The sequence below is a fragment of the Triticum urartu genome, chromosome 5, assembly GCF_003073215.2.
Source record: "Triticum urartu cultivar G1812 chromosome 5, Tu2.1, whole genome shotgun sequence".
NCBI lineage: Eukaryota > Viridiplantae > Streptophyta > Magnoliopsida > Poales > Poaceae > Triticum > Triticum urartu.
The window spans coordinates 481703049-481774773 of record NC_053026.1 but is presented as its reverse complement, the minus strand read 5'-3'; the positions used below and the strand labels follow the sequence as shown (position 1 = coordinate 481774773).

The following is a 71725-nucleotide window of genomic DNA, read 5'->3' as shown; positions in this document are numbered from 1 at the left end:
GAGCAAGTCTCACAACATCCTTGACATAAAAGATAGTAATACTTCAAGGTAGAATATAATGCAAGCTGGATAGCAGGTTGCGTCAATAACAGAACGAGTTTGTGATGAAAGAACGGTAAGGGTGTTGTTGATGGTAACACAAATCATCGAGGGGTAAGGATGGTATTTCTCATCGGGAAGTCGATTGATATCATGGAAGATCTCATTATGTTGAGGATGATCACGACACATTTGTCGAAAGTTTTCTTGAAGATGTAATCAATCAGTGACAACAACAAGTCAAAGGAATGATGAAACGGAAGGTTATTGGAACACGGGTACAACACAAACTTGAAATCAAGCTTTCTGTTCAAGGTGAAATGATAGGACAAGGAAATCGACGTAAGCTTAGCTTATTGTCGAAAGATGTGCTCCGGTAATAAGGAACAAGTGGCACAGTTAAATTTTAGCACGATAATGATATAGCCAATCAGGCTAGGAATGACTTGAAGGATTATTAAACTCATAAGCCACGAAAATTACTTAGAGTTATTGAATCGGAGTGCTGAATCGATTCACTTATCGGTGTTCTAGAGTGACTAGTAACTCATATCTCGAGGGGGCACTGGAATCGGCAAGAATAATAGTTGATGAAGAACTCATAAGAAGTTATGTAGTCCCGTGATAATCTCGAGATACCAGAGGGATAATACTCGATGACAGTCAAAGTAGAGGTTGGACTGGGGTATTGCCCTACAGAAGACAAGCGCTTAAACTTGCACGCGAAATGGTATTTAAAGGAGAACATGGTCGGAACCACGATTGCAAAAGGTCAGATCCCAGATATAAGGTGAACTTATACCAAAGGAATAATTAATTTAAGAGAAGCTTTAATGATAAGATCTACATCGTGTCCATGTGCATGAACACAAAGCTCAAGGTCGACTCCCACTTCTCCAATGCATAACCTTTCATTCACTTCTCACTTTCGAAGAAGTTGTAGTGTTGAAATTTTACCTGGCATAATACCAGAAGTGTAAGGCTCGTGAAAACTTTCGAGTTGACACGGTTTAGAGAAGGCATATGTTCAACCCATAGGGGCTTCTTAGAAACATATACCACAAGTTTCAAGAGTAAATATCACAAGCTCGAAAGTAGAGCAAGGTTGAGCAAGTAGATGATACAATTTACCAAAGGCATTATGTTTCCGAGGGAAGGCTCACATGGTTATTGAATATGAAGGATGATGTCGGATAAAATCCATTAAAGGATCTGCCGATCCATAACAGAGCTGATGTGAGCATCGGCACACAACCAGAGGAAGTAACAATGCAAAGGCATTGGATTATGGAAACAACTAACTAGTCCAGAGCTCAAATGCAAAGGAATTATGATTTTCAAATCAAGGGATCGAAAGCAATGTTCTGATTAGGGATTGGCAAGTAGAATAGCCTTAGGGGTACAATCGACGGCAATTGGATTTGTTGAGAACCAGCCCAAGTTTAAACTGACGTCTGAGCCGGAAAGATAATTTAAAAGGATCAACTGATGGTTGCATGTATTCGCACTCATGTTGAATCAAAGGGATCAAAATGACGATGCCTAAGGATACTAACGAATATTGCTAGACATATGGAAAGCATCCATCATGCAAGCAGACAAGTATTGCAGAGCAATAAGCTACTAAGGATTTTTGGAGGATCGAATAGTATTTCGATGACCATTGTGAAACACATGAACAACTGGGGGATGAGCGGATACTCGATAAGTGCGAGAATTATCCGTAGGGGTATTTAGGTGACAAAGAACAGCAAGGCAGTAAGCTCAAAGGATTATCGAAACAACGGTGAGTATTTCGAGGTATCTTGTAATAACAAGACCAACTAGGAATAAAAGTAAGAACGACAGGTGCAAGTATTTATCCATAGGGATTTTTCGGTGGTAGGGAATTGCAAAAGCAACAGGCACAAGGTCTCGAGAGAATATCGGAAAGTATTGTCAGAATCTTCTGTTGAAGCAGTTGATCATCCGTAATGAAAGGACTCTTCGGCAGGAAGTGGTAACGAGAACCTAGAGTTAGATTTTAGCAAAATCATTTAACCCGAATAGAAGAGAGATCAGAGTCCCAGATTGTAGACAAGGAGTAAAATATCCTAATACCACCCAATGGCGACGTGGGCCCGTAAGGCACACAGCCATGTTAGTAAAAGTTTTTGCAATGCCTAGACTCAACTTCGGCCAAGGAGTGTGGAAGGGGGATTCCTACAGGCAGCCAGCTCTAATACCAACTTGTGACGCCCCCGATTTGACCGTGCACTAATCATACATGCAAACGTGTACGATCAAGATCAGGGACTCACGAGGATATGAACTCGCGCATCTATGACATGGCCAAAATGGTGTATCCGACTCTCCTGTACAATGACAATTAAGCATTGCAACCAGCAGAAATTGTGCGTCATATCGAGATACCAACAAGGACGCAATTCAAGGAATGAAGAGTCACCATCAACAAGCGAGCAGAAGATTAATAGGCATCACATAAGTGTACAGCAGCATTGCGATCATACACCACCTCAGACGACACCAAAGGCATTAGAGCTCGAATGAGTCATAGATGCGTCATCATGACGACGAGTGAACAGGAGAAGCATGACCAATAATCTGAATATAGAATGACATATAGTTTAAATCTAGAAGTTTTGACCTTAAGAAGCTAGCACATATCATCTTGTACCATAATATACAAGATTCGGAAGAGCGCAGGCTACTCTGTGCCTGGTGAATTCCTCTACATAACGATATTACCAGTTGCGGCGGTCAATATGCGAATTCCCTAGCAACACAGAATAAGATATGCAGAATGAAATCATCCCGAGTATAGTAGTCGTAATCAAGCGTTAAGCGATCTCGGATCGTCCTATGGACTGCTCCAGCATCTGTTGCGACACCAGTAAAGAAAGGTATAGCAGGGAAATAGTGGCGGAGAAAGCACACACGCTGAAATAGTTCATCACGAAAAAGTTACATCTGACCAGTGCGGCCACAGAAGGAGCTACACTAACAAATTATCAATTGTAATTGACATTCCTCCGTTCAACATGGGAAGTATAATTAGGCCTATTTATATATTATGCTCGCAACATACAGAAAATTGTACGCCAGGATTGAGGAAAGGGGGAATACGCTAACCGCGGGTCTCGACAACAATTGTCACGCCCTGCTGGGCACCCTCATCCACGATCAATTTGAGAGTGCGATTGATATGTATAAGTAGCCTAACTTGGACTCACTCGTTCAAGGAAAGCATCATAATGAGGAGCCGCGTGAGACCCGGTAGGGAATTCCATCACCCAATGCGTCGCTCGCTGATATCGCAGAGATGCGAGGCGACAGTGACCACACCACTGGCCGAGTTGTATACCTGGCACCAGGAACCGGCGGCGCGGCTCGAAATGACGGGTGTTGTATGACTTATAAAAGGTCAGAGACTGAACGACCAAGTTCTAATTGTCATATAGGGCTCATAGTGTTAGAGCAGAACTGCTGAGAGCGCTCTCACGTTTTACGGAAGATTCACGACTATTCCGACCGCATAGATTAACTTCACTCGCAGGGGTCACCCACGTAAGAGCTGCATGACAGGCGCCTCGATCCATTTGGCGGGTACCTACACTTTTCTGGTCCAATGCCGCCTCGCTCGGAACACTAACACTCGCGCCTGACGCCACCTAGGCACAACAGAGAGGCCAGGCAGCGTACGAGTGATACCGCAAGCGCACGGGCCTAGGTCGCTCCAAGGTCGGGGTCTGCTCCATTCGCCCGAGCGCATAGCACACGCGTGCACTTGCCAGAGCGCGCAGCGGTGCATTGTCAGTCACAACGCGGCAGAACAGACGCGAGCGGCGTAACGCTACCAATCTACTAAATGGAACGGTCACGTTACGCCGCCAACGCCTCACACCGGCGCGCAGGTGCAGCTAGCAACCGTCCATCGCTAGGAGCGTTCACAGCAACAACCGGCGCGCGCCACTCAGTCACTGACGTCACGAAGGCTTCGGCTGATACCACGACGTCGAGTGCCCATAACTGTCCCCGCGTAGATGGTTAGTGCGTATAGGCCAGTAGCCAGACTTAGATCAAATACCAAGATCTCGTTAAACATGTTAAGTATCTGCGAACGCCGACCAGGGCCAGGCCCACCTCTCTCCTAGGTGGTCTCAACCTGCCCTGTTGCTCCGCCTCAAAGTAACAGTCAGGGGCCGTCGGGAACCCAGGCCCACCACTACCTGGATGGAGCCACCTGCCCCTTCAGCCCCCATCTCCGATCAGTATCACAGGTAAGGTAACTGTGTAAAGTATATTGTATATGCCCGTGATCACCTCCCGAAGTGATCACGGCCTAGTAGTATAGCATGGCCGACGGACAAGAGTGTAGGGCCACTGAGGGAACACTAGCATCCTATACTAAGCAGTAGGATAGCAGGTAATGGTAACAACAGTAGTAGCAAGGACAGGCTATGCATCAGGATAGGAATAACGGAAAGCAGTAACATGCTACACTACTCTAACGCAAGCAGTATAGAGGAGAGTAGGCGATATCTGGTGATCAAGGGGGGGCTTGCCTGGTTGCTCTGGCAAGAGAGAGGGGTCGTCAACACCGTAGTCGTACTGGGTAGCAGCGGCGTCGGTCTCGGTGTCTAACGGAAGAAGAGGGGGAAGAAACAATGAATACAATGCAAATAGATGCATAACGATGCATGACAAAGCAAAGTGTGATGCTAGGCGTGCCCTAACGCGGTACGAGATGGTACCGGTGAAGGGGAAAACATCCGAGAAAGTATCCCCGGTGTTTCTCGTTTTCGGGCAGAGGAGCCGGAGGGGGAAAGTTGCGTGTCTGCTATGCTAGGGATGCGTGGCGGACGAACGGGCTGCGTATCCGGGTTCGTCTCGTCGTTCTGAGCAACTTTCATGTACAAAGTTTTTCCATCCGAGCTACGGTTTATTTTATATAAATTTTAAAAGATTTAAATCATTTTTAGAATTTATTTAATTAATTTAATCAACATTATCCAGAATAGTGCTTGCTGACGTCAGCATGACGACAGCATGAGGTCAGCAGTTGACCTAGTCAACCTGATAGGTGGGTCCCGTTCGTCATTGACACATTTAATTAACAGGTTAATTAAACAGGGTCAATTAGTTTAATTAGTGGTTAGGTTAATCTAATCAGGATTAGATAGTTTAATTAATTCTTTAATTAATTAATTAAGTTTAATTAAGTCAATTTATTAATTAATTAATTACTAATTTTATTTATTTATTTTTTTAATATATATATTTTTTAAAAATGTTCTGGGCACGGGGCCCATCTGTCATAGGCCCCAGGGGCCAATCGGGCAAACGGGCGTGCAGGCGCACAAGTGTGGTGCCCGTGCCCGAGTCCAACCACGGGCGCGGCCGCGGAGTGGCCGGCCGGCCGGTGCTGCGCCCTGCAGCGGCGAGCCGAGGCGGTGGCCGGACGTGGGAGGACGGCGCGTGTGCGCGGCGAACGGCGGGGAGAGCGGCCGCGGGGGTGGGCGCGGCTTGGCGCCGGCGCGGGCGCCGGAGGTGGAGCAAGGGCGACTCGGGGGGGCGACGGCAGAGGGGCGGGCACTGGGGCGCGTAGGGAGGCGGCGGTGGCTGGAGCGCGCGGCAAGGCGAGGTCAGAGGCGAGCGGGCGCGGCAGCAGCGCAACAGCATTCGCGCGCGGGGGAGGCGATGCGCCATCGGCGATGGTCGAGCGCGGCCCGCAGGGGGCCGCCGCGGGCGCGGCACGTGTGTGCGCGGGTGGCTGGAGCATGACGGGCGCAGGGAAGGGGGCAGTAGGTGCGGGCGGCCGAGCGCGTGTGCGGCGGAGCGGGGCAGAGGAGGAGGAGCAGCGCTCACGGTGGGGTTGTAGGGGTTCGGGGGCAGCGTGCTCGTGGAGGAAGGCGAGGACGCGACGTGGAGCGGCTCCGGTGACGGCGGGGCAGAACCGGGCGGCGTCTCGGTTCGGCGACGAGGGCGGAGGCGCCATGGTGCGCGACGGCAGCGGGGGGTGTCGAGCGGCGTCGGGGCGCCTTTTCCCCCGATCCAGATCGGGAGGGAGCGAGGGGGGCGAGTGGGGGTCTCGTCCCCGATCCAGATTGTATCGGGAGGGGGGGAACGGCGTGGGGGGGAGTGCGGGTGGTTGGGTTAGGGTTTGACCAGGGGTGGGGGTTATGGGGGGAGTGGGGTGGCCGGCTGGGCCTTTGTCCAGTTGGGCCGGTGGTCGAATGGGATGGCCAGTTGGGTCGGCTGGCCCGGGGGGGTTCTTTTCCTTTTCCCTTTTTTTGTTTGTTTGTTTTCTGTTTTCTTTTATTATTTCTTTCTTTTCTGTTTAAATCATTTTAAATCATTTAGCCATTTTATAAAAAGGTGTTTGTTGCCCCATAATTACCCTTGTAATATTCGGCAACCACCGAACATTTTTGTTTTAATTTTTTGAAAACTTTTATTCTTGTCATAAATTTGAATTTGAATTTTGAACGGTTTCGAATTATTGCGAGGACAGCAACAATAACCGAGGTGTCATGGCACGATTAGCGTGGGATTACTGTAGCCTAATTACCCGGGCGTCACACTGCAGCAAAGTGTTTAGTAGCAAAGTAATATGATAGTGGTGGTAGCGGCAACAAAAGTAAAGATAGCAAAAGTAATATTTTTGGTATTTTGTAGTGATTGTAACAGTAGCAACGGAAAAGTAAATAAGCGAGAACCAGTATATGGAAAACTCGTAGGCACCGGATCAGTGATGGATAATTATGCCGGATGCGGTTCATCATGTAACAGTCATAACATAGGGTGACACAGAACTAGCTCCAGTTCGTCAATGTAATGTAGGCATGTATTCCGTAAATAGTCATACGTACTTATGGAAAAGAACTTGCATGACATCTTTTGTCCTACCCTCCCGTGGCAGCGGGGTCCTATTGGAAACTAAGGGATATTAAGGCCTCCTTTTAATAGAGAACCGGAACAAAGCATTAGCACATAGTGAATACATGAACTCCACAAACTATGGTCATCACCGGGAGTGGTCCCGATTATTGTCACTTCGGGGTTGCCGGATCATAACACATAGTAGGTGACTATAAACTTGCAAGATAGGATCAAGAACTCACATATATTCGTGAAAACATAATAGGTTCAGATCTGAAATCATGGCACTCGGGCCCTAGTGACAAGCATTAAGCATAGAAAAGTCATAGCAACATCAATCTCAGAACATAATGGATACTAGGGATCAAACCCTAACAAACTAACTCGATTACATGATAAATCTCATCCAACCCGTCACCGTCTCGCAAGCGTACGATGGAATTACTCACGCACGGCGGTGAGCATCATGAAATTGGTGATGGAGGATGGTTGATAATGACGACGGCGACGAATCCCCCTCTCCGGAGCCCCGAACGGACTCCAAATCAGCCCTCCCGAGAGGTTTTAGGGCTTGGCGGCGGCACCATATCGTAAAACGCGATAATTTCTTCTCTCTGATTTTTTTCTCTCCGAAAGCAAATATATAGAGTTGGAGTTGGCATCGGAGGGTCAACAGGGGGCCAACGAGGTAGGGGGCGCGCCCTAGGGGGGGCGCCCCCACCCTCGTGGAAAGGGTGTGGGCCCCCTGGTCTTCATATTTGGTGAGGATTTTTTTTATTTTTTCTAAGACCTCCCGTGGAGTTTCAGGTCATTCCAAGAATATTTGTTTTCTGCACATAAAACAACATCATGATAATTCTGCTGAAAACAACGTCAGTCCGGGTTAGTTCCATTCAAATCATACAAGTTAGAGTCCAAAACAAGGGTAAACTGTTTGGAAAAGTAGATACGACGGAGATGTATCACTCCTCATTGGGTTCGACACTCTTACTAATCGAAAACTGTTGCGATCCCCTATATTTGTGGGTTATCAAGACCTTTTTCTGGCGCCGTTGCCGGGGAGCAATAGCGTGGGGTGAATATTCTCGTGTGTGCTTGTTTGCTTTATCACTAAGTAATTTTTATTTGCTGTTCTTAGTTGTTCTCTATCTTTAGTTATGGATATGGAACACGAAATACCAAAAAAATTAGGTGTACTTGCTACTCATGAAGATGGGGAACCTCCTAAAACCCTCGATGCTGGTTATGTGAAAAATATTATGTACTACTTTAATAATCCTGAGAAAACCCCATTCAATTATATAATGGTAATAGCGTTGGATCAACATGAATACTTTAGGGATTACCGCTTGACACAAAAAGGGAAACTATTATGGGATCAAATTCATATATTGAATTGGTATGCTAGGCAACTATGCTTGAGATATGATTATACTTGTTGCTCTAAGGTGAAGGCTCCACACCTTCCCTTTTCATGTGAATTTAATGATAATGAAACCTTAGCTTCTTATGCTAATGGTATATATGATTACTATGATGTGGAACAAATAGAAGAATTTGTTGCTTTTAAGGGTGCTTATGAAATTGAATCTTTGTTTGAAGAGAATGAAGCTTATGATGATGATGTTTATAGGCCTGAAAATTTAGCTATCTTAAAATATTGCTATGATAACTATGTATATAATTCCTATATTAATGCACTTATTGAGAAAGTCTCCGTTGTCCAAGAAGAGACTAATATTTTGCACGAGTCTACGGAAGAAGAAATTGATGAAACTGTGAGCTCATTGGATGAAAAAGATAAGGAGAGCGAAGAACAAAAGGAGGAAGAGCGGATTAGCTACCCGTGCCCATCTTCTAATGAGAGTAACTCTTCAAACCATACATTGTTTAATTTCCCTTCGTGCTTACCGGAGGATGATTTCTATGATGATTGTTATGATCCCGTTGATTCTTTTGAAATATCCCTTTTTGATGATGCTTGCTATGCTTGTGGCCAAGATGCCAATATGAATTATGCTTATGGAGATGAACTTGCTATAGTTCCTTATGTTAAACATGAAATTGTTGCTATTGCACCCACACATGATAGTCCTATTATCTTTTTGAATTCTCCAAACTACACTATATCGGAGAAGTTTGCTCTTATTAAGGAATATATTGATGGGTTGCCTTTTACCGTTGCACATGATGATTTTGATGAATATAATATGCATGTGCTTGCTGCTCCTACTGGCAATTATTATGAGAGAGGAACTATACCTCCACCTCTCTATGTTTCCAATATGATAAAATTGCAAGAAACTGTTTATACTATGCATTGGCCTTTACTTTGTGTGCATGAATTGTTCTTTTATGACATGTCGATGCATAGGAAGAGAGTTAGACTTCGTCATTACATGATATATGTTACCTTGTGCTCACCACTAAATTACAAATCATTGTTAATTAAAATTGGCTTTGATATACCTTGGGATCCGGGTGGATCCATTACTTGAGCACTATATGCCTAGCTTAATGGCTTTAAAGAAAGCGCTGACAGGGAGACAACCCGGAAGTTTTAGAGAGTCATTTATTTCTGTTTAGTGCTTTTATATAGTTTAAAAACAACAAAAATAAAGAGGGGAACCCAAAACCTTTTCAAAAAGGAAAGCGAAAGTGAGAAAGACAAGCATTGTTGAAGTGGGAGCTAGCCTTGAACTTTGTTCATGCTCACGGAAACTTTGTGAATCTTGATTACAGAAACTTTTCAATAAAAATAATTATCCCCTTGTACAATTCCATTGTATTATAAAAATAATGTGCCAAGGTTTGCCTTTAGGATGTTTACATTTGCTTGATGGTTTGTACGGTGTAGGACAGAAACTATGGCTGTAGTGTGCGATTTTACATTTTTTTTGCTGGAACGTCAAATGGTTATGATTCTTTTTGCACTGTCTTCCTATACAAATTTTTTATTTTTCATAATTTTGGTAGAATTTTCAAGTATCAGAAGTATGGTGAATGTTTAGATTATTACAGACTGTTCTGTTTTAGATAGATTCTGTTTTTGATGCATAGTTTGCTTGTTTTGATGAAACTAACGATTCATATCAGTGGATTAAGCCATGAAAAAGTTATACTACAGTAGACACAATGCAAAAACAACATATGAATTGGTTTGCAGCAGTACTTAGAGTAGTGATTTGCTTTATTATACTAACGGATCTTACCGAGTTTTCTGTTAAAGTTTTGTGTGGATGAAGTGTTCGATGATCGAGAAGGTCTCGATGTGAGAAGAAGGAAGAGAGGAAAGATCTCAAGCTTGGGGATGCCCGAGGCACCCCAAGTAAATATTCAAGGAGACTCAAGCGTCTAAGCTTGGGGATGCCCCGGAAGGCATCCCCTCTTTCTTCAACAAATATCGGTATGTTTTCGGATTCGTTTCGTTCATGCGATATGTGCAATCATGGAGCATCTTTTGCATTTATTTTTCATTTTTCTTTTATACACCATGCTGGTATGAGATAGTCCTTGGTTGATTTATAGAATGCTCTATGCACTTCACTTATATCTTTTGAGTATGGCTTTATAGAATGCTTCATGTGCTTCACTTATATCATTTGAAGTTTGGATTGCCTGTTTCTCTTTACATAGAAAACCGCCATTTATAGAATGCTCTTTTGCTTCACTTAGATTTTTTAGAGCACGGGCATATCTTTTGTAGAAAGAATTAAACTCTCTCGCTTCACTTATATCTATTTGGAGAGATGACAGGAACTGGTCATTCACATGGTTAGTCATAAAATCCTACATAAAACTTGTAGATCACTGAATATGATATGTTTGATTCCTTGCAATAGTTTTGCGATATAAAAATGGTGATACTAGAGTCATGCTAGTGGGTAGTTGTGGATTAGTAGAAATACTTGTGTTGAGGTTTGTGATTCTCGTAGCATGCATGTATGGTGAACCGTTATGTGATGAAGTCGGAGCATGATTTATTTATTGATTGTCTTCCTTATGAGTGGCGGTCGGGGACGAGCCATGGTCTTTTCCTACCAATCTATCCCCCTAGGAGCATGCTTAGTAGTACTTTTTCCGATAACTAATAGATTTTTGCAATAAGTATGTGAGTTCTTTATGACTAATGTTGAGTCCATGGATTATACGCACTCTCACCCTTCCACCATTGCTAGCCTCTCTAGTATCGCGCAACTTTCGCCGGTACCTTAAACCCACCATATATCTTCCTCAAAACAGCCACCATACCTACCTATCATGGCATTTCCATAGTCATTCCGAGATATATTGCCATGCAACTTCCATCATCATCATATACATGACTTGAGCATTCATTGTCATATTGCTTTGCATGATCGTAAGATAGCTAGCATGATGTTTTCATGGCTTGTCTGTTTTTTGATGTCATTGCTACGCTAGATCATTGCACATCCAGGTACACCGCCGGAGGCATCCATAGAGAGTCATATCTTTGTTTTAGACATTGAGTTGTAATATTGAGTTGTAAGTAAATAAAAGTGTGATGATCATCATTATTAGAGCATTGCCCCAGTGAGGAAAGGATGATGGAGACTATGATCCCCACATAAGTCGGGATGAGACTCTGGACTTTACAAAAAAATAAAAGAGGCCAAAGAAGCCCAAATAAAAAAAGAGGCCAAAGAAGCCCACCAAAAAAATAAAAATAAAAAAACAAAAAAATGAGAGAAAAAGAGAGAAGGGGCAGTGCTATACTATCCGTTTTCCACACTTGTGCTTCAAAGTAGCACCATGTTCTTCATATAGAGAGTCTCTTGAGTTATCACTTTCATATACTAGTGGGAATTTTCATTATAGAACTTGGCTTGTATATTCTGATGATGGGCATCCTCAAATGCTCGAGGTCTTCATGAGCAAGCAAGTTGGATGCACACCCACTTAGTTTCAGTTGGAGCTTTCATACACTTATAGCTCTGGTGCATCCGTTACATGGCAATCCCTACTCACTCACATTGATATCTATTGATGGGCATCTCCATACCCCGTTGATACGCCTAGTTGATGTGAGACTATCTTCTCCTTTTTGACTTCTCCACCATCATATTCTATTCCACCTATAGTGCTATGTCCATGGCTAACGCTCATGTATTGCGTGAAAGTTGAAAAGGTTTGAGAACGTCAAAAGTATGAAACAATTGCTTGGCTTGTCATCGGGGTTGTGCATGATGTGAACATTTTGTGTGGTGAAGATGGAGCATAGCCAGACTATATGATTTTGTAGGGATAACTTTCTTTGGCCATGTTATTTTGAAAAGACGTGATTTCTTTATTAGTAGGCTTGAAGTATTATTGTTTTTATGTCAAATGAAAGACTATTGCTTTGAATCACTCGTATCTTAATATTCATGCCATGATTAGATATGTGATCAAGATTATGCTAGGTAGCATTCCACATCAAATATTATCTTTTTTATCATTTACCTACTCGAGGACGAGAAGGAATTAAGCTTGGGGATGCTGATACGTCTCCGTCGTATCTATAATTTTTGATTGTTCCATGCCAATATTCTACAACTTTCATATACTTTTGGCAACTTTTTATACTATTTTTGGGACTAACATATTGATCCAGTGCCCAGTGCCAGTTCCGGTTTGTTGCATGTTTTTTGTTTCGCGGAATATCCATATCAAACGGAGTCCAAACGGAATAAAAACTGACGGGGATTTTTTTTGGAATATATATGATTTTTGGGAAGAAAAATCCACGCGAGACGATGCTCGAGGGGCCCACGAGGCAGGGGGCGTGCCCCTGAACCTCGTGCCCACCCCGTACAGCGGTTGATGCCCTTCTTTCGCCGCAAGAAAGCTAATATCCGGATAGAGATCGTGTCAAAATTTCAGCCCAATCGGAGTTACGGATCTCCGGGAATATAAGAAACGATGAAAGGGTAGAATCTGAGAACGCAGAAACAGAGAGAGACAGAGAGACAGATCCAATCTCGGAGGGGCTCTCGCCCCTCCCGTGCCATGGAGGCCATGGACCAGAGGGGAAACCCTTCTCCCATCTAGGGAGGAGGTCAAGGAAGAAGAAGAAGGAGGGGGGCTCTCTCCCCCTCGCTTCCGTGGCACCGGAGTGCCACCGGGGGCCATCATCATCACCGCGATCTACACCAACACCTCCGCCATCTTCACCAACATCTCCATCACCTTCCCCCCTCTATCTACAGCGGTCCACTCTCCCGCAACCCGCTGTACCCTCTACTTGAACATGGTGCTTTATGCTTCATATTATTATCCAATGATGTGTTGCCATCCTATGATGTCTGAGTAGATTTTCGTTGTCCTATCGGCGGTTGATGAATTGCTATGATTGATTTAATTTGCTTGTGGTTATGTTGCTGTCCTTTGGTGCCCATCATATGATTGCGCGCGTGGATCACACCCTAGGGTTAGTTGTATGTTGATAGGACTATGTATTGGAGGGCAAGAGTGACAGAAGCTTCAACCTAGCATAGAAATTGATGCATACGGGATTGAAGGGGGACCAATATACCTTAATGCTATGGTTGGGTTTTACCTTAATGAACATTAGTAGTTGCGGATGCTTGCTAATAGTTCCAATCATAAGTGCATAGAATTCCAAGTCAGGGATGACATGCTAGCAGTGGCCTCTCCCACATAATACTTGCTATCGGTCTAGTAAAGTAGTCAATTGCTTAGGGGCAATTTCGCAACTCCTACCAGCACTTTTCCACACTCGCTATATTTACATTATTGTTTCTTTATCTAAAAAGCCCCTACCTTTTATTTACGTGCTCTTTATATTCTTGCAAACCTATCCAACAACACCTACAAAGTACTTCTAGTTTCATACTTGTTCTAGGTAAAGCGAACATTAAGCGTGCGTAGAGTTGTATCGGTGGTCGATAGAACTTGAGGGAATATTTGTTCTGCCTTTAGCTCATCGTTGGGTTCGACACTCTTACTTATCGAAAACTGTTGCGATCCCCTATACTTGTGGGTTATCAATGACTTATTGGAAATAATACATACCGATGTATGCGGTCCAATGAGTGTTGAAGTTCGCGGCAGGTATCGTTATTTTCTGATGTTCATAGATGATCTGAGCAGATATGGGTATATCTACTTGATGAAACACAAGTCTGAAACATTTGAAAAGTTCGAAGGATTTCAGAGTGAAGTGGAGAATCATCGTAGCAAGAAAATAAAGTTTCCACGATCTGATAGCGGAGGCGAATATTTGAGTTACGAGTTTAGCCTTCATGTAAAACAATGTGGAATAGTTTCACAACTCGTGCCACCTGGAACACCACAGTGTAATGGTGTGTCCGAACGTCGTAACTGTACTTTATTAGATATGGTGCGATCTATGATGTCTTTTATCGATTTACCAGTACTGTTTTGGGGTTATGCATTAGAGACAGCTGCATTCACGTTAAATAGGGCACCGTCTAAATCCGTTGAGATGACACCGTATGAACTGTGGTTTGGCAAGAAACCTAAGTTGTCATTTCTTAAAGTTTGGGGTTGCGATGCTTATGTGAAAAAGCTTCAGCCTGATAAGCTAGAACCCAAATCAAAGAAGTGCGTCTTCATAGGATACCCAAAAGAAACCGTTGGGTACACCTTCTACCATAGATCCGAAGGCAACATCTTTGTTGCTAAGAATGGATCCTTTCTAGAGAAGGAGTTTCTCTCGAAAGAAGTGAGTGGGAGGAAAGTAGAACTTAATGAGGTAATTGTACCTTCTCTCGAATTGGAAAGTAGCCCATCACAGAAAACCATTCCCGTGATACCTACACCAACTAGAGAGGAAGCTAATGATAATGATCATGAAACTTCAGATCAAGTTACTACTGAACCTCATAGGTCAACCAGAGCATGCTCGGCAACAGAGTGGTATGGTAACCCTGTTCCGGAAGTCATGTTACGAGACCATGACGAACCTACGAACTATGAAGAAGCTACGATGAGCCCAGATTCCAATAAATGGCTTGAAGCCATGAAATCTGAGATAGGGTCCATGTATGAGAACAAAGTGTGAACTTTGGTTGACTTGCCCGATGATCGGCGAGCCATATAGAATAAATGGATCTTCAAGAAGAAGACTGACGCTGATGCTAATGTTATTGTCTATAAAGCTCGACTTGTCGCGAAAGGTTTTCGGCAAGTTTAAGGAGTTGACTACGAGGAGACTTTCTCACCCATAGCGATGCTTAAGTCTGTCCGAATCATTTTAGCAATTGCTGCATTTTATGATTATGAAATCTGGCCAATGGACGTCCAAACTGCATTCCTTAATGGATTTCTTAAAGAAGAGTTGTATATGATGCAACCAAAAGGTTTTGTCGATCCTAACGGTGCTAACAAAGTGTGCAAGCTCCAGTGATCCATCTATGGACTGGTGCAAGCATCTCGGAGTTGGAATATACACTTTGATGAGGTGATCAAAGCATATGGTTTTATACAGACTTTCGAAGAAGTCTGTATTTGCAATAAAGTGAGTGGGAGCTCTGTAGCATTTCCAATATTATATGTGGATGGCATATTGTTGATTAGAAATGATATAGAATTTCCGGATATCATAAAAGGATACTTGAATAAAAGTTTTTCAATGAAAGACCTTGGTGAAGCTGCTTATATATTGGGCATCAAGATCTATAGAGATAGATCAAGACGCTTAATTGGACTTTCACAAAGCACATACCCTGATAAAGTTTTGAAGAAGTTCAAAATGAATCAGTCAAGGAAAGGGTTCTGGCCTGTGTTACAAGGTGTGAAGTTGAGTCAGACTCAATGCCCGACCACTGCAGAAGATAGAGAGAAAATGAAAGTCATTCGCTATGCCTCAGCCATAGGTTCTATCATGTATGCTATGCTGTGTACCAGATCTTATGTGTGCCTTGCTATAAGTTTAGCAGGGAGGTACCAAAGTAATCCAGGGGTGGATCACTGGACAACGGTGAAGAACATCCTGAAGTACCCGAAAAGGACTGAGGATATGTTTCTCGTTTTTGGAGGTGACAAAGAGCTCATCGTAAATGGTTATGTTGATGCTAGCTTTGACACTGATCCGGATGACTCTAATTCACAAACCGGATACATATTTATATTGAATGGTGGAGCTATCAGTTGGTGCAGTTCCAAGCAGAGCATCGTGGCGGGATCTACGTGTGAAGCAGAGTACATAGCTGCTTCGGAAGCAGCAAATGAAGGAGTCTGGATGAAGGAGTTCATATACGATCTAGGTGTAATACCTAGTGCATCGGGTCCAATGAAAATCTTTTGTGACAATACTGGAGCAATTGCCTTGGCGAAGGAATTCAAATTTCATAAAAGAACCAAACACATCAAGAGACGCTTCAACTCCATCCATGATCAAGTCAAGGAGGGAGACATAGAGATTTGCAAAATACATACGGATCTGAATGTGGCAGACCCATTGACTAAGCCTCTTCCACGAGAAAAACATGATCAACACCAAGACTCCATGGGTGTTAGAATCATTACAATGTCATCCCGATTATTGACTCTAGTGCAAGTGGGAGACTGAAGGAAATATGCCCTAGAGGCAATAATAAATTTATTATTTTATATTTACTTATATCATGATAAATGTTTATTATTCATGCTAGAATTGTATTAACCGGAAACTTGATACATGTGTGGATACATAGACAAAACACTGTATCCCTAGTAAGCCTCTACTAGACTAGCTTGTTAATCAAAGATGGTTAAATTTCCTAACCATTGACACGTGTTGTCATTTGATGAACGGGATCACATCATTAGGAGAATGATGTGAAGGACAAGACCCATCCGTTAGCTTAGCATATTGATTGTTCAGTTTTATTGCTATTACTTTCTTCATGCCATATACATATTCCTTTGACTATGAGATTATGGAACTCGCGAATACCAGAGGAATACCTTATGTGCTATCAAACGTCACAACGTAACTGGGTGATTATAAAGATGCTGTACAGGTATCTCCGGAGGTGTTTGTTGGGTTGGCATAGATCAAGATTATGATTTGTCACTCCAAGTATCGGAGAGGTATCTCTGGGCTCTCTCGGTAATACACATCATAAGAAGCCTTGCAAGCAAAGTGACTAATGAGTTAGTTACAGGATGATGTATTATGGAACGAGTAAAGAGCCTTGACAGTAACGAGATTGAACTAGGTATGAAGATACCGACGATCGAATCTCGGGCAAGTAACATACCGATGGACAAAGGGAATTATGTATGTTGTCATAAGGTTCGACCGATAAAGATTCGCTATTGGTTATTGACCGGAGAGGTGTCTCGGTCATGTCTACATAGTTCTCGAACCCGTAGGGTCCGCGCGCTTAACGCTCATTGACGATACAGTTTTATATGAGTTATGTATGTTGGTGACCGAATGTTGTTCAGAGTCTCGGATGTGATCACGGACATGGCGAGGAGATCCGTAATGGTCTAGAGGTAAAGATTGATATATGGGATAATTGTGTTTGGTCTCCGGAAGGATTCCGGAGTTCACCGGAAGGGGTTTCGGATGTTTCTCGAAATGTTTGGGTATGAGAACACATTATTTGGGCCAAAGGGGAAAGCCCACGAGGCTTTTGGAAAGTGCAAAAGGGAGTTTTGTGGAGACCAGAGGCTAGACGCCAGGAACCCTGGCGTCTAGGGGGTAGACGTCGGGAACCCTGGCGTCCAGCCCTGGAGTCCGAGAAGGACTCTTGCCTTTCGGGCAAAACCGACTTTGAGGAGGCTTTTACTCCAAGTTTCGACCACAGGGCTCAACATATAAATAGAGGGGCAGGGGTAGCACCCAAGACACATCAAGATTCATCAAGCCGTGTGTCGGCAACCCCGTCCCCTCTAGTTTATCCTCCGTCTAGTATCTGTAATGCTTGGCGAAGCCCTGCGGAGATTGTTCTTCATCACCAACCGTCACCACGTCGTCGTGCTGCTGGAACTCATCTACTACTTCGCCTGTCTTGCTGGATCAAGAAGGCGAGGACATCACCGAGCTGAACGTGTGCTGAACACGGAGGTGCCGTACGTTCGGTACTTGATCAGGGCAGATCGTGAAGGTTTACGACTACATCAACCGCGTTGATAAACGCTTCCGCTTTGCGATCTTCAAGGGTATGAAAATGCTCTCCCCCTCTCGTAGCTATGCATCTCCATGGATAGATCTTGCGTGTGCGTAAATTTTTTTTGTTTTTCATGCTACGTTTCCCAACAGGGGGTCCAAACAACAGCGTCTCGAAGTCAAAATCTCATAATTGTTGACTTGATCTATGGTCATGAATCTTGATGGCGTCTTATAGAAGTCATGGTCTAGATAGCGGCAATTGGTGGGAAATGTTGGGGACGAGTGAGCCTATGATAGGCTCTCTGCGTGAGCCTAACATGAACCGGAACAACATGTGAACACTATGATGCCTAGTTTATAGTGAAACAAAGGTTTTAGGGTGGGCATCGAGAATCGTAATCCTATGAAAAAACTCTTTTCCATAGTAGCACATAACTGAAATTGAAAAAGGGTTCACAAGACTGAGATTTTTATTACAAGCATTGGAGTAATTCAAGCATGAGGCTCGTGAAATTTTTCTTCCAAAACTTCGATGTATCTTTCTTTTAGTTATTCTCGTACGCAATCTAACATTATTCATGCACGTCATAAAAAAACTCTTTCCGATTTTGGTGGTACTCCCTCCGTGTGGATACATACCGTGCATTTTCACTGGTTGTTAAGACATGTCTTTGACTAACAAGTACTTCATTAAAATATATTTTATGTAGTATAAACGATAGTTATAGTTACTATTGATTATAAACCTTTTGAGATTATGTTAATTAATCTACATAGTTAAAGTGTTATTGCAAAATAAACTCATGTCTTAGGAAATCAAAATACGGTATGTGTATGTGGATAGCAGCATGTGATGCCATGTCATTTAATTAAGGTTGTGCTAGGCGTGAGCCGACTATAATTGGGTGAAAACCAACTGCGTACCCGGCCATCGGATTTGATTTTAAGTCAGGATCCAGAGCAATCTGGTCTATGCAATAGTAAAGAATTCCCCCATCCAACATGTGTGTCGTGTGTTGCGACATTTCCTGAAGGAAAGTATGAGAAAATGATGCAACATTTCAACACATACATGCAACAAGAAAAATCTTGGCACACAATGAATCCCCAACGATTTGTAGAGTTAGGTTTGGAAATGGATCGCAACACTCGAATCATGCAAGACAAACACATGCATCACACATACAACAATGTGGAAACACATTCGCAATATAAAGTTGAATCCTTCACAACAGGCATAAGGAACCATTGCAACATAGTGAACCTGAGTAGACAACAAACATCATAGAATTTGGCAAATGTCAAAACACCACGCCTCACAGGCTGACATCAGAAGAACTTGAGAGTGACCTTACATGTGGTTTTACAGAGAGAAAGAGAGACAACGGGGGAAGAAGAGGGGTAGTTTGTTCTTAGGTGAGAGCAACCGATTTTTCTTCGAGATCTGTCCATTGGATTGGATCCTTTTCCTTTTAATTGTCCATTTTTAGGGATTTCAGTAGCACTTTTGAACTATGTTCGTACTCCAGGTTTCCCAGGTACACTAGTCCACTTCAGTCAACTGCTTGCTGCAAGATTTGTGCACTTTGGCTAGACATCACGATCTATCGCCATTTCACATGACATAAGTTTCTCGTCGGGTGCGAATATGTGGTTAGGTTTTTTGCCTCCCTTCGGCGCCGATGTTGATCTACTTCATAACCAGTGGAGCTAGGGCCATATGGGGGCATGGTGGATCCCGACCCTTGCTGACAGGAGCACTCTATTTTTAGATATGTTTTTAGTTAGGTTAGGTTTTCTGTCCTGCTCAGGAAAAACGAGACAATTGTGGCTTCCTGAAGATGGAATAAGTTTCTCCTTACCTAGCCTCCATTCCAACGGTGCGTCTAGCGTCATCGGAGGGCATGTGGAGGTGTGTCTGCGGCAGATATTGCGGGATTCGATCAATGCTTGTCTTCAGTGGATCTGATTGGATCCGACCCCTATTCGTCTGTGTTCATGTCTACAGGTTGAATCCTTTTGATCTATGCGTCTCTTCATCTACGACGGTTGCCGTTCTGGTGCGCTGGTCTTATGGGGACTTAGTATGACAACTTCCCGGCTGTTTACTAGAACAAAGTTTGCCCAGCTCCGATGAAGGAGGGGTGATGGCGACGACGCGCCTTTGTCTCGTCTCAGTGCTTATAGTAGTCACTAGATGGTCTACAGATATGGATGTAATCTGTGTTACTTTTGATATTTTTTGTACTGCATTGATAGTTGGTGAACAGATTGAATATTTTTCAAAAAAAGAAAATCGCCACTTCACAATCGAACTAGCTAGCGAGGTCGCAGCTGGCCGGCCGGTTCTGGTCATCGGGCAACAAACCTGCAGTCACTTCACACAGCAAGGCAGCGATGGATGGATGGACCTCGATCGATCGCCCGGGTCTCCGTCCGTCCAATCGAAATGCACATATATAGTCCCCGCGGCATCCATTCTCGATCAACGCACGTACCCGGTACCCGCGCTGGCCGCAGGCAGCTGTGTCCATCCGTCCGTCGTCAAAGGATGAAATCACCGTACCATCTGTCCCCCTGGCCCTTCCGCCGGACGACACGGCGAGCTCTGGCCCGCGGCGCCGTGCCGGCCGGCCGGCGAGCCCGCCCGCCCGCCCGTGTGCACACGTACCTACAGTATATGTCAGCGCGCCCGAAACGCACGCGAATGCATGGCAGGTGGCCGCTGCCCGTTGATCGGATGGCGCGCGCACACCGGCAGCGCAGCATGGGCGCGTGACGGTGTCGTCCTAGGACTGCAGCGGTCGCCGTCCGCCGGCCGGGTCGACGTCGGCCAGCTGCTTGATTACCATCGATACCGATCGGTTGGCCGGGTGTGGGCGCGGAGGTCTCGCGGGGGAGGAACACGTACGCCCGGACCGCTCGACAAGGACGCTGCCAGCTGATCCACCACCCGTCTCGTCTTTGATGATTGAAGGTCGGTTCGGCTGGATCGTTGACTCATCGGTTGGCGCCTTGGCGGTGAGCGATAATGATTGATCGATCGAGAGAGGCGGTGTACGTGCGTTTGCGTGTACATGGTAACATAGACGTGGCATAATTCGTGACGGAGCTAGCTAGCTAGCTGGAAAATTGTGTTCAACGGGATCAATGTGCCGACAACAAGATAGTCTGCAGACAGCTTTCATGTGCAGTTTAATTCGTGATCGTGGTTGAGGCCTTGATGCTTTTCTTGAGAACATCTTCTTTTTTGAGAGAGAGAGAGAGAGAGGACATCTTGAAGGCTAGCTATACCACTGTAACCTACACATGGCATCGAATTGAAGGTGCTCTTAGACTGTTGACCCCGGCCTGCTGCTAGGCTAGATGTAAATACCATCGAACCGGAGATGGTCCTCCAGCGTACATACAGTATATCCGTACGTACGCATGCATGCATGCATATGTGGACCAATTGCAATGGTCGATGTAAAAAAGGCACATGCACGCATATACTCCATAGGTTATGGGCCAACGATGTAGATGGCCGGTACATCACACATATCGGTGACAAAGCTACCACGCATGCAGTGCACGATAAGAATTACCAGGACGCACGTACGTACATGCAGCCTCCATGCCGCGCTGCCTGCTCTCCGTGCCCTTTTGCGCGGAAAACACGCCGTGGTGGTGCGTGCTACGTACGTACGTGCGTGCATGCTCAGCTCGAAAGCCGATACCGATCGAAACAGTGGCGGCTCGTACAAATACGACGGCTAAAAGCCACGTAAACTGCGTCGCAGCATGCAAGAGCGGGCTGCGATCGATCGCAGCTAGCACAGTGACCTGATGAGGTCCAGACGCATGCATTTAATTACGCGGAAGCCCACCACCATCAACCGCCTAGCAGCCTGGCCTGGCCCTGCAGCCGCCTGCCGGCCGATCGATCGGTTGCCCTACTTGAATGCACCGTACCGTCATGCATGCATGCATGGAATCATCCATCGGTCGACGTGGGTGCGAGAAAGCCTCTACAGAGCCATCCCCAAGTAATTTCGGGATCGCCATCCCACATTAGCGTGAGTTTTTTCTTTCCTCGCAGAAGATCTATATAGATCTATAATAGTAGATGTTCATCAGAACTACGATGCACCTCAAACGTAATAAAAATTACCACCTCCGTTTCAAAAAATAAATAAAAGTTACCATCGAACGACCACTACCATCATCAGATCGCCACTGTTATCGCTCTCCCTATTAAAGCCGGCTTGCCCTTGTCACCTAGGCACGAGTTAATTGTTTTTTTATAGTCTTAATCAATTTGTTGGATCAATGGATTAAAGTGCAACTATTATGGGTTCACCTTCCTCCTCCCTCCAGCCATGACCCTGTTGCAAGCCGCCCCACCTTGCCAGAGTTACTTTCTCTACGATGCCCTCACCGCACTCTGGAATCCTCTAAACCTTCCCACATCTGATATTTCCCTGACAGCACCACACCCCCACCCAAACCAATGAACCCGTTGCCGCTCCTCCACCAGCAACGCCATGGCCAGCCGCATCGCTCGCCCTGGTTCTGGTGTGGCCCTGGCCATTGAAAACTTATTTCGAATACAAATCCGATACTAATATATTTTCGTCTCATATAACTTAAATTTTAATATTCAAATTTATTTCAAAATATGAAGGCCTAACAAATGCAGATCATAGAACGGAGGGAGTGGGTTAGGCCAACTCCACCGCATGACCCCAAACGAACGTCCGTTTTACCCGGATTATGTCCGTTTGGGTAGAGCAATGGGGTCGTGTCCGGGCCGTTTTTGAGATGCGGTGGTCGTGCGCCCAACGGGCGGACACATCCCAGCCGCATCTTGTCCGCGTATATTTTTCTTTGCAAGCCCTTAACTTTTTTTCATCATTCATTTTTGGTACATGGGGATACATCACCAAATTTTGACTAGAAAAGCAAGACAAAGAAAGCAAGAACCACAAGAATACATTTTAGAAGATATCCAACTTCCATAACTGTCCCTGTAAGTTGGACTAGTGCCTTCTCGATGCAGTCATTGTTTAATTTATCTGCGGAGGAGGCTCGATCTTGCGTGCTTCTGTCTTCTTTGAGTCTAAAGAAGCAGAGGTTGCTTCCTCGCATCTAGTCTCATGCCTAGCCTTTAATCTAGCAACAAATGCACTAGTCTCATCTCTAGCCTCTATGCTAGCTAAAAGTGCACGAACATCTACTAAATTGCGATCTATCAATATATCGATGTACTCTTCTTCCCAACACCAAAAATTGCATCCATGCTACACAATAAAATTTTAAGTTAGCACAACTAGTCAAATCTAAGAGCACAAGCCGAAGCTACAAAGAGCACATACCCCATCGTTTAAGCACTTGATGAACACCCATCCAGGATGTTCCAGCGTTGTAGACACGCGGCGCACGACCTTCTTTGAGCAGTGGTCGCACTTAATGAGTGGCAACGGTGCGCCGACGAGCTTTTGGGCTAGCACCGAGCCCGGCCGACCACCATTCGTGTATCTGCCGACGTACCACCGACGGTGTAGATCCGAGCGGCTAGAGGAGGAGCCACTGCCTGCATGCAGCCTTGCGGCCTTGCCAGGGCCTTCCGGCCCGATGCCCGGCCAGTCCATGGCGCGGCGGAGGAAGAGTGGGGAATAGTTGAGAAGAGTGGAGGGGGTGCGGCCGGAGGGAGGGAGGGGGCGGATAGAAAAAGGCGCCCATGTGCCACCGACGGGCAGGCCAGGGAAGGATACGCGCAGACGCCGCGCCCGTCCGCGTGCTGTCTGTTTCACCCCAAAAGTGGCGCAAACTTGAGCCGGTGATGGGTCGAAAGCGGACAGAAAACGGACAAAAGTCCGTTTGCGCCCGCGCGCTGGGCCGTCTGATTCGTCCGTTTTACCCCAAACAGACGCACGCGGACAGAATGGGGTCGCGCTGTGAAGTTGGCCTTACTACACTACTACTTTTTCAGAGAGCTTGAAATAAGGGATTGGCTAGATGTTAGGTGACTGAAAATCTAATTTGGGTCAGTCGATTCGCTATGAGCCGTTAGATGCAAGATGAAGAGCCAGGTCGGGATCTTCAACCTCCTTAACGATTCGCTGTTCATCTTCTTCAACATCGAACTGCCTGTATACGTCAGGCCTAACCACCCTTCCCTGGTCGGCGGCACTCCTACACCAGCATCGCCACCCCGCTCTTTCCCCAACCGCCGCCCCCCGACATCCCTCTAACCCTGACCTTGAACCATTTTTTCCGGGTGAATCTACACCCCCACCCCCAACGCCCCTAACATAAATAATGAGGCCACTCGCCACCCTAAAATAGATAGTGGGGTCATCTGCCATTCTAAGATAGACCGAGAGGGCTTCTCTTACGGGACGGCGACTACTTCCTTCTATCCGGTGGCTTTTTCCTTCCTTTCAAAATCAACTGACCCAAAAATAGTTGAGATATCATATAGGGAGGAGATAATGATGAGATAACGATCGCGCATTGACTGGCTGTCTGCAGGGGACAGCAATACGCAGTACTTCCAGAAGAAGGCAAGTACTAGAAGAGCAAAAAACAATATATCTCAGCTTGAAAGGCTGGATGGGACACTTACTTCTGATACTAAAGAGATGGCCGGAATGGCTAATGAGTTCTACGAGAATTTGTACAAGTCTGAAGGATGTATTGGGATGGAGGAGGTTTTGTCCCACATCCCTGTCACAGTGGATGGAAATATGAATGTGAAGCTTAATGCACCATATACAAAAGAAGAGGTCAAAGTTGCTCTCTTTAAATGTTTCCAACAAAAGCACCGGGTCCCGATGGTTTTCCTGCACATTTCTTTCAGAGACATTGGGACCTATGTGGAGAGGAGGTTACTGGCATGATCATCAGATTGCTCGACGGCGAGGACTCGCCGGAGGATATCAACCGCACGTTCATCGTTCTTATTCCCAAGATTGCAAGTCCAAAAATTCTAGGACAGTTTCGGCCTATAAGTCTTTGCAACATGATCTATATGATTGCGTCAAAGGTCTTAGCTAATAGGTTGAAGATCATCCTTCCGGAGGTAATTTCTAAGGAGCAGTCAGCTTTTGTGCCTGGACGTCTTATCACGGATAATTTTTTTGACAGCTTACGAGTGCTTGCATTATATGAAAACGAGGAGAGTAAAGAATAATCAGTTTGTTGCACTGAAGTTAGACATGATGAAAGCTTATGACCGCCTGGAATGGCCTTATCTGAAGGCAGTTATGTTGAGAATGGGCATTAGTCCACGTTTCACAGAGACTATTATGAGATGTGTTTCTTCAGTCACATTTTCAGTTCTTTTTAACGGTGGCAGTCTGCATGATTTCAGGCCATCAAGGGGTATGAGGCAAGGGGATCCTATCTCCTCGTACTTATTTCTACTTGCAGCTGAGGGGCTCTCATCCTTATTAAAATATCACGGTGGCGGCATACGGGGTTTAGCTGTTGCAGAAACAGCCCCGCAAGTTAATCACTTGCTCTTTGCGGACGATAGTCTATTGTTTTTTGAAGCAAACATGGAGAATGCAACTCGAGTCCAGAACATTTTGAGGATGTACTGCGAAGCGTCGGGCCAACGAGTAAACACAGATAAATCCTCTATATATTTCAACAAGGGGGTGCCAGAGGCAACACGGAACGAGATAAAGAATGCATTGGATGTTCAAAACGAATCCTTGTCAGAGAAGTATTTGGGCCTGCCCACGGACGTAGGGAAGAACAAGGAAGGAAGTTTCAAGTATTTAAAGGACAGAATTTGGAAACACATCCAAGGGTGGATGGAGAAATGTTTATCAGCAGGAGGGAAAGAAGTCTTGATCAAATCGGTTGCACAGTCCATACCGACATATTCCATGTCATGCTTTAAATTGTGTCGCGGCCTAACTGAACATATTAATAGCCTTATTCGGAAGTTTTGGTGGGGGAGTAAGCGAGGTCAGAGAAAACCGGCTTGGGTTTCTTGGAAGACTATGTGTAAACCAAAGCATATGGGAGGCATCGGATTCAGGGATATAGAGCTTTTCGACCTTGCTTTGCTTGCTCGTCAAGTCTGGCGGCTACTTCAGGACCCGGAGTCCTTGAGTGCGCGTGTTCTTCGTGCTCGTTACTACCCTCAGAGCAACATATTGGTTGCTAACCTTGGCGCCGGGCCTTCTCAGGTTTGGCGCTCGCTGATGGAGGGGAGAGATGTGCTCGCTTTGGGCCTTATAAAGAGAATCGGGACGGGGACTGAAACACACATTTGGGAAGACAACTGGCTGCCGCGTGATTTCAAGTTGAGACCTATATGTTCTATTTCCCCCGCCCCGCCGCAGTTAGCGTCAGAACTCATTGATGCAACGTCCAGATCATGGAACGTACAAGTACTGACCGAGAACTTCGTTCAGCCGGATGTGGATGTTATTTTGAACATCCCTTTAAGCACTCGTGTACAACCTGACTTTTGGTCATGGCACTACGATCGTCGGGGAATCTTCACAGTTAAGTCAGCTTATAGGATGATGAGTGGAATTAAACACCGGCGAGAGGACTGGCTAGAGCACAGGCCGAGCCACTCGAACACTGAAGCTGAAAGCAGATCATGGTCTCAATTGTGGAAAGTGAAAGTTCCGTCTAAGGTCAAGGTTTTTGTGTGGAGATTAGCACAAATGGCATTGCCTACTGGTTCAGTCCGCCACGAGCGTAACATGGCCACATCACCTGTTTGTGGTTTATGCGAAGCGGAATATGACTCATGGCGGCATTCTTTGTTTGAGTGCAGGATGGCACGATGCGTCTGGGCTCTAGGTGATGAGGAAACGTTGGAACATCTGATTTCCAACAGCAGTGATGATGCACGTTTATGGCTATTTGAATCTCTGAATCAGCAAGACCTCGCCAGAGTTCTAATCACCATGTGGGCAATATGGTGGGCACGGAGAAGGGCAATCCATGATAATAAATTCCAGAGCCCATTGTCAACCATGTGCTTCATTAACAGGTATCTGCAAGACCTTGAAATATCATCGAATCGCAATCCCATAGTGCATGGCGGCGAGGCAAAGCCCAGAGGCCGGAAGTGGATCCCTCCTGGCGAGGATGCGGCGAAGATAAATGTGGATGGCGCTGTCTCCAGATCAGGGAGGACGGGAGCATGCGCTGCTATCTGCAGGGACAAAGAAGGAAACTACATTGGCGCATCGGCGGTGGTTTTCGAGGGCCTAGTGCACGCTGCAAGTCTGGAGGCCCAAGCATACAACGAGGCACTCGCCCTCGCTCAAGATCTTCATCTATCACATGTGATCATAGCGTCGGACTGCATGCAAGTCATCTCAGACATCAATGGCGCTGCGCAATCATCTTCTTATGCTTGTATCATCGAAGAGATTAAAGATAGATCTTTAGACTTTGTTAAAGTTAGTTTTCGTTTTGAAAATAGGGAGGCAAATTGTGAGGCTCATGCCTTGGCAAAAGCATCCTCGACACTCCCTATCGGTCGACATGTGTGGCTAGGGAACACACCAGACATCATTTGTATCCCGTCAGTTTTGGTTGATGAATAAAACCCTAGTTACACCTAAAAAAAACTGACCCAAAAATTATTTTCAGACGACTTACAAAAGTAGCTATTGTTTATATATATATTGGAATAATGCATGCCCCGTGCGTAGCTTTGGAGTCACCCCCTGCCATTCCATTCTGCCGCTGGTGAAGCTAGCGGACCCTGCAACAACGCGAAACGCAAAGCAAGTTTAATCATCCTGTTACAGCTAGCTAGAGGCCTAGATACCCAAACAGTTGGTCTTGATCGCTATAGCTGTACGTACATGGTACGTGTCCCTGCATGCATGCAGCAGGATCGCAGGCACTATTTACCACAGCTGCGACTCGCATCATTTGCTGGGCCGACGATCAATCATGCATGCATGCACTGCACGCCAACCGATGACCAGAAGAAGGAAAAATAAAGCTAAAACAACAGTTGGTTGGCGTGTCTTAAAAGCCGACTACAGGGAAGCATCTTCAGATCACTGCACGCAAACACCATCGGCCCATGGAACGCACAGCCAGCCCTTCCCTGGGTCGGTCTGGGCCCGGCCGCACGCACGTGGTCTCTACGCCGCGCTTGGCGCGAGATACTGCCTACGTACGGGCGGCAGCGAGGGATGGAGGCGCCGATCTCGCGCTGTGCATCCGCCATGGGCGCAAGCTCTGCGTGTGCATGCACTGGCTCCGTACCGGCCAGCATGGCCCCGCGCGCACGGCCGCGCCCATGCGTGATCGGCGCCATGGATGGACCCGGGCCGGCGGCGGGCTGCTCCGCCCGTCGTCGTCTAACAGGCGACGGCGATGGCAAAGCGAATGGCCATGCATGGTCCCTGGACATGTGCTTTTGGGTGCCGCGGGCGGGCCTACGTACGGCAGAACATGCAGGCGATGCATGGCAAGGATGGACCGTGGGGCTGGCCGGCCGGCAGCGCGCCTCGGGCCAATGCGGCGGCAGCACGTCGGCGGCGACCTAGCCAGGTGGGGCGGCCGTGATTTTGTTGATTGTTACTGGTACGTAGCTTGTTGGATTTTGTGTGCCACGGAGAGGTACCTGGTACCAAGCCTGCTTGGGAAGATACATGCATGCGTGTTTTACCACCCGACCAGAGTGCACGTACCGCACTTGTGATTTTGTTTGAGACATGCAACAAGAGAATGGATCGGAACGCGCAACTTGTTCAGATAGAACCTGACCGCTGTGTTAATTACCTGATAGCCAAAAGCACAAAACGAGTAATCACACAATAAACGAGGACGTCAATCCTTCAAAAAGGTGTTGCGGAAAAAGTCAACCTAGTAGTAGTTGTTAAATTAATATCTTGTAATGGTTGTGTCATGCTCCCTCCTTTCTGGTTTAAAGGGTTAATCTAAAAAGAATCAGATTTCTATTATATTTAGCTCACTATGAATCCAATGGAGTTAAAGTGCTTTGAGTCTCATCACACCACATTTAACTCATAGGGATAAGAGAAGGAGAATTAGTGGTCATGCATGCATATTTTTTTACATGCACCATGCAAGTCCAATGAGACAGAGGGTGCTACACTTATTGCTTCGAATGCATGGGAAATATTTTATTGGACAATTTTGTATCCTCAAAACTCGTGTCATCAACTCGCAATCTACCTTGGTTGATGAGATTTCAGATTTCTACCCTCTAAACTGGAACGGAACTGTTGTGCGGACGACGTAGATCTGCACGACAGCTGCACAATAGGCAACCCAGCTGTTCGCTGCATTTTTTGTACATGCATAGATAATGTGATGCATGCTGTCATGCAAGAATCGTGCACACAATGTTGTGTGTACTCCATTTGTTGACAACTTTGGCCTCGTTGCCTTGCATCAACTTTAATAGAAGTCCATTTGTTCACATCTTTGACCTTGTTGCCTTGCATCAACTTCAATAGAAGTCCATTTGTTGACATCTTTGACCTTGTTGCCTTGCATCAAGTTCAATAAAAATATTGATGAAGAGATCTGGGGCTTCAACCTCCTCTAAAAAAATCAAACTATTACCGGGTACTTCCATCTAATATTTTCTAAGAGGCGCTATCAACCGGGGAGAGGAGGGGGGGGGGGGGGGGGGGGGGGGGGGGGGGGGGGGGGGGATCTTGCATTTCTTCAGCAAGATCCAACTTTGTTGATTAATACTTTCCTTTTTACAGAGGGCCAAGATCGGAATTACAAGAAATTTACATTGTGGAATTTTATTAAAAAACAAAAACACCTTATATAAAGGAACGGAGGGAGTATAACAAATTAAACCATATCTAAGAAACCAAAATAACTAAAGGATGACAACAAACCATGATAAAATTGAAAGTTTTTTTCTATGAAGATCGTTTGAGGTTGCCACCTCCACACGCTCATGGTAACGAAAGCCTTTCGACAAAAAAATTGCGGGAGCCAGAGTTTTGGTGTGTGTAAAGAAGAGTCTGCATGTTTGTTGGTCCATGAGTGTGTGGACCGGGCGGCCGGGCCGGATGGCTGATCGATCCATCCATCCACCATTTATGAGCCGAATCCGGCCGCGGGGCAAGGCGACGCGCCCATCCCGGCCACCCTCAACGGCAAGTAAGCAACCAAAAACCGTCCATGTATGCAACCGCAGCGCCGCGGCCGGCGCGGTGTCGCAGGCCGCCGCAGACGGCAGTCGGCAGTCGTGGACGGCCGGATCGTACGTACGTACGTGGTCCGGCTCCGGCGGCCGTACGTACGGCGCAGGTGGGCGCGGCGGAGGGCGCACATGAGCCGCGCCACCGGCCACGTGCGGTGCTCCCTCTCCCCGCCCGCCTCGCCGGCGGCCTGCCTGCCGGTGCATGATGCAGGCCGGGGCCACGTACGGGCGGTGGCCCGGTGGTCACGCGCGGCCGGCCGGCCGGCCGTTGCCCAACGACCGCCTCACCAGACCTACAATGAACCAAACTGACTCTACCACCGCCACGCTAGCCGGCCACATGGATGGTTTGGTTATTGCTACTACGCCCACTCCATCAGCAGCATTATCAGCCAATACCATACCACTACATGGCTAGGCAGCTAACAAGGCAGGCCTAGCCTAGCTAGCAGTGGTAGGAACAGTACTGATCTGTGATCTCCACTCACCAGAGAGTGGAGACGGCATGAGTTTCCAGTGAAAAGACAAGGGCCGGCATCACAGAACTCCTTGACCATTTGCCAGGCGTGACACAGTGACAGACACCACATGCATGGAGGGAGATGGAGCGGCCAGGTCGTGCCCACGGGGTAGGCCGATGCCATTACCACCACCACCGGCAGCAGCAGAAGAGACTGAAGAAAGAGCAGGGATGGATCATCGGCCGGCACGGATGACGCCCAACAAGGCTAGGCTGATCGATGAAGCCTTTACTGCAATCTTGGCCCAGACAATCTGACGTATCCATCCAGCAAACTCAGCAAGCCACCCACAGTGGTTGTGGTCACATACCATGGAAGGAAGCAAGAAGCAGAATAAATATGCCAAGCTACGCATGGACCGAATGGTTACAGATTTTCAGGTTCTACGCCCACTCCATCAGCGATTCAGCAGCATTATCAGCCTACCTATGTCATTAGAGGATGAAGTATTAGATTAGTACCACCCGCAAAGAAAAAAGTATTAGATTAGTATCGTACTTACTTATTGTGATCATCTTAGTCATGCTCTGACGTTCATAAATTGTGACCATATTTATAATTCCTTATCAAACTTGTCCGGACCGAAATTATATTTATAATTTATATGGCCCCTGGTTGACATGCTTGACGTTTCAGTATAACTCAAGCTTGAGAGAGGTTTACAGATTCTTTTGTGATTGCCCCATGTAACGCATCAACTTGCTTGACAACAGAGTAGTCAGAAAAACAATTCCACTACAAAAAACGAAAGATATTTCGATAGGTCAAGCAAAAATGACATTGGCATAGTATTTTGTTTTGTATACAGCAGATAAGAAGTACTGGATAAATTTTGTGTATACAATAGCGCGTTCAAATATAAAGCAACATGTCTAAAAAGATGCAGAAAATCTAACTGCACAAATGTGAGGTTATCATTTACTAGTTGTCTATATATAAGACTGAGTGAACAGAGTTCTTGGAGAAGTTTCAGAAACAACAGAGAGCCTGCTTACAGCTGAAACTTCACAAGAATCAGGTCATTTCCCTCAGCGTTATAACTGTTTGACGCATCTGAAGAGGGCGAAAAAATCAGGCATCCATGGCTCTGCCTTATCCCCTCATTGCTTCGACAGCGTAGATTCGACGATAAGTTAATTCAGATGCTTCAAGTTGTGCTCGCCTCAACTGTTCATCAGTGCCTTCAGCTTGGACTCACTTCTCCTCCGTAGGCAGCGAAACAAGAAGATGAAGAGCCAGAACAAGCTCCGCTATGTAACCTTCGGTCGTCTCCTTGTCGGCGTAGTACAGCGTCTCTACCTTGCTCACTTTGGCATCTGCATGAGCGAGCATGGAACCGACACTGACATGATTCTCTTGTTCGAACCAGTTTGTTTCGTCAACATTGACACCCTCCATCCTGTAAAAGAGATTTGATTCATGAGACATCAGGGACAGCCTGACAGAACATTGCAGCTTATACATCTGTTGCATGAGCAAACGCAGAAACGAGACGAGTGGTCGTACGTTACGTACCCTTTCATCGCCCATTCTTGAAGGCAAAGCCTGATGCATCAAGAAGGCAACCAGGCGAGCCGTGATCATATATACAATTAAGAACAATTTTCCAACATCTATAGCTTTCTGTGCAATATTGTTAAAAGTAATGTACTTCAACTCTTTAAGTAGTGGTGTTCCGTTAACTGGAAAAGTTGTATGAAGTACCTGGTGGATTCTGCAGCTGGCACAAGCCACCGCAATACCCTGTTCATTTCAGCTCTCACCTCTGCTACCGTCATGGTCTACAAGATGACAAGGGGTGGATTTCCCTATTCATATGTAATGTTTGCTGAAAAGAGTTGGCCACCTACCTGCTTTTCTCCGAGGGGAAAACGCCGCCGCAGTTGGGTATGCAGGACTGGTTTGATCCGAGGAGGCAGTGCTTGGTATAAAGCCTCCCGAGCATTTTGAGGAACCGCTGGTGATGCCAATGCCTGGCAATGGGATATGTATATATGTCATTAAAGCATAACAAGAGTCAACGAAATTTCTAATGCGGTTTTTTTGCTTCATTGTTGTAATGTTGGTCATGTGTGTTTTGTCCTCTGCTTTACTCTTGTCTGAATTTTCTACTGTAAGGAGCTAAGGATCCTTAATTTTGAACTTTAAGCGGGTATGTGTGTTTTGGTATGTCTATATAACTTGATGTCAAGTATGTGAAAAGGGAGACATACCAAAGCTTTTAGCTGCAAGATGACATTGGCGTAATGCAACTCAAGTCCAGCGGGCCCTAACGTTTTCGCGAGATTGTTAGCTACGCGAAGTCCTCCAGATGATTTCCTGGCATGGTTCTCCAAGAATGCTCTGTTGATCTCAAGATGGATGAAGTCCACGATCCCTACAAGTTTCTCTACAATCTGCAACAAGGCAACATGGATCGTTGGTCATTGTCATCATGGCCTGGATTGAAGAAGCACTAATCATAAGTCATCGTCCTAAATTCCTCATGCGTTATTACATCTTCCATACTCTTCGACCAGAGCGATTTCCTTTTCAAGACCTTCACCGCACCCCTTTGGCTCTTGATAGCATCAATTTGTTTCTTAACAGGAATAGCTGCCACATCTGCATATGGTTACCGTGTAATTAGAAAGGAGAGGAGACTCATCGAATGCCAGTGACAAAATGGTTTGTCGTACAATGAGTGTGCTCAAGTCTGTCCAGTGCTAGCATTTCTTGGCGCAGAACCTGAACACATGGAAAAGTGAAAACGGGATTTCAGTGTTTTGTCTGCTGAAAACATCTCTACAAGGATGTAAGCGCGCAAAGAAAAGACATAGCTGGCTTGTCAGGTGAAAACAGCTCTGCGACCATGGTTTAGAAATTTCTCTCTCAAGAAGAAATACTGACCCATGTATTTTGTGCCAATTTTATCAGATACTGCAAACTGGGAGGTGCTTCTTCACTGGAGTTGTTCTTAGATGGCAGTGCAGAACCACATCTGTTCATTGACAAGAACAGTGTATGTTATGTACACAGAACAAAAAAAGATGAGGCATGGTGAAGACATGGACTCCGAAGTGAATTAAGTGGTAACGGCGATAAGTTTTACCTGCAGATACTGAGATTGTGCCATTGAGGGCCTTCACACAGATCTCCAAGCCGGGCAACCTCTATACAAAATAGTCTCAACTCTTCTCTGCATAATTCCAATAAAGAGGATGCATGTAAGACTTTTCTTAAATAAACTGCTAAACAGACAGGCCCAGAAAATCATGTTACCGTATATCATCTTCAACGAGAATGGACAGCAGACTGTAATCTTCAGAGATAAGACAGCGGACACCTTCAGACCTAAGCACGCCCTCTTTCAGGTGCCTTATTCTTTGCTTGGAGAGGAATTTTATGAGACTGGAGGCCCTGGCAATTGTGTTGGCAACCTCAAAAGCTTGGATCGATACCCTTCTTCCTTTGGGAGCAGAGCGGAAAACGGTGCTCATGTTTGCGGAACCTGGGACGAATGCTCTACTGTCGAATTTTGCTTCTGGTTCCTGTAAGATTAGAGGAAGCAATGTACTCACAAACACCTGTGTTTGAGGCTAGTAATTAGCACGCAATACTCGATTAGTGAACTAAGAAGACATCTTAAAGGGGCATTGTTGTGAGAAGGCTACAGCTCTGCCACTCACAATGACCGGCAGTCTTCCACTCACAATGGACATCCACTAAAACTTTAGAGGGAGTCGGAAATGGTATTGACTTTGACCGGCAGTCTTGCACTCCTCTTCCTTTTGTTTCCAAGGTTTCTAAAAGCTGTGAAATCTTTCATGGATGTAAGCCGTGCCAAATAAGGCGTGCCGCAAAAACTCACAACAAAACATGACTTCTTGTGACCCGTATGGAAACGACATAACTATATCATGGGCATGGTACTTGGTACTCCCTCCGTCCGGAAATACTTGTCATCAAAATGGATAAAAGGGGATGTATCTAGATGTATTTTAGTTCTAGATACATCTCTTTTTATCCATTTTAATGACAAGTATTTTCGGACTGAGGAAGTACTTGACACAGCTGGCCATATATTTCCCTTTAGTTTTTGCAACTGCCCATGATAGAGCATTATTTACATCCATGAAACATTTCACATTTTTGGGAAAAAAAAACAAAAAACAAGACAGTATATGGGTTGCACGGGCCCCTATGGGCTTTGCTTGTAATGATGCACAGGTACAGTACTGAACAAGGGTTCGATTAGCACCAGTTTTAGACAGGTCGATTCAGACAACAATTAGCATACAATCGTAGCTATGCGCTAACGGATGTCACAGCGATACGCGTCAATGATGCCTGGGCTCCGAACAGGTCTGGGCTCTATGATACCTGAAGTTCATATGGAAGGAAGGACTGGATGAGTAAGCAGTACTGCAGTAATGTTTTATAACAGAAGATTGCAATCATGGTGCAGGATTCACCTGAAGAACTGGAAGGTAGAGCTTGAACTCAGGCGGGAGCTCCTCCTCTTTTCATCCGTTAGGAGAGATTCAACTGAATGCTGTTCCAGACGCCATGAAGCTTCAACGGCATTGTGCATATATATGGCTTCACCCTTTGTGACAGACTGAACAAAGAATGCATGTTACCACAAGTTCATACTCTACACAGTGGTTGCACGAGCAAAGGGGGAAAATATAGCAAAGCTGAAAATAATAGCTCTAGGTTCACTGAGAAACAGCTTAAGAGTCATCATTTGTATATGACACCACACCATGCCAACACTGGTCAGAAAAAGAAGCGATGTTGGATAAAAGTGCTATTGGCTTTCAGCTCAAAGTAACAGTGTAAGTGTGTAACAGCTAACAGCTTTGTCTTTCTCATTATGTCTTTACTTCTCCCTCATCTTTACACAGTTCAGAACTTATACACATGATTGTACTATCACTTGTGCTAGTTCCTTAGCTACAGAGTGTCAGAGTCTATATTCTCCACAGCGCCTACTACTCTTTTATTCTGATGATGATGAAACAAGGGATATATAACCTAGCACTGTGGGGTTATTTTCGATTAGATAAACAAGGACAGTGCAGATATATAGGCTAGCTGTGTGGGGTTGTTGTGCACAAAATAAAAATACCCAAATTACATGGATGAATCATCAAGTAAAAATACACTTTTGTTAAGTCCGTGTTTCATCAGATGTAGAACAATTTCAATTGTTTGTTTTAGGACAAGTACGACCAAAAAGTCACAAGTCAGGATTCTCACAAAAAAGGGTGAAAATTAGAGAAAAGCTTGGCAAGTGTAGTCACTTGCACAGCTACTAATAGAAAAATCTGCCAACTAACACAAAAAAGGTTTTGTTTTATTTTTGAGCATATATTTTTAAATTTTAAATACATTTTTAGAACAGATCCTTACAAATTCAAAGCATGTTGTTGTGTGTCATGAATTAGTTGTTCAACTCTAGTTGAAAGAGAGAAAACATAGACCATAGATACGCAAGAGAACTAGAGAGCGGCCACCTTCCTATACATACAGTATACCTAGTACTAGTAGGCAATCCTTTGCAAAGAGTGTTTTGATTGGCCTCTTAATACATAAACGAAGCAGACACACACACACAAATAAAAAAAGACATAGAGTACACATTACACTTGTATGCTCCATTGATTGGTTATTTAGCTCTGAGAAACGCCTGTCTCTTATGCAGTTTCCACTCCCCTATAGGTACGATAAACATGAACTACATTTGCTTTCACGAGTTCGTACAAAATTCCTGAATCCCAGGCCAATCCAACAAGTGATAATAGGCAGGAAACACTAACAAGCAGGGTGCAGAAAAGATCACAGGAAAAAGTATGACTATACAGAGGTTTTCATTTTCCAGGATTTGTAAAAAAAGGCTATTGGCTTTCAGAAAAAGAAGCGATGTTGGATAAAAGTGCTATTGGCTTTCAGTTCAAAATAACAGTGTAACAGCTAACAGCTTTGTCTTTCTCACTATGTGTTAACTTCTCCCTCATCCTTAGCTACAGCGTGCATATTCTCCTAGCATATCTCTACTCCTATAAAAATGCGAATTGGTGATGATGGTGTGCCTGCCTTCATGCCATCTGCACCGTCTGATTTGGAACGTAAGGCTGAGATGGGTTGTCCCCGATCCACTCGTACTTCTGCAAAGACATCCCATGCAGACATCTGAACTCCACATCACACCACGCGAGGTTCTCCTTTCTCCTTCTCTCGCGAATGAACCCGAGCGTTTGAGAACCACTCCCAGATTCCTTGTGGACGGTCCCTCCCCACTCTTCCCCGGAGACCGCCGGAGTTGGGCAAGAGTCCCTCCCCTTTGTAGCTGTAGTTGTATTTAGGGTCTTAATGAATCAGATTTGACTTCGAGTTTTTGCCGGTATCTCTCCTTTTAGATCTGGCTGGAAAGGCCACCGGAGACGGCAACGATAGCAGTGTTTGCTACACTTTTGAGCTGGCTCTGGTTGTCAACTTCCAACAAGTGTCCCTTCTTCCGTGCTACCAATGGAGGCTACTAGTGGCAGGACGCCATGAGTATGCTTGGGCGTATCAGGCTCTGCCGACGAGCTACTTGCTCCCGGCGCTGCCAATGCCAAACTGCCCATAGAGGATGAGTGGTATATTTGTGCTTGACCTTTTCCAGTTTGCTTAATGTTCGATTAGGTGCCTATTTCAGAAGATAATCCCGTCCTTGTCTCTGATTTTGATTTTGTTTTTTCTTGAGGATTTCAGGATAGAAGGGCACTTCGCAACAGGGTTACGACGAGCAAGGTGGCTACTGTGTCTATTCTTATATAGTTTGTTTCAGAGAACTCAAACTAACATCTGTCAACTGTCAATTTGAAGAGAATTTGGTCATGGAACAGTCTTCGGTGAAGACTGATCTAGAACTGGAAATATGTTTATAAGCGTTGTGCAAAATTTTGGTGATCTGACTGAGCGGGTCGGTTTTGAAATATAGCCAAAAATCATGTCAATGTGCCACTACTGTTTTGCACAAAATTCTGTTCTGTTTGGGTGGTGCCAAACTACCAACAGAAGACAAGCTGTCTTCTGGAGTTCTGGTAGACCAATGCCAAAATTGCATAGTTGTATGTTATTTAGGGTCTCTATTGCATATGACTTGGAGTTGTCTCTGTTGACATCACGTGGTAATGAAATTTACAACATTATTCCTGTCATATTCAGTTTAATCAAGCAGTATACCCTTTGATTCCCTACTCGTAAGGTGGTATATAAATAATCAAACCAGGGTTCAAGGCATCAGTTTCTACTATGTGAAATGCAGTTTTAACTCTAAGACTCTCTGGCCTCGCTTTGGCCTTTCTACTTCTACTATACATAATTTTGGAGGGCATCAATAATTAAATCCAAGAAGTTTACCCATACACTTCTATTTGCCATGTCTTGCTCATTTTTTATTCAGATTTACTTCACTTATAATTAGATAGTACGTAGTAAGTTATACTAATTCTGGAGTGTTCCTCCCTTTTCTTTTGGCGAAAGAAAGTGTTCCTAATTTTTGAGCAAGTCCGAATTCTGAATAATTGTTTTTTGTCCTGCTGCGTGAACCAGGAACTTTTGGACTTTGGAACAATTCTCTACTACACTGCTACTATGAAAATATTAACAGCATGTAGATTTGCTTCAGTGTCAGTTGTTCTTATGAGTTTCAACTCATCTCAGCATGGTCTTAACGTATGACTGTCTTCATAGCCCTCAAAGAAGAAAAATCCTATAAGTTTAGCACAACTGATGCTGTTTCATTTGACGATCAGTTTTATTAATCATAAAAACATTCATGTGACATCTTTCATTTGTAATGCAATGAGCAATAAAGACTTGTAGATTGTGTACCACTCTACTTGTGAAATTCTTGGCATTTTGGTTGTCTTTTGGGTCTATTTACTTGACACAAAGTTTAGCATTTTTAAACTCTTGAATGCTTGTAACCTAATGATCTACTTATAGTGTGCTCATGACAAGGTCTGAATGCTTCTAAACTTATTGAACTAAAGGGTCCTGATGATTACAATTTATCAATGTTTATAGAGTATATTCCAATGCATCTCATCCTGATATGTTTTGTTAAATAGAACACTATTTCAGCAAAGGATATCTCCTTTTTTTTGTATTTCACAAGTACGTGATTACCATATAAACTGAAAATTGCTACATTGATAGCATACATACTGCATTTTTTTAGAGCACACAGGCCTGCGAGCCGTTGGATGCGCGATCACGGTCCCCAGGTGTGCCGCTGTAGGAGGAAATCGTCCGTGCTAATTCAACCGCCGAAGCGGCAGCCAGTGTAAAATAAAAGCTTCGCTATTTCTTCCCAGAAAAAACACCTAGCCCGATCCCCTTTTCCTCGTCGAGCAGAGGAGCGCCGGCATCGATTCCCGGGTGGTCGAGGGGGAGGCGGTAGATTGGAGGAGCCCGATCCTCTTCATCCTCTCTCTCGCGACCCGATCCTCACCAACTCCTCCTCCCGGCGACGCACCCCGCCTCCTCCAATCGGCGAAATGCCCCCTCCCACTCGCCGGAGAGCGCCGTTGCGCCTCCGCAGCCATCGGATGCCAACAGCCCCTCCCCCCGCCACCGCATCTCCACAGCCGCCGCACGCCACCGACCCCTCCGGATCGCCGCATCGCCAGGATCTCAGCAGCCTGCCGGATGCAGCCGCTGCGCTCGGATCCCCGCGGCCTCCTGGATCCCATCGCCGCCGGGTCTCCCGCTCCAACGCCGGGCCGACCCATATCCACGACGAAGGCGAGCGCGCACTGCCTCCATGCTCCTCATTCAGGGCCGTTGGCCCTGACACCATCACAGCGGGCCTCTTCCTCTCCAGCAGCTCGCTGCCGACCGCATCTAGGACGGCCTCGACCTCCTGCTGCTAGCTGCTGGTGCACCTCTGTATCCCTACTGCTATCTCCTTCTGCACCGTACAACTACCCTAGCTCCGATGTCTGAACTTCTACACCTGACCGTGTACAGGTGCTGGCTATAGCTTGGACTGGAGCAGGAAAATTGCATCAAGGTAGCAGGTGGATGATGGTGTTTGTGCCTTTTCTCTTGAATTGTTGCTGGTGACGGCTGCAATTTGAAGACGTCGGTTTTTTTTCTCTCTTTTCATATTCTGCAATTGTGCTTCCCCTATGCGTGATGATTCTATTGCTTGGTGCATTGTGGTTTGGGTTGTTTTACTGCTTGACATTGATCTGTGTGAGCCTGTGACAGTTGGAGAGATGATAGTAGCAAGTACAAACTCTCTTGAATGGTTAGTTGATAGTATAGTGGTAACTGTACTATGATCATATAATAAAGCAGAAAAAATTCAAGATTTATATTGAGCTATTGGACTCATTTCTTCTATTAGACTTGCTCAAACTTGCATGATGTTTTGATAAGTAGATGCCTCATTTCTGCTATTGGACTTGCTCAATGGGTCGACACTCAACAGGCAATTTGTATCCCCTATCTTATTTCTTCGGCAAGTTGGTTGCAGAATCTATGGGAATTGTCTACAAACCTAGTATGAGTTGCTACCTTTTAAACTTTTTTTCTAAACAAAACCTGGATTGCCTGGATATAGTATGCAATTTGCTTAGATTAGAGCACAACTTGCCTACAACAACTAAAACATTTGCCCAGGGGACACAACACAACTTGATGTTCCACACAATATAGGTCCACTTTTTTTGCCTAAAACTTGTAGGCAAATTGCCTACAAACCAAGTAGTAGGTGCTCCTGACTTCCACTACTTTTTTTCTACGGCTAGCAAACCAATGAGTTGGCTGCAAAAACTATGGAAATTGCCTACAAACCCAATACGAATTGCTACCTTTCAATCCTCTTTTTCTAAACAAAGCTTAGAGTTGCCTGGATATGCTATGCAATTTTCTTAGATCAGAGCACAACTTTCCTTCAACCACTGATGCATTGACACAACACAACTTGATGTTCTACACAATATAAGTCCACATTTTTTTCTCGCAACATGTCAAATTGCCTATGAACCAAGTAGTAGATTCTCCCGACTTCCATTATTTATTTTTTCTTTGGTATTCAAGCTAATGAATTGGCTACAAAATCTATGGAAATTTCCTACAAACCCAGTGCAAGTTTATAGTGGCTACTTATAGTAGTTGCTCCTGACTTAGCGTTTTTCACTTGGAGCAGAGGGCAAATATAGAGGCTACTTATTGTATTACGTACAGTACTACACATGAACGGATACTTGTAGTTGTACAACACAAACCAATCTGCACAAGAGACGCATACCCCCTTCCTCACTTTAACCTGAAAGTTTGGCCGTGCCCCACCTTTGTATTTGCTTCGATCCTGCAGCACTACCACAGAGGTCTAGAGGCCTACAACGGCTACAAAGATCCCTCATGCAGACTAGAAGCATAAAAAATTGTTGCTATGCTAATCTATGACATCCCCTGGCAGGGAGAAGAAGATGAACATGAGAGAGAGAGAGAGGGAGAGGGAGAGGGAGGGATGGAGGGAGGGAGGGAGAGAAGAAGATGAACATGAGAGAGGGAGGGAGGGAAGAAGATGAACATGAGAGAGAGAGAAGATGTAGTGGCATTCATGATTCTGAGTCATTTGTATGGTTGCTACTACTTGTACTGCAATGACTATCCTATCCTATCATATTTGAATATTTGACTAGTAGTACCTGCTCTTGCTGGAGCAAACGAAAACCATTGCTCAAAACGCTACCCCTAATCACCTAAGTGTCGTAAATATTCTTGCCTAAAAAAATTGTTTGTTTTGCTTGAAGGGCCTCACTAAATTCTCAAATGATGTCAAAGCAACATTTTCGAGGTTTTGTGCACACACCCAAGCAAGAGGCTTCAACATACACTTCCAGGTAAGCTTTGCACAAAGCTATCCATTTTTTGTTTTGTTTTTTTGTTTCGGCAAAAAATAGAAGTTGTCTCAAACTTATATGCATTTTGCCTACATCCCAGCAGGACTTCCTTTTTTTATTTTCCATCTTTGCAAGTAAGAAGCTTTGCCAGCCACTTCAAGGTGAATTTCACACATCCCCAGTAGCTTTTCAACTAGTTTTTTCTGCCTCCCAAGTAGCTCGCTGTTAGTTTTTTTTGTCCCAAAAAATTAAGGGAGTTGCCTGAAACTTATGTGCAAATTGCTACATCACAGGAATACTTGCTTCCTACGCCGCCCTTTTATTGCCAGCAAAAAGTTTTACCAGCAACTTCCAGGTAAAGTTCACAAAACCCCCAGAGCTTTTTCCAACATGTTCTTTATGAATTCCTAGTAGGTGCCTTTTTTGTTCGGCAAAAATGAGAGTTGCCTGAAACTTAAATACAAATTGCGTACATTACAGGAAGACTTGCTTTTGATTTCCCCTTCTCTTTTTTGGCACCAAAGTAACAAGCTGGCTACATAAATAGGTTTTAACTCACAAAATTTGCCTAGACCGCAAACACAACTTGCCAAGCAGAAAAAAGTGCAAAACACTATCCTACTGATGATTTTATTTTTTCAAAAACAAAAGTTGCCTGCAAGCATTAGGGAAATTGCCTACAACTCGGCACAACTTGTCTAACCAAAAAGCCACACAAGAGTATCATACAAATATAGAAAAAGTGTCTCACAACCATTTTACTAGGATTTTCGCTGATGTAGGCAAACTCTTGCTTTGCTAAATTCCTGCTTTTCCTGAACAATTAGAACTTTTTTTCTCAGAATTTTTGCTGCCCCTTTTACTGCTGAGTTGGGGAGGGGGGGGGGGGGGGGGGGGGGGGGAGGATGGGTCAAATTATTTTTAAGTTTTTCCAAACAACGAACCTATAACTTGTGTTTTTCAATGTCCACATTTTTTTCAAAGGAACATTATGTTTTTTTGTCTGGCACTAGCAAGTCAGAGTGCATTACACAGTGCATTGCAGCTAGTGATGAGTACGACTTGCTTGAAATTTGGCTGTGACTTGCTAGTGCTAAGCATGTGACTTGCCTGCTCTGCATCTGTGATTTGCCTATTTTGCATTTTGTGATTTATCTGACACACAAACCTTTTCCCCCTCCCTTACTATGTTTTCCAAACAACAAACCTGTAACTTGTGTGTTTCAATGTCCACAGTATTCAAAAAACATTTTTTGCATGCTTCCTATAAAGGAACACAAGGTTTTTTCTACCCTCGCAAGTCAGAGTGCATTACAGAGATTTGCCTATTGGGGTTTACTGAACTTGCCCAAAATAACTGCCATAAGTTGTTGACGGTTTTTTGCTCTCGATAAATCAAACTGAAGAACCAACCTAATACAAGGACTCAAGGAGGGGTTGCATGCATAACATCCAAGTTGCATGCATAACACTGATGCCTTTTGTGTTTCCTTGTCGCAGGGATCAGGGCATAGTGGCACACCCCCAAGTTGTCCAGATAGAGAGGTGGCGCACGGAAGGTTCAAGTGCTGATGGTTGGGTGGATGGATCCTGCAGAAGATGGAGGAGGGAGGGGTTGATGGGGAAGAAAGGGTGGAGGAGGAGCGGGGAAGGGAGAAAAGTCTCCAGAGGTTTTGTGCCGTGTGTTCACACACACTGGGTTGCGTCGGTTACGATTGGGAGAAAAGGGAATCTGGCCATGTGCACGATCAGATCGTTTCTTTCCTTTTTTGACGCCAGCTGGCAACAAGAGAGGGTCCACTGCCTTATTTAGGGCGTGTGCCCTGGACCGCTAGCTAGCCAACGGTTGCTGGCTAGTCGCGTCCTTTTTTTAGATAGAACACAAGAATTGGCATAGTGTGATTACACCTTTGCTCACTGAACACTTGAATAACCGGAATCATCAAAGACCATGACTTCTGGTACAAACATGCCATATTCAAAACTACTTGTGCTTCATCTTTTTGAGAACAGTGCTACCTCTCTTTTTTTGTGTGTGGGTTCCGTGGCAACACACGGGCGCCTAACTAGTTCTAATTAAACAAGAGATATAGGGAGCGGTGACCCGTCTTTTGAATACGACGCACAAAATAAAAAATAACCAAATTACACGGACAGCGAATTTTTTCAGGAATTTAAATTTCTTATTTTAATCTATCTTTTCTTTAGTTGCTTAGGAAGAAGAATTTGGAACCCCCCCTTTTGGCATTTTTCCTGGGAGGCTCCCCCCTATACTCCCCCTCCACCGCTGCCCGGCCATCCCCCTCCCTCCGTAGCCGGGCTCCGCCCGCCCCCTCCACCCCGCAGCCCGGGCATACCTCCCCCCTACCCCCTGCCCCCACTGTCCCCCGAGGCATAGTCCCCCCCCTTTACCTGCGCCTCGGGCATACCTCCACCATCTACCTGCCCCTCCCCCTCCCCCTGTAACCCTAGACCCACTACCCATTACCGTACCCTATAGTCTATCTATCTTCTACTCTACTACTACTTGCTGATAGCCTGGCTGAGGGAAACACTTTTAAATCGGTGCAAAGTCTTGTAGATCGGCGATGTGGGACTAAAAAGATGCAGCAGTATCCGTCGACTTACCCGTAACAGAGCCGACTGGCGTCCCCTGCCGCTCCGGCGCGCGCTCCCTTCGGCCCTTCGCTTCCGCACGGACGTGCCGACGCGCAACCCTAATGCTCCTGCTCCTCCTCCTCCTCCTCTCACGGTGGCCGCCTCCCCTGCTCACCGACGTCGATGGTTGCGCGACGAGATTGGGCGGGAGGTGGAGAAACCAGCCCCATGTCCGTGGAGAGCCACGACAGCGGACGGGGTGCACTCCAACGAGGGATTTGGGGGCGATGCAGATCGATGGCTGGCACAGCGAGGGAGAGGAGGAGAAGAAGGGGGGATTTGATGATTTGCCCTGTGATTGTCTCAATGACAGTGGCCCCGGGCCCCACCCGATAGCCTCTTAGGGAGGGGCAAATGATCTTATGGAGAAGTAAAGTGGGGCAAAAGATCCAATTTCTCGGAGAAGAAGGGGCTCGACCTCGAAAGTGTCCGTACAGCAGCGTACCGAGCGTATCTCTCCTATGCAGCCACGCAGGTGGGCCACGGAGATGCTGGCCCAGGCCCTATCGAAAATTGGCATTCCATGTATTCTGTATCCTTTTTGTTTTTGATGAATTGAAGCTTTCTCAAAAAAAAAACACCTCCTGTATCTGCTGTTGGAGTGTTGACTGCTTCGATTTCCAGCACCTCTGAGGGCCTACGGTTCATAGCTCTTCACCATTTATTTTGTGGGCCATCAGCCGTTCCAGTGAGTTGTGCCCCATTCAATATTCATGTTGAGTAAAGAGTATTTATTTATCTTTGTTATAATATCTTGTTGAGGTCCGAATCAACATGATCATGGCGTCCTCGTAGGTGCAGTAAACTGAGGGTGGCCATGCTATATTATCGATGCATTTGGACCGGCAGCTACAGCAGTGGAGGGGGTTCAATTAGCAACAGTTCTACACAGGTTATCCATACAACAATTAGCGTACATCCAGATACATCCATTAAGCATTCTGATACTTTACGCATAGTTTACACGCTGACGGACGTCGAGGTGACATGCGTCGATAGTCGCCTTGGCTCCTGGGGAGGTCATGACTCCCAACCATCCATCTTGGTCTGAGCTCTATGATTTCTGAAGCTCATGTAAAAGGAAGGAATGTATGAGCAAGTAGTGGTGTTCTATAACAGAAGGGTGCAGACATTGCACAGTACTCACCTGAATTGGAAGGTAGAGCTTGAACTCCGCCGGCAGCTCCTCCTCCGAGTAGAGGCGGTCGGCGAAGTAGACCCTGCGGAGCCGGCAGTTTGCGTGGACTTGCACTCGCAGCGTCTCGACATAGTTTGTGCCATAGGCTCTTTTTGTCAGGTCGGTGAGATTCAGCTGGATGTTGTTCCAGCCATCATCAAGCTTCAACGGCATCGTGCAGATGTATGGCTTTACCCTTGTGACGGACTGCACAAAGAATGTATGTCACTACAAGTTAGTATACGGTGGTTGCATGAACAAAACGTAGACACCCGTGACCTATGCCATTTCAAATTTAAAATAAACATTGCTAAAAATCAGGCATGCCTGGAAGACATAAATCTACATTGGAAAAGAAACCACATCAAACACCACACACTTTCTAGCACGAATCAAGCACATCACAATACAAATTGTCACAACCATATCATACACAGAAGTTAAAATTAACAAAAATGCATATACACATCTGAGTTCGTCTGAGTATGAACTTCAGAAAGGGGCAATTGGAGATTAGCATTAACAGAAGAGAACTATAATGAACTGAGGTTTATCTGAGTATGAAGCTGACGAGTTCAAGTGGGAGCGTAAATTATCTTTCTTGATTCCAAGGGCAAAATTGAGATAAACAACTTCTGCACGGGTTGATGCCATATTGGCATTGCTCAAAGAAATAATCTAGTTTGCAAAGTTAACAGAAATCATACTACTTCAAGGTATGCACGAGAATATTGTAGGTAGCAGTTATTAATACCAATATGATGAAAGCTCAACCAATGGATTTAACAGTAAAATGCACTTGATAACGCTTAAATTAACAGATATAAATCAAAAGAACATGAGGAGAGGCACAGTGAAGGAACACTTACAAATCTAATTGATATATTGTAGGTAGCAGTTATTAATACTAATACAGTGAAAGCTCAACCAATGGATTTAACAGTAAAATGCATTTGATAACGATTAAATTGACAAATACAAATCAAAAGAACATGAGGAAAGGCACGGTGAAGGAACACTTCCAAATCTACTCCCTCTGTCTCACAATATAAGATGTTTTTGCAAGCTAACATACCTTGCAAAAGCGTCTCACATTGTGGGACGGAGGGAGTAATAGATAAGCAATAAGCAGTTAAGCACCGCACAGAATTTACTTCTAAATGGAACCATAGCTCTTACAGACTTGAAAATTTGATGCTCGGAATCGTCGGCGAACATTCTTGTCATCCAAAACTTGGACCTCAAATGTGAAGTATTTTTTAAGATTCTTCACAACAAGGGCAAGAAATGGAAGTTTAATTCCAAGAGTGGCAGCAGGGTCAGCTGGGCAAGTGATGTATGTTGATTGCACATTTGTTCCAACAATTTCAAGTACGTTAGACTTAATATCTTCATCCTGGGGTCTTTTAATGTGCCCATCAACAACTGCAAAGCAGACGAGGTATTAAGTAACTAAACCTGACTTTCATGCAGAACAAGCTAAGTAAAAGGCTGAAGCACATGTACATACATACTCGAAAGTAAGTCCACTGTCCTTAACTGCCCAATATAAACTATTAGAATTATGTTACCCATAGCTACTCCCACATCATTACCATAGTAATATATTAGGCTCAGGTCTCAAATAGGTTGTTAGCATGCAGAGAGGCAGAACAGTCCACCCTAAACACAATATTCATCAAAAGACTAACAGCTTGCAGAGTTAACTATACCAGACCTGCCTTTGCTGTAAGAAGCAAATAATGCTTTAGGTTGCCAGGGGAAAAGTATCTGCATTCTACAGCATAGGAGTAAAAAGTGAAATTTAGAGAACCCCAGGCATTACTGACTCACCTTCCTTGTCCCATATCTGCAACGGCTTGGTCCTGGCCAAATAACACAGAGAAAAACACAAGACATGAGGTATCCAGACTAAAGAAAAGAAAGCATTGTAACTAGTGAGACCAATACAAGGCCACCATGCTGCATACCCAAGGCTGTAGAGAATCGACAGAAACCCGGACTGGAATGTATTCTTAAACATTCTTTTTCCAAGCTTGTAAGTCCAGCTAAACTGCAAAACATAGCACAACAAATGAGTAAGCCTTTCGTGCCTGTGTCCTCGGTTACGGGATTAGGATGTACTAACAGCAGGCGTGCGGTTTTATAACAGGTTTGACACATGACTTTGATTCTGTTGATCACGGGGCACTCGTCAATTTGTCGAATTAACATGGCAGGCAGGCAGGCAGGCTAGTGTGTCACTCACGCATTGCCTATTTCCAATTGGCCAATAATAATCAAAGAAAGTAGGCCGAGGTCTACCTGAGCGGAGGCGAGCTGGAGGCCGAGGACGATCTGGACGGCGGCGAGACGGGGGACCGGTGTGGACGGGTCCGGCGGCGGCGAGACGGGGTGGACGGGTCCGGCAGCGGCGACCTGCTGGTGAAGGAGCTCGGCAGATGTGGCTGGAGGATGCGGTGGGCGGAAGATGGCGCGGGCGGGGCGGGGCGGGGCTGCGGCGGGAAGGGAGGCGGGAGGTGGGAGGCGACGGCTGCGGCGGCGGGGATTGGGGGCGACGAGGTGAAACCCTACCCGCTTGGAGCTTGCCAAACGGGAGGAAGAGCGGCGACGCTTGGGCGGAGGGGAGAGACCGAGAGAACCGTGCGAGGAGCGGGGGGCTTGGACTGCGAGCAGGGCCCACCGCGTCCTGTGATTTTTACGAAGCGCCCCTTCTGATTCGCACATCTTACAATCCATAGAAGGGTCAAAAAAATATACCATAACTGACAAGTGGGTCCCACCTGTAATAACGGCAAATAGAAGGGTTAAAATAAACAGAGTTGGCTTTCCTGTCACGTCGGCTCTGACGGGTGGGCCTCCCCTGCCATAAACACGTTTAAATCGTCCAAATCGGTCACTAAGTAAAGGTGGTACTCCCTTCAATCCAAATAAGTGTCGTGGTTTTAGTTTACCACTACACTTTTTTTTTTGGATTCGGACGGAGTATTTTTAGCAAAAGTTTAGCACTAAATTTGTGAGTATGTTTTAGTCACAAATTTGAAAGGGAACAGTACCCAAAATGTGATATATTATTTTTATCAATTACTCCCGTGCAAGAGGACGCCTTACCCATCTGAGCAAGTTCGTGAGCTATTGAGTTCTTGTTTCTATGTACATCCTCTTACCCATCTGAGCAAGTGCATGAGCTATTGAGTTCTTGTTTCTATGTACATGTACTAACAGGTTGCTCACACCAAGATCGTAGCAGGCGTTTGGACTCATCCACCCGGTCTGCTACCGGGGACCTGCTACTCTAGGATAGGAGGTTTCATGCTCAACTCCAGCGCCAATGTATTTTTGGCCCGTGCCTTTTCAAGCCCTTGATTTTCAACAAGGTTGCTGGGTAAGATGGAGATCCAAAGGAGACAACAAGCTCAGGTCACGGCGCACTGCCACGACCCTATTTTTTTCAAGTACTTGGCTGTAATTTCATATTCTTAGGGTTAGTCCTATTTAATATATAGCCTTGGGCTTTTTTGAAAAAATATATAGAGAAGATAGTCGCTTTCGTTGATTTCTTTGTGTATTATCGATGCGGATCTTTGGGGCATGAGACCAATGCACCCGAATTGGAAAAGCAATTTTACAAAAAGTCAAAAGGAGTCAAAAAGCTTTTGAAACTTGTAACCAACACAATCTAGCGTAATACTCGTATGAAAAGTTTCGCAGAGAAATGACTCTCGTGGTATCCTCAAGAAAAAAATTGCAAGTCCAAAAAATGTGAATAATAACTTTTATATTGTACAGGTTTTGTTTCTTATCGCTCAAAATACCATGGAAGTCATTTCTTTATGAAACTTTTCACACAAATATCACTCTAAGTCATGTTTGTTATAAAAAAGGCTTCATTTTTTTATACTCTTTTTGATATATTTTTTTGAAAGAATCTATTTCGGGTGCATTGGGACCTGAGACCCATTGGCTCTTCCCGGTGTACTATGTCACTAAAATGTGAGTGATTGGATGAGTAAGAAAACATTGAACAGAAGCGTTTTGGACTGGAGTAGACCATGGGGCAGGGATTTGAAAAATTATGGAGAACGAGGAGAAGCGGGGCTAGTGATTTTGACGAGCAAGTGAAGAATTTCTTGTTGCATGGAATTCGGACAAAGGAGTATGTATAACACGTTAGAGGATGATTTAAAAGGTTCCTGTTGAGGTTTGTAGTGTGTGTCTACCATCTGAGTTAGCACGTCATGGTTGTATGTTTTTGCAAAGTGACCACTCCTGTCAGGGATCGAGAAAGGTGCCGACTTAACTATTTGCATGTTGATGAACCAAAATGTTTCACTTATCTAGCTAAAGAAACAAATGTTTCGCTTATCAAGTTGTGTGTGTGTTGGCGGGTTTGTTTGGTTAACCCTTTTTTTTTCACATTTCCGTGTTGAAATTAATGGGAAATAAAAAATTGGAAATTTTGTACGCCACATGCCAAGATCGTGTGCTTCTAGAAACAACAAAAGAAAAGTGTGCTTGAGAGGAAGAAGGGTGAAAGAGCCTTGCTGCAATCTGCAAGTTGCTGATCTTCCGAGCATGCAGCTTGTTCCTAGTCAAAGAGCCAGCCCATCTGTTTGGCATTCGTATAGAAATACAAACCGGGTGAGAAACTTGGCAACGACGATGGCTACATAAGACACTACCGAACGCCTCTCTCGTTCGTCTTGGTAGAGATCGATGTGATGGATATATGTCCATATTATATCACACACTGCATCAATTCAATGAGATATTGGAGATAAACTAACCACGTCGATGATGATTCATTGCTTGGTCACCGTCGCGATGGGATTGATTGAATCTTGGTGGACAGGCTGATCGCTCATATGGAGGCTCATGATTGATTGAATCTGCCTACTACCGACATCCACACAAGTACGAGAAAATAGATGTGTTTTTGGGAGAGATGAATCTTGGACATACACCTTTTCATACCGTTTTAGCATGCATAAATACTCAATGTCATCAGTAAAGAGATCACTGGCAATCCATTTTAATTTGCCAATCTCTTGTTACAATTTACAACTAACATGTTGTCAGCACACGCTCTAAACAAGAGCACAAGGGTGGAAATTTGGGGAGTACGAAGAAAGCGGGGCCAGGAATTTTTGCTATCAAATGTAGAATTTTTGTTGCTAGGGATTGGACAAAAGGAATATGTATAACACGCTACAGGAATGATTGGAAAGGTCGATTCCATTTTTGCAAATCTGCATAGCTGATTGAGGTGTAACGTGTGTCTATAGCGTGAGTCAGCAGGTAATGGTGACATGTGTTGGACTCCCTGACTGATTTTGGACAAAGTGACCACACATGCCAAAGTTTAGGGTGTCAAATTCAATACAAAGTGGATCTCAAAAAGAAAAAATCAATCCAAAGTAACAGACTAAAACGTTGCTTTTACTCAAAAGTCTAAACACTTCTGCTTGAGTACACCCCCCTAAACACAAGAACGACGACACAGGCTCCGAACAGGGCATGCACGCAGCCTTAACACCCCTGTCCTCCCTCCTGAACCTGGAAGCTGGCGGCAGCGGCCGCGGTCGAGGGAGAACACCGGCGGTCGGGGTAGTGCCTGCAGCCTGAGCGCACGACGCAGACGGCGGAAGAACGACGGGTGCAGTAGCCGGAGATGCCGATGGAGTGGTGGCCGCCGCGGAGGCTCGGGCGAGCAGCATTGCCGGGCGAACCGAGAGACGGGGGGCCGCCGAGACTGCTTCGGCCCCGACGCCGGGCTCCCCTGTCCTTGCCGATGCCGCCTCGGATGTGTTGTTGTCGGCCCCTGTTGCTGTTGGGGAACGTAGTAATTTCAAAAAAATTCCTACGCACACGCAAGATCATGGAGATGCATAGCAACGAGAGGGAAGAGTGTTGTCCACGTACCCTCGTAGACCGAAAGCGGAAGCGTTAGCACAACGCGGTTGATGCAGTCATACGTCTTCACGATCCGACCGATCAAGTACCGAACGCACGGCACCTCCGAGTTCTGCACACGTTCAACTCGATGACGTCCCTCGAACTCCGATCCAGCCGAGTGTTGAGGGAGAGTTTCGTCAGCACGACGGCGTGGTGACGATGATGATGTTCTACCGACGCAGGGCTTCGCCTAAGCACTGCTACGATATGATCGAGGTGGATTATGATGGAGGGGGGCACCACGCCTTTAGTGCCGGTTCCATAACCGGCACTAAAGGGTGGGCACTAAAGCCCCCCCTTTAGTACTGGTTCGGCACGAACCGACGCTAAAGTGCCACCACGTGGCGTGAGCTCGCGCCCTGGTATGGGGGACCTTTAGTACCGGTTGGTGTTACCAACCGGTATTAAAGTTTTTTTTTGAATTTTTTTTGAATTTTGAAAAAAAAATTGATTTTTTTTATTTTTAATTTTTCTGAATTATTTGATGATTTAGTCTCTAATCACCTCTCTTAACTGCTCAAGTGTCGATCACTCATTCCAAATCGCCTGGCTTCCCGGTCGGTCACCCATCCTCTCACTCTGCCTGAGCACGCTTAACTTCGGAGTTCTATTCCCCCTACATTCCAAGTCTGCACTTGTTGTTTTCCTAACAAATGTAAGCTGTCAATCCTATTAACCCTCAACAGTTTAGCTTGAGCATTAGGTCACACGTTTCACCGTTTGAGTTTGAAACTATTATTCTAAAAAACAGTAATTATTTAGTAACACTAATATTTCTTGAATAAGTTTGACCATAGCTTGACCATAGTTTGACCATAGTTTGACCAGATTTGACCAAAATTTAAAAAATTGAAATAATTATTTAGTAACACTAATATTCTTGAATAATTATGTAGTAACATTAATACTTCTTGAATAAGTAGTTTGACCAGATTTAACCAATTTTTTTTTAAAAAAACTGAAATTTGACCATATCTTTTTTTCCTTTTGGAATTTGAGGATTCTAAAAAATTGCAAACAGGCCGTAGGCGGTCTCCATCGGATGCGGATTTTCGTGCTGAATTTTTTGATATATTATACGTTTTTTCCGACATTGTATGCAAAAATTATAACCGTTTTACATTTTCCCTCCACTTTTTGCATACGTTTTTTTTCCGACATCGTATGCAAAAATTGCAAACAGGCCGTAGGCTGTCTCCAAATTTAAGTTTTCAAATTTTCCTAACTAATAGATGTAGTAATATAGCTACCTCTCGAAGGATTTTATTTTTTTGAAGTTTTTATCATTTTCTTTTGATTTTTTCAGAACTGAAATGGCGACACACGGGGGGAGGGGGGTAGAGTTTGAAAATTGCCCTGTAGTGCCGGTTTGTGACACAAACCGGTACTATAGGTCAGACCCCTTTAGTATCGGTTCGTGGCACAAACCGGTACTAAAGGTTAGCCCTTTAGTACCGGCTTGTGACACGAACCGGTACTAAAGGTGATCGTGGGGCCCCGGCCTAACGCCAGCCTGCCATCACCCCTTTAGTACCGATTCGTGGCACGAACCGGTACTAAAGGTTCAACACGAACCGGCATTAATGCATAGCCTTTCGAACCGGCACTAATGGTACCATTAGTACCGGGCTAAAATCAAACCGGCACTAATGTGTCTCACATTAGGTCCTTTTTCTACTAGTGAGGGAAGGAAAGGGAAGGGAAAAGGAGAAGGAAGGAAGGGGGCGCCCCCCTCCCTAGTCCAATTCGGACCAGCCCATGGGGAGGGGTGCGACCACCCTTTGAGGCCTTTCTCTCCTTTCCCGTATGGCCCATTAAGGCCCAATACGAATTCCCGTAACTCCCCGATACTCCCGAAAATATCCGAATCACTCGGAACCTTTCCGATGTTCGAATATAGTCGTCCAATATATGAATCTTTACATCTCGACTATTTCGAGACTCCTCGTCATGTCCCCAATCTCATCCGGCACTCCAAACTCCTTCGGTACATCAAAACACATAAACTCATAATATAACCGTCATCGAACTTTAAGCGTGCGGACCCTACGGGTTCGAGAACTATGTAGACATGACCGAGACACGTCTCCGGTCAATAACCAATAGCGGAACCTGGATGCTCATATTGGCTCCTACATATTCTACGAAGATCTTTATCGGTCAAACCGCATAACAACATACGTTGTTCCCTTTGTCATCGGTATGTTACTTGCCCGAGATTCGATCGTCGGTATCTCAATACCTAGTTCAATCTCGTTACCGGCAAGTCTCTTTACTCGTTCTGTAATACATCATCCCGCAACTAACTCATTAGTAGCAATGTTTGCAAGGCTTAAGTGATGTGCATTACCAAGAGGGCCCAGAGATACCTCTCCGATATTCGGAGTGACAAATCCTAATCTCGAAATATGCCAACCAACAAGTACCTTCGGAGACACCTGTAGAGCACCTTTATAATCACTCAGTTACGTTGTGACGTTTGGTAGCACACAAAGTGTTCCTCCGGTAAACGGGAATTGCATAATCTCATAGTCATAGGAACATGTATAAGTCATGAAGAAAGCAATAGCAGAATACTAAACGACCATGTGCTAAGCTAACAGAATGGGTTAAGTCAATCACATCATTCTCCTAATGATGTGACCCCGTTAATCAAATGACAACTCATGTCTATGGTTAGGAAACATAACCATCTTTGATCAACGAGCTAGTCAAGTAGAGGCATACTAGTGACAATCTGTTTGTCTATGTATTCACACATGTATTATGTTTCCGGTTAATACAATTCTAGCATGAATAATAAAAATTTATCATGACATAAGGAAATAAATAATAACTTTATTATTGCCTCTAGGGCATATTTCCTTCAGTTGCCTCTGTCAATGGGGACGACGTAGGCTGTGAAGAGGAAATGGTCGTGACGCTGCCACCACGGGCCGTGTTGTGTGCCTCCGCTGCTGACGACGATGACGATGAAGATGACGAAGAGGAGTTGGCTCCCCAGACACCGCCGGCTGCCACCAAGGCCCTCGACTCTAGAGGGATGTGCGTGGGGGCATGACGCAAACACAAATGAGGGTTGGCAGGAGGTGCTACCGCGGCGCGGCCCGCGTCGTCCGGCTTCGTCGCCTTCCTCGACAATGGCTCCTCGTCCCATCTCCGCTTGGCTTCGCGGTAGATGTTACAGATGCTTCGCTCATGGTCATCGCGCGGCTGTTTGCAAAGAGCCGTTGCGGTGCTCCCGTTGTTTGGAGAACGGTCATCGTGCGTGTGGATGTTGCAACCCATGGCGTCCTCTAAGCTCAGTGCCATGCATTGATGTGCGGCGCATGTCGCAGCTCGACGTCGTGCATCGTCCTGCTCTTGCTTCATGTGAGGGTCCGTTTCATTGTGGGACTTGGGTGTCTGTCGTCTCTGGTACCGCTGGCTCACCAACCTTGTCGGGGCTGATGTTGCAGTCTGCTTTGACTGATCAGATTGTGTTGCTGCAAGGTTGTTTGGCGCATGTTGGGAGCTTTTTAGAGCGAGCGGAGGCTGCTCTGAGTAGACTCTCCCTTGCGCCAGCTATGTTGCAGACCTCTCTGACGCCGCACTCTCCTTGTGCGGCCGGTGTTTTCTCCGCGGAGGATAGGAGGGTGGAGTTATATGGCTCCTTCTCCCCCGTGTTGGAGACAATTCATCCTCGATGCCTACCTCCCATCCTATGTTGTCTTCCACTGAGGGTGAATCCATTGCCGTGCTTGTGGCTCCGGTACTGCAGGTCATGCCCGAGCTTAGGGAGCTATGTCTGAGTTTGTCAGTGGATCATATGAAGGTGGACACGTCGACGACCTCGAGCGAGGGACAAGATTCACCTTTGTCAAGTGAACAGCTGGAGGTTCCTATGGTTGATGATGCGAGAGGGAAGGCATCCGCGATGTCATGATGGATTGTGCTCGGTTTCTCGTGTTGTCGACATGACCTTGGTATTTTGAGTCATCATTGCCGTTTTCTCACCCGGGGTTCCGTTGCATTGTAGAAGTGTTGAGGGTTGTTCTTGTTGGGTGTTGGGAGCACTTGGCAGGTCATCTAAGTGGCCGTGGTGCTTCGTGTTGAGTGAGTTTGTCTGAATCGGTTTTCGCCCAGTTTTCCATAAATTAACTGGGCAATTCTTTTCTTCTTAATTAATTGATGAGGCAACTCTTTTGCCTCCGTTTAAAAAAAAATACAAAAACAACTCAGATTAGCCCATATCTCTTCATAAATAAGGGCACGATAGTCATATTTTATAAATCTTCACCTGTCATATACATTTTTTTAGAAACACCCATCATATACGTATATGTTGTACATGAACGGGCGCGCACACCCTCCCGCGCATGGTCAATCTATTTGGTTAAACTACTTTTACACGTTCTCATGTTGAGATCAACCAAAAAAAATAAAATGAAAACGTGTGATGCCAAGATCGTGTAGTGCTTCTAGAAACAAGAAAAGAAGGGCGTGTGCTTCGGGTGAGGGAGGGTAAAAGAACCGGGCTGCAAGTTGAGTTCGATCACGCATGCATGCAGCCTGCTCCTATAGCTAGCCAAAGAGCCAACGCATCCGTTTGGCATGCCTCCCAAGTCCCAACACACAAAGTGAATGAGAGCTCTTCTAGTAATCCTGGCAACGAGCGGTTCCTACATAAATCCACACCATGCGCCGTTCTCGATCATCTTGGTAGAGATCCAGAAATGGATTGAACTACTTGGCATGTGTGTGTGTGTGTGTGTCTGATATGTCACACGCTCGCAGCAATTCTTTGAGATATTGGAGATAAACTAACAACAACGATGTGGACTGTTCACTCGGGTGCTGCAAGGATGGACCAGTCGCTCGCTACGCTAGCCACACTCGGTTGAGAGACTGATCCTCATGCCGAACGCCGAGTATTGATTGACCAATTGCTGGCTACATCCACACTTTCCCTCTACAAGTGTTACAAAGAAAAGGTGTCTTTTGCCAAGCCATGATGGTTATCACCTCTTGGTTTGTACTAGAGGTTGGGGCGTCACCTGGTGGCGTCTTGTGAGAGAAAGCTAAGCCGTGGTACAAGGCGTCCCTTTCACTTTCTTGTTTACATTATCTATTGTTATTGCATCAGATTGAAAATATCAGGTGTATATTAAGCAACATTTAGCCGGGACAAAACCGGGATTTCAGATCACCAGGGACAAAATACAAAATTCATCACACACTTGATGGAACGAGTGACACATGCATCTTGGTGCTAATTAACATCACACTGATAGAGTACTGAAATCATCTCTACAAAAAGGAAAAAAAACAGTGAAGTGAAACATGTAACAGCAGTGACATGCTCTGTGACCTAGATAACCAAGTAAATCAAGCTAATAGTGCAGGGAGAGATTCATACTATACTTTAGAGAGTTCCTTATTTTTTGCCTCTGACCATGCCTCCTGTGCTGCAGCTGCGTGCCAGCTGACGCATGCCAATACCTCTAGCTAGTAATGGCCGCTGTCGCCTCCGCTACAGCTAGCCCCGACAGCCAACACACAACCCTCAGCCACCGTGTCGATCTTCAATTCTTGAAGCATACATCACAGCACCAATTTGGAACCAAATGTGATATCTGTAAGAAGATATAAACAAGAAAAAAAATTATTGTTAACTTCTTATGCACATAACACTCACAACTTGTTGATGACAGTAGAATTAGTTTTTCAAGCAGCAAGACCTTGCACACAAAAACTTAGAATAATAGTTAAATATTGGTGGAGTTTTGCATATTCAAATTCATTATGCTTTTTAAATGATCAGTTTCAGCAATTCACTCCAGTTTTAGACATAGCTCTTATACAAACAGTAATTAATTGAATGCATGTAACATAGCAAAACATAAAACTCATTTATGCTCGTCTTTCTTTACTTTGAGTAGCAGATTGCATATCGTGATGTTTTTCTATTTCAGCTGACAAAGAGCATGTGTGTTCCAGAAATTAGCAATTATTGAATTCTCTAAATAGGTTAACATTGTTCTATGTGTATTATTTATCCACACCTAGATGGATGACCTTATGTGTGTTCCAGAAATTAGCTATTCCTGAATTCTCTAATAGGTTAAGATTGTTCTTTCTGTATTATTTACCCACACGTAGATGGATGAACTTATGGTATGTTGTAAGAGAGAGAGAGAGAGAGAGAGAGAGAGAGAGAGAGAGAGAGAGAGAGTTGACACCGAGGATGAGACTATGCGAGGATGGTAGGTCGTCAATATATTAGCTGGCTGTCAATCTACATGTACCTTGTTGTTTTTGAACTGGAGGCAGCAACAATGAAGTTCTATTTCAACGGTACTTATCTTGCAATAGCTACATGGATCATAAAAAAGAAGAAACATAAAACAAATCTTGTGGTGTTCAGCACAACTAATAATTGTGCAAAGAAAGAACTGATGTCAATACAAGCAGAAATCGTACTGCATAATTGTTGATCAAAGGCATATATTCATCAACTACAACTCCATGAAGATCAAACACAGATGTCGAGTCACTAAGATAAAATCAGTTGTACTACACATGCAAAATTTTCAATTCGCTATTCAGTTCATGAACGTTTCAGTGTGCACACACATGTTTCACTAACTTTTAATGGGTTAAAACAAAAACATTGCATCATTTTGATTTTCACGAAACCAAAAAGTATGTGCGTTTTGCACAGGAAACAACATACTTGCATTTATATTGTCCGAAAAAAAAGAAAATTGGATAGTATTGACCATTGAATCCTAGTAAGGCATATTTAAACAAATGACCGTAGCAATACAATAGCATTACCAAAGAAAAGCAACGGACATGCTCCTCTAGATCCACACATAAAAAAAACTTCCAGTGAGCTCAGACTTCATGCAGTTGAAAAAGTAGCTTCCAATTTAAAGTGATTCTACATGACATTGCTACTAAATCCTCTTTTGCTAAAATAAATACATGATACTGCATAATCACGAGCTGAGCATAGGCCTGCAACATTTACCTCCTTGTTTGCGGTGGCGTCCTCCTTCCGCTGCTTCTTCCTCCTCTTCTTGCGCCGGTTCTTCTACTTCTCCTCCTCCTACCTCCTGTGGACTGCGTCCCCAAGTTCCACCACGGTGTCCTTGTCAACCTCCTCGTCCAGTGACAGGGAGATCACCCCGGCAAACCCGGGTTGGCCTTGCGCCACCGCACCAAGAGATCAACGGTGTTGCAAGGAATATGGATCAACAACTATTGATTAAGTCAGTAGAATCAGAATATACAGTAGATGTGATTCTTTCAAGAGGTTAAATTTAGAAAATAGAATAGATAGCGATATGCCATTCTGAAAGTAAGGTCCATCTGGTGTCATCTTGGCCTCCAAACTGAGCATGCCCCGCTCTATGCAAACTATAGTATGACATTCTGAAAGTAAGGGCGATGTAGTCCGTAGGAATATTTCTGTTAGAAAAGGGAAGCTGCATAAGAATCATATCATAGGGGAGTATTTCTGTAGTATGTCGTAGTCAATCAAAAACAAGAATCATGAATGGGTTGTGAATGAATTAACTGACACTTGTACAGAATGTATATCAAATGTAGGAATAATTTCAGCACAGCAAGCCGGACTAGCTTCACACCATCTTCAGAAATTCACCGCCAGCTAGATATCTGCTTACCTGGCCAAACGAAAGGACCCCACCCTCTCACGCCGGTGACCCGTTCCGGCCGCCGCTCCACCCAGCATGACAGAACCCGTCCTGCCGCTCTGCCTCCTCCCCGGCGCCATCGACCATAGGGGCTCTGCCATCCATCTCCATGGATCAGGATTCATTATTGAGTGTATTGAGAGGAAAAAAGGGGTAGCAGACGAGATGAGAGGGGGTGGGGCTGTGAGGGAAGGGGAGTGGAGGAGGCGGCATGCGGGGGAGTGGCGGAGACGCCGGCGATCTGCAGCGTTTCATCCACCGCTGGGGCCTCTCCTCCCGCCGTCGGTCGCGACCTCTCCTGCTCCTGGTGCCTCCCAGCGTGGCATCCACCGGATCTGGATTTGTTGTTGAGAGGCAAAATCGTCGGAGACGAGGCGAGGGAGAGAGGATCTAGCTGTGAGAGAAGAGGAGAGCCGGTCGATGTGGAGCTGGCTTGGTAGCGAAGGAAACAAGGACGAGGAAGTTTCCTAGAAATTCATTGGCCACAACCTGACCAATCGCTGCATTTTTTTGGTCTCACCCGCACAATGCAAGCTACCGACGTGGACACGACGAGCGAGCGCACATTGCGCGACTGCTAATGGGTTCAATTCTTTTCACCATGTGTAAACACTCAGCATCATCAATTAATAAAAAGATCATGGTTAATCCATTGTCCGTCTCTAGTTACAATGACAACTAACACGTTATCAGCATTGCTTTAACCGAGAGCACAACGGCTACTTTAAATAGAACAACGATTATTAGATAACAGCAGAGGAGGGAAGAAATAAGATGTGATCTCCAATTAGATTTGATGTACTCTTGTGCACGACAACCTATGTTGTTCCAGTGTCATGCCTTGGTCGACAAATTCTCCCAGGCATCATCCATCCTCCGACCACCATAAAGAGCCACCCACGGTGTAGTGCACGGGTCATCCCCGGCGATAGAGCCGTCCCTTCAGCCCAGGTGTGAGCCCTATCGTCAGCAGTACCTGACTCAAGGCTATGGGCAGTTTTATGTAAGGCTCTTCGGATTTATGTGGCAACGATGGATGTCATGGTGGCATGACATTTTTTTAGTTTAGCCCAGGTATTTTCCTGAATCTCATATTATCACATGTGTCCCTATTTTATACGTCAGCGGGAGGTGGGAGGTGACAGCTGCGGCGGTGGGGATTGGGGGCAACGAGGTGAAACCCTAACCGTCCCCGCTTGGCTCTTATCAAACGGGGGGAAGAGCCGCGACGCTTCGGTACAGGGGAGAGACCGAGAGAACCGTGCAAGGAGCAGGGCCGCGGGAGGCCTTGGACTGCGAGCAGGACCCACCTCGTCCTGTAATTTTTACGAAGCAGCCCTTCTGATTCGCACATCTTACAACGAAAAGTGCAAGCAAAGGCCAAGCTCCATAGAGCTCTTTCATTTTTTCAGTGAAAATACCTTTTTCCACATCTCTGAAAAATCTAAAAAAAGTGTTCAGGTTGAAATATATTTTTAGTATACATGTACAGAATTTCATATATATATTCATATGCCATGTACACAAAAAAGACAAATACACAGATTAAAATAGGTTTTTGTTGTATTTGGGTAAGATATTTGTCTTTTTGTGTAGCATGCAAATAATACAATTAGTTGAGAAATTTTATGCACACTTGAAGAATATGCATACGTATTTGTAGAAAAAATATGATATTTTTTTGAAACTTTTAAATATATATTGATATTTTTTGGCAAAACGAACGAGCTCCATGGAGCTTAGCCTTTGCAACGCTGCTCTCCATCTTACAATCCCTATAAGGGTAAAAAAATATATAACTGACTGTAGGTTTCACCTGTAATAATGGTAAATATATGGTTCACAATAAACGGAGTTAACTTTCTTGCCACGTCAACTCTGACGGGTGGGCCTCATCTGTCATAAACATGTTTAAATCGTCCAAACCGGTTAACAACTAAAAGTTGTACTCCCTCCGATCCAAAAAAGTGTAGTGGTTTGAGTTTTTCAAAATTGAACTAAAACGACACTTTTTGGATCGGATGGAGTATTTTTAGCAAAAGTTTAGCACTAAAGTTGTACTTCCTCCATTTCATAATGTAGTGCGTATATGAGAGTTCACGGACAGCCCGGGTATATAGGGATGATATGAGGGGTCCGGTTGTGTCACATTTTTCCTTCTTTCTCCTGTCCGGTCACTGACCGGGCGCGCCCGCGGGCGTATGAGGGATGGTTTGAGACGTCCGGCTTTAGATGCTCTTACTGCCATGTGAGAGGACGTCTTACCCATCTGAGCAAGTGCATGAGTTACTGAGTTCTTGTTTCTACTACAACAAGTTTTACCCGGCTCGAGTGAGAAAGGGGAGGTGGCGGCGGCGCTGCTTCGGCTTACTTTAGTGCTTGTAGTCGTCGCTAGGTGTTCTACGAATTTGGATGTATTTTTTATTATTTCTGATATTCGTTGTACTATCATGATTGATGATGAATAGATTGAAAGTTTTACTTGAAAAAAGGTTGCTCATGCCAAGATCGTAGCGGGCGTTTGGACTCCTCCACCCGGCCTGCTATCAGGGACCTGCTACCAGGGACCGATTAAGGCCATGTTCCCGATGCAATCCAACTCTAGGATAAAAGGTTTCGTGCTCCACTCCAGCGCCAATGTATTTTTGGCCGATGCTTTTTCAAGCCCTTGATTTTCAACAAGGTTGTTGGGGTAAGATGGAGGTTCAAAGGAGATAACGAGCTCAGGTCACGACGCACCACCACGAAGCTAAAATTTTCAAGTACTTAGCTATAATTTCATGTTCTTATAAGGGTCGGTCTTATTTAATACACAGCCTTGGGCTTTTTCATAAAAAAATAGTAGAGATGATAGTTGCTTTCATTGACTTTTCGTGTATTATCGATGTGGATCTTTCGAACATGAAGCCAGTGCACCCGAATTGGAAAAGCAATTTTACAAAAAGTAAAAAGGAGTCAAAATGTTTTTGAAACTTGTAACCAACCTGACATAGCGTAATACTCGTATGAAAAGTTTCACGGAGAAATGACTCGTGGTATCCTCGGGAAAAATTGCAAGTCCAAAAAATGTGAATGGTAACTTCTATAAAGTACGGATTTTGTTCTTTATCACTCAAAATACTATGGAAGTCATTTCTTAGTGAAACTTTTCACATGGATATTACTCTAAGTTATGTTTGTTACAAAAGTTTCAAATTTTTTTACTCTTTTTAGAAGAATCTATTTTGGGTGTGTTGACCCATTGGCTATTTCCGGTGTCTTATGTCACTAAAATGTGGGGGTTGGATGAGTATGAAAACATTGAACATAAGCGATTTGGACTGAAGTAGACCATGGGGTAGGGATTTGAAAAATAAAATATGGAGAATGAAGACAAGCAGGGCTAGTGATTTTGACGAGCAAGTGAAGAATTTCTTGTCGCATGGAATTCAGATAAAGGAGTATGTAAAACACGTTAGGGGATGATATAAAAGGTTCTGGTTGAGGTTTGTAGTGTGCGTCTACAATCTGAGTTAGTGCGTCATGGTTATATGTTTTTGCAAAGTGACCACTCCTGCCAAGTTCAGGTGTCGACTTAACTAGTTTGCAAGTTGATAATGTTAGGTTGATCTCTATCCCGTTCGAACCCAACGGGTCGAATGGGCCCTTAACTCGCGCCCTGATCGGGGGCGCCCAACCAAACCATGGTTAGTGGGCCCTTGTGACCCGCGCTATATAAACAGAGGTGGGGGCCGAGGCACGTTAGACGAGGTTAATCGCTGCCATAATCCTCACCAACACTCCCTACCGATCTAGGGTTAGCGCGGTGCTCACGGGAAGCACACCACCGCCGCCATCTCACTGCCATCACAACCGCCACAACATCACCATGGCTGCTGGTTCAAGCTCGCAAGGCAAGGCAGAAGGTAGGCTACCGGATTGATCTAGCCTACCCCCGATCCTAAGGTCTATCAATGGTATCAGGCCATGCATAGGCTAAGATTTTTGGTACAAAGAAAAGAAACCAGAGAAAGAAAAGAACCCCCTCCCCCCAAGAATCCTACACAGGGCAAAGAATGAATCCTCAACGGAAAAGTTAGTGCCGCCGCACATGGCCGCGCCTGTTCCTCTCGATCCGGACGCGCATCGGCAAGCCGAGGCGTCGGACGAAGAACTACCGGAGCTAGCTCAACGACATGCCGGCAAAGAAAAGAAAAAGACAAAAAAGGGGGGTAGGCACTGTTGGAAATATGCCCTAGAGGCAATAATAAAATGGTTATTATTATATTTCTTTGTTCATGATAATTGTCTATTGTTCACGCTATAATTGTGTTGTCCGGAAATCGTAATACATGTGTGAATACATAGACCACAACACGTCCCTAGTGAGCCTCTAGTTGACTAGCTCGTTGATCAAAAGATAGTCATAGTTTCCTGACTATGGACATTCGATGTCATTGATAACGGGATCACATCATTAGGAGAATGATGTGATGGACAAGACCCAATCCTAAGCATAGCTCAAAGATCGTGTAGTTCGTTTGCTATAGCTTTTCCGAATGTCAAGTATCATTTCCTTAGACCATGAGATTGTGCAACTCCCGGATACCGTAGGAGTGCTTTGGGTGTGCCAAACGTCACAACGTAACTGGGTGACTATAAAGGTACACTACAGGTATCTCCGAAAGTGTCTGTTGGGTTGGCATGAATCGAGATTGGGATTTGTCACTCCGTATGACGGAGAGGTATCTATGGGCCCACTCGGTAATGCATCATCATAATGAGCTCAATGTGACCAAGTGGTTGATCACGGGATCATGCATTACGGTACGAGTAAAGTGACTTGCCGGTAACGAGATTGAATGAGGTATTGGGATACCGACGATCGAGTCTCGGGCAAGTAACGTACCGATTGACAAAGGGAATTGTATACGGGATTGATTGAATCCTCGACATCATGGTTCATCCGATGAGATCATCGAGGAGCATGTGGGAGCCAACATGGGTATCCAGATCCCGCTGTTGGTTATTGACCGGAGAGTCGTCTCGGTCATGTCTGCGTGTCTCCCGAACCCGTAGGGTCTACACACTTAAGGTTCGGTGACGCTAGGGTTGTTGAGATATTAGTATACGGTAACCCGAAAGTTGTTCGGAGTCCCGGATGAGATCCCGGACGTCACAAGGAGTTCCGGAATGGTCCTGAGGTGAAGATTTATATATAGGAAGTCAAGTTTCGGCCATCGGGAAGGTTTCGGGGGTAATCGGTATTGTACCGGGACCACCGGAAGGGTCCCAGGGGTCCACCGGGTGGGGCCACCTATCCCGGAGGGCCCCATGGGCTAAAGTGGGAGGGGAACCAGCCCCTAGTGGGCTGGTGCACGCCCCATGGGCCTCCCCCTGCGCCTAGGGTTGGACACCCTAGGGGTGGGGGGCGCCCCACTTGGCTTGGGGGGCACTCCACCCCCCTTGGCCGCCGCCCCCCTTGGAGATTCAATCTCCTAGGGCCGGCGCCCCCCTAGGGGTTCTATATATAGTGGGGGGAGGGAGGGCAGCCGCACCCTAGCCCCTGGCGCCTCCCTCTCCCTCCCGTGACACTCCTCCCTCTCCCTGAGCTTGGCGAAGCCCTGCCGAGATCACCGTTGCTTCCACCACCACGCCGTCGTGCTGCTGGATCGTCATCAACCTCTCCTTCCCCCTTGCTGGATCAAGTTGGAGGAGACGTCTTCCCAACCGTATGTGTGTTGAACGCGGAGGTGCCGTCCGTTCGGCGCTAGGTCATCGGTGATTTGGATCACGACGAGTACGACTCCATCAACCCCGTTCTCTTGAACGCTTCCGCGCGCGATCTACAAGGGTATGTAGATGCATTCCTCTCTCCCTCGTTGCTAGATGACTCCATAGATTGATCTTGGTGATGCGTAGAAAATTTTAAAATTCCGCTACGTTCCCCAACAGTGGCATAATGAGCTAGGTCGATGCGTAGTTTCTATGCACGAGTAGAACACAAAGCAGTTGTGGGCGTGGATATTGTCAATTTGCTTGCCGTTACTTGTCTTATCTTGATTCGGCGGCATCGTGGGATGAAGCGGCCCGGACCGACCTTACACGTACGCTTACGTGAGACTGGTTCCACCGATTGACATGCACTAGTTGCATAAGGTGGCTAGCGGGTGTCTGTCTCTCCCACTTTAGTCGGATCGGATTCGATGAAAAGGGTCCTTATGAAGGGTAAATAGAAATTGGCATATCACGTTGTGGTTTTGGCGTAGGTAAGAAACGTTCTTGCTAGAAACCTATAGCAGCCACGTAAAAACTTGCAACAACAATTAGAGGACATCTAATTTGTTTTTGCAGCATGTGCCGTGTGATGTGATATGACCAAAAGGATGTGATGAATGATATATGTGATGTATGAGATTGATCATGTTCTTGTAATAGGAATCACGACTTGCATGTCGATGAGTATGACAACCGGCAGGAGCCATAGGAGTTGTCTTAATTTATTTATGACCTACGTGTCAACATAAAAGTCATGTAATTACTTTACTTTATTGCTAAAAGCGTTAGCCATAGTAGTAGAAGTAATAGATGACGAGATAACTTCAAGAAGACACGATGATGGAGATCATGGTGTCATGCCAGTGACAACGATGATCATGAAGCCCCGAAGATGGAGATCAAAAGGAGCAAATGATATTGGCCATATCATGTCACTATTTGATTGCATGTGATGTTTATCATGTTTTGCATCTTATTTGCTTAGAACGACGGTATCTTAAATAAGATGATCCCTCGTAATAATTTCAAGAACGTGTTCCCCCTAACTGTGCACCGTTGCGAAGGTTCGTTGTTTCGAAGCACCACATGATGATCGGGTGTGATAGATTCTAACATTCGAATTCAACGGGTGTAAGCTAGATTTACACACGCAATACACTTAGGTTGACTTGACGAGCCTAGCATGTACAGACGTGGCCTCGGAACACGAAAGACCGAAAGGTCGAGCATGAGTCGTATAGAAGATACGATCAACATGAAGATGTTCACCGGTGTTGACTAGTCCGTCTCACGTGATGATCGGACACGGCCTAGTTAACTCGGATCATGTTTCACTTAGATGACTAGAGGGATGTCTATCTGAGTGGGAGTTGATCAAATGGCCCACACTAATGTTGCCCTCAACTTCAACGTGTTCCTAGAGAAAACCAAGCTGAAAGATGATGGCAGCAACTATACGGACTGGGTCCGGAACCTGATGATCATCCTCATAGCTGCCAAGAAAGATTATGTCCTAGAAGCACCGCTAGGTGACACACCCATCCCAGAGAACCAAGATGTTATGAACGCTTGGCAGTCACGTGCTGATGATTACTCCCTCGTTCAGTGCGGCATGCTTTACAGCTTAAAACCGGGGCTCCAAAAGCGTTTTGAGCGACATGGAGCATATGAGATGTTCGAAGAGCTGAAAATGGTTTTCCAAACTCATGCCCAGGTCGAGAGATATGAAGTCTCCGACAAGTTCTTCAGTTGTAAGATGGAGGAAAATAGTTCTGTCAGTGAGCACATACTCAAAATGTCTGGGTTGCATAACCGCTTGACTCAGCTGGGAGTTAATCTCCCGGATGACGCGGTCATTGACATAATCCTTCAGTCGCTTCCACCGAGCTACAAGAGCTTTGTGATGAACTTCAATATGCAGGGGATGAAAAAGAGCATTCCTGAGGTATATTCAATGCTGAAATCAGCAGAGGTGGAAATCAAAAAGGAACATCAAGTGTTGATGGTGAATAAAACCACCAAGTTGAAGAAAGGCAAGGGTAAGAAGAACTTCAAGAAGGACGGCAAGGGAGTTGCCGCGCCCGGTAAGCAAGCTGCCGGGAAGAAGTCAAAGAATGGACCCAAGTCTGAGACTGAGTGTTTTTTGTTGGAAATATGCCCTAGAGGCAATAATAAATTGGTTATTATTATATTTCCTTGTTCATGATAATCGTTTATTATCCATGCTATAATTGTATTGATAGGAAACTCAGATACATGTGTGGATACATAGACAACACCATGTCCCTAGTGAGCCTCTAGTTGACTAGCTCGTTGATCAATAGATGGTTACGTTTCCTAACCATGGACATTGGATGTCGTTGATAACGGGATCACATCATTAGGAGAATGATGTGATGGACAAGACCCAATCCTAAGCCTAGCACAAAGATTGTGTAGTTCGTATGCTAAAGCTTTTCTAATGTCAAGTATCATTTCCTTAGACCATGAGATTGTGCAACTCCCGAATACCGTAGGAATGCTTTGGGTGTATCAAACGTCACAACGTAACTGGGTGACTATAAAGGTGCACTACAGGTATCTCCGAAAGTGTCTGTTGGGTTGGCACGAATCGAGACTGGGATTTGTCACTCCGTGTAAGCGGAGAGGTATCTCTGGGCCCACTCGGTAGGACATCATCATATGCACAATGTGACCAAGGAGTTGATCACGGGATGATGTGTTACGGAACGAGTAAAGAGACTTGCCGGTAACGAGATTGAACAAGGTATAGGGATATCGACGATCGAATCTCGGGCAAGTACAATACCGCTAGACAAAGGGAATTGTATACGGGATTGATTAAGTCATTGACATCGTGGTTCATCCGATGAGATCATCGTGGAACATGTGGGAGCCAACATGGGTATCCAGATCCCGCTGTTGGTTATTGACCGAAGAACATCTCGGTCATGTCTGCATGTCTCCCGAACCCGTAGGGTCTACACACTTAAGGTTCGATGACGCTAGGGTTATAAAGGAAGCTTGTATGTGGTTACCGAATGTTGTTCGGAGTCCCGGATGAGATCCCGGACATCACGAGGAGTTCCGGAATGGTCCGGAGGTAAATATTTATATATAGGAAGTCCTGTTTCGGCCATCGGGACAAGTTTCGGGGTCATCGGTATTGTACCGGGACCACCGGAAGGGTCCCGGGGGCCCACCGGGTGGGGCCAACCATCGGAAGGGTCCCGGGGGCCCACCGGGTGGGGCCACCTATCCCGGAGGGTCCCATGGGCTGAAGTGGGAAGGGATCCAGCCCAAAGTGGGCTGGGGCGCCACTTCCCTTATGGCCCATGCGCCTAGGGTGAAGGGTAACCCTAAGGAAGAGTCCCAAGGAGGGAAGGCACCTCCTAGGTGCCTTGGGGGGGGGGAGGGAAACCTCCCCTGGCCGTCGCCCCCTAGGAGATTGGATCTCCTAGGGCTGGCGCACCCCCCCTTGGGATCCCTATATATAGTGGGGGTAGAGGGCCTCTTGAGACACACCTTATGCCTTTGGTGCAGCCCTCCCTCTCTCCCAAGTTCTTCTCCTCTCCCGTGGTGCTTGGCGAAGCCCTGCAGGATTGCCACGCTCCTCCACCACCACCACGCCGTTGTGCTGCTGCTGGATGGAGTCTTCCTCAACCTCTCCCTCTCTCCTTGCTGGATCAAGGCATGGGAGACGTCACCGGGCTGTACGTGTGTTGAACGCGGAGGTGCCGTGCGTTCGGCACTTGATCATCGGTGATTTGAATCACGACGAGTACGACTCCATCAACCCCGTTCACTTGAACGCTTTCGCTTAGCGATCTACAAGGGTATGTAGATGCACTCTCCTCCCCTCGTTGCTAGTCTCTCCATAGATAGATCTTGGTGACACGTAGGAAAATTTTGAATTTATGCTATGTTCCCCAACAGCGGCATCATGAGCTAGGTCTATTGCGTAGATTCTATGCACGAGTAGAACACAAAGTAGTTATGGGCGTTGATTTTGTTCAATATGCTTACCGTTACTAGTCTTATCTTGATTCGGCGGCATCGTGGGATGAAGCGGCCCGGACCAACCTTACACATACTCTTACGTGAGACCGGTTCCACCGACAAACATGCACTAGTTGCATAAGGTGGCTGGCGGGTGTCTGTCTCTCCCGCTTTAGTAGGATCGGATTCGATGAAAAGGGTCCTTATGAAGGGTAAATAGCAATTGGCATATCACGTTGTGGTTTTGCGTAGGTAAGAAACGTTCTTGCTAGAAACCCATAGCAGCCACGTAAAACATGCAAACAACAATTAGAGGACGTCTAACTTGTTTTTGCAGGGTATGCTATGTGATGTGATATGGCCAAAGGATGTGATGAATAATATATGTGATGTATGAGATTGATCATGTTCTTGTAATAGGAATCACGACTTGCATGTCGATGAGTATGACAACCGGCAGGAGCCATAGGAGTTGTCTTTATTTATTTATGACCTGCGTGTCAACATAGACGTCATGTAATTACTTTACTTTATTGCTAACCGTTAGCTGTAGTAGTAGAAGTAATAGATGACGTGACAACTTCAAGAAGACACGATGATGGAGATCATGATGATGGAGATCATGGTGTCATGCCGGTAACAAGATGATCATGGAGCCCCAAGATGGAGATCAAAGGAGCTATATGATATTGGCCATATCATGTCACTATTATTTGATTGCATGTGATGTTTTATCATGTTTATACATCTTATTTGCTTAGAACGACGGTAGTAAATAAGATGACCCCTCATTAAAATTTCAAGAAGTGTTCTCTCCTAACTGTGCACCGTTGCTACAGTTCGTCGTTTCTAAGCACGCCGTGATGATCGGGTGTGATAGATCCTTATGTTCACATACAACGGGTGTAAGACAGTTTTACACATGCAAAACACTTAGGGTTAACTTGACGAGCCTAGCATGTACAGACATGGCCTCAGAACACAGAAGACCGAAAGGTCGAGCATGAGTCGTATAGAAGATACGATCAACATGAAGATGTTCACCGACGTTGACTAGTCCGTCTCACGTGATGATCGGACACGGCCTAGTTGACTCGGATCATGTAATCACTTAGATGACTAGAGGGATGTCTATCTAAGTGGGAGTTCATAAGATGAACTTAATTATCCTGAACATAGTCAAAAGGATCTTTGCAAATTATGTCGTAAGCTCGCGTTTTAGTTCTACTGTTTAGATATGTTCCTAGAGAAAAAATAGTTGAAAGTTGATAGTAGCAATTATACGGACTAGGTCCGTAAACTGAGGATTGTCCTCATTGCTTCTTAGAAGGCTTATGTCCTTAATGCACCGCTCAGTGTGCTGAACCTCGAACGTTGTCTGTGGATGTTGCGAACATCTACATACACGTTTTGATAACTACATGATAGTTCAGTTAAACGGTTTGGAGTTGAGGCACCAAAGACGGTTTTTGAAACGTCGCGAAACATATGAGATGTTTTGAGGGCTGAAATTGGGATTTCAGGCTCGTGCCCACGTCAAGAGGTATAAGACCTCCGACGATTTTCTTAGCCTACAAACTAAGGAGAAAAGCTTAATTGTTGAGCTTGTGCTCAGATTGTCTGAGTACAACAATCATTTGAATCGAGTGGGAGTTGATCTTCCAGATGAGATAGTGATGTTTCTCCGAAGTTATTACCACCAAGCTGCTTGAGCTTCGTGATGAACTATAATATATCAGGGACATATATGATGATCCTTGAGATATTCGCGATGTTTGACACCACAAAAGTAGAAATCAAGAAGGAGCATCAATTGTTGATGGTTGGTGAAACCACTAGTTTCAAGAAGGGCAAGGGAACAAAGGGATACTTCATGAAACGGCAATTCAGCTGCTGCTCTAGTGAAGAAACCCAAGGTTGAACCCAAGCCCGAGACTAAGTGCTTCTATAATAAGGGGAATAGCCACTGGAGCAGAATTACCCTAGATACTTGGTAGATGAGAAGGCTGGCAAGGTCGATAGAAGTATATTGGATATACATTGTGTTGATGTGTACTTTACTAGTACTCCTAGTAGCACCATGGTATTAGATACCGGTTCGGTTGCTAAGTGTTACTAACTCGAAATAAAAGCTACGGAATAAACGGAGACTAGCTAAAGGTGAGCTGACGATATGTGTTGGAAGTGTTTCCAATGTTGATATGATCAAGCATCGCACGCTCCCTCTACCATCGAGATTGGTGTTTGCGTTGAGCATAGACATGATTGGATTATGTCTATCGCAATACGGTTATTCATTTAAAGAGAATAATGGTTACTCTGTTTATTTGAATAATACCTTCAATAGTCTTACACCTAAAATGAATGGTTTATTGAATCTCGATCGTAGTGATACACATGTTCATGCCAAAAGATATAAGATAGTAATGATAGTACCACCTACTTGTGGCACTGCCACTTAAGTCATATCGGTATAAAACGCATGAAGAAGCTCCATGTTGATGGATCTTTGGACTCACTCGTTTTTGAAAAGTTTGAGACATGCGAACCATGTCTGTTGGTATATATGCATGAAGAAACTCCATGCAAATGGACCGTTTTGTACTCACTTGATTTTGAATCACTTGAGACATGCAAATCATACCACATGGGCAAGATGACTGAAAGCCTCGTTTTCAGTAAAATGGAACTAGAAAGCAACTTGTTGGAAGTAATACATTTTGATGTGTGCAGTCCAATGAGTGCTGAGGCATGTAGTGGATATCCTTATGTTTTTACTTCACAGATGATTTGAGTAGATGTTGAGTACATTTACTTGATGAATCACGAGTCTGAATTATTGAAAGGTTCAAGTAATTTCAGGGTGAAGTTGAAAGAT

General features: G+C 45.1%; 3 protein-coding genes and 1 long non-coding RNA gene across 6 annotated transcripts; 1 reads left to right on the top strand and 3 right to left on the bottom strand.

Moving 5' to 3' along the window:
* Positions 1–31519: 31519 nt before the first annotated feature.
* On the bottom strand, positions 31520–34407 carry LOC125507203 (protein PSK SIMULATOR 1-like). Its single transcript, XM_048671858.1, has 9 exons — positions 34375–34407; positions 33968–34236; positions 33798–33884; positions 33596–33686; positions 33385–33433; positions 33204–33310; positions 32920–33102; positions 32557–32679; positions 31520–32487 (listed from the first exon to the last, which is right to left on the bottom strand). Exons 1-9 carry the CDS (start codon positions 34405–34407, stop codon positions 32359–32361), a joined length of 1071 nt encoding a protein of 356 aa, XP_048527815.1. The 3' UTR covers positions 31520–32358.
* A 2485-nt stretch (positions 34408–36892) lies between these two features.
* On the top strand, positions 36893–43628 carry LOC125510007. 3 transcript variants are annotated; one of them, XR_007284439.1, is made up of 6 exons: positions 36893–37332; positions 37448–37486; positions 41509–41598; positions 41702–41759; positions 41892–41953; positions 43099–43628. XR_007284439.1 is itself a non-coding variant. In XM_048675092.1 (5 exons), exons 2-5 carry the CDS (start codon positions 41528–41530, stop codon positions 43409–43411), a joined length of 504 nt encoding a protein of 167 aa, XP_048531049.1. In that variant the 5' UTR covers positions 38800–39755; positions 41509–41527; the 3' UTR covers positions 43412–43628. The 3 variants fall into 3 exon arrangements, 1 of the variants encoding a protein (XP_048531049.1); XR_007284438.1 differs by having other exon boundaries at positions 41699–41759; XM_048675092.1 differs by lacking the exons at positions 36893–37332; positions 37448–37486 and adding an exon at positions 38800–39755.
* Positions 43629–45050: 1422 nt separating this feature from the next.
* LOC125510006 (cilia- and flagella-associated protein 20) lies at positions 45051–48069 on the bottom strand. Its single transcript, XM_048675091.1, has 6 exons — positions 47738–48069; positions 47404–47486; positions 47267–47298; positions 46617–46858; positions 45404–45640; positions 45051–45319 (listed from the first exon to the last, which is right to left on the bottom strand). The coding sequence occupies exons 2-6, from the start codon at positions 47454–47456 to the stop codon at positions 45311–45313; spliced, it is 573 nt and encodes a 190-aa protein (XP_048531048.1). The 5' UTR covers positions 47457–47486; positions 47738–48069; the 3' UTR covers positions 45051–45310.
* An 8544-nt stretch (positions 48070–56613) lies between these two features.
* LOC125510005 lies at positions 56614–59561 on the bottom strand. The gene is made up of 3 exons (XR_007284437.1): positions 59062–59561; positions 58404–58843; positions 56614–57003 (listed from the first exon to the last, which is right to left on the bottom strand). It is a non-coding gene; the product is annotated as an uncharacterized LOC125510005 (long non-coding RNA).
* Between the last annotated feature and the right edge of the window lie 12164 nt (positions 59562–71725).

Coding starts and splice junctions, on each gene's coding strand:
- LOC125507203 (XM_048671858.1), bottom strand. CDS start 34,407: ATGTCCATTGTGAGTGGAAGACTGCCGGTCATT. Junction 33,885..33,967: donor CTCGTTGAAGATGATATACG/GTAACATGATTT, acceptor GGAATTATGCAG/AGAAGAGTTGAGACTATTTT. Junction 33,103..33,203: donor GGTCGAAGAGTATGGAAGAT/GTAATAACGCAT, acceptor GCCTTGTTGCAG/ATTGTAGAGAAACTTGTAGG.
- LOC125510007 (XM_048675092.1), top strand. CDS start 41,528: ATGATGTCAAAGCAACATTTTCGAGGTTTTGTGCACACACCCAAGCAA. Junction 41,760..41,891: donor GCTTTGCCAGCCACTTCAAG/GTGAATTTCACA, acceptor GCTACATCACAG/GAATACTTGCTTCCTACGCC. Junction 41,954..43,098: donor GTTTTACCAGCAACTTCCAG/GTAAAGTTCACA, acceptor TCCTTGTCGCAG/GGATCAGGGCATAGTGGCAC.
- LOC125510006 (XM_048675091.1), bottom strand. CDS start 47,456: ATGTTTAAGAATACATTCCAGTCCGGGTTTCTGTCGATTCTCTACAGC. Junction 47,299..47,403: donor TCGATTCTCTACAGCCTTGG/GTATGCAGCATG, acceptor TTATTTGGCCAG/GACCAAGCCGTTGCAGATAT. Junction 45,641..46,616: donor TCCGAGCATCAAATTTTCAA/GTCTGTAAGAGC, acceptor TTCTTTGTGCAG/TCCGTCACAAGGGTAAAGCC.